This window comes from Urtica dioica, chromosome 3 (genome assembly GCF_054948205.1).
Source record: "Urtica dioica subsp. dioica isolate 48M chromosome 3, U.dioica_male_clone48M_v1_H2, whole genome shotgun sequence".
NCBI lineage: Eukaryota > Viridiplantae > Streptophyta > Magnoliopsida > Rosales > Urticaceae > Urtica > Urtica dioica.
In genome coordinates, this window is record NC_142758.1 from 40576465 (window position 1) to 40637412 (window position 60948).

General features: G+C 37.1%; 2 protein-coding genes and 1 long non-coding RNA gene across 3 annotated transcripts; 1 reads left to right on the plus strand and 2 right to left on the minus strand.

Annotated features, from left to right (window-relative positions):
* Positions 1-36502: 36502 nt before the first annotated feature.
* Positions 36503-41180, minus strand: LOC149402781 (agamous-like MADS-box protein AP1). Its single transcript, XM_089610232.1, has 8 exons — positions 40738-41180; positions 40083-40167; positions 39776-39849; positions 39578-39677; positions 39446-39487; positions 39075-39116; positions 37440-37552; positions 36503-36786 (listed from the first exon to the last, which is right to left on the minus strand). The coding sequence occupies exons 1-8, from the start codon at positions 40920-40922 to the stop codon at positions 36666-36668; spliced, it is 762 nt and encodes a 253-aa protein (XP_089466358.1). The 5' UTR covers positions 40923-41180; the 3' UTR covers positions 36503-36665.
* A 6236-nt stretch (positions 41181-47416) lies between these two features.
* LOC149402782 (uncharacterized) lies at positions 47417-50283 on the plus strand. The gene is made up of 3 exons (XM_089608528.1): positions 47417-47429; positions 47537-47666; positions 47964-50283. Exons 1-3 carry the CDS (start codon positions 47417-47419, stop codon positions 50281-50283), a joined length of 2463 nt encoding a protein of 820 aa, XP_089464654.1.
* A 150-nt stretch (positions 50284-50433) lies between these two features.
* Positions 50434-53542, minus strand: LOC149402783 (uncharacterized). The gene is made up of 2 exons (XR_016296229.1): positions 52751-53542; positions 50434-51861 (listed from the first exon to the last, which is right to left on the minus strand). It is a non-coding gene; the product is annotated as an uncharacterized LOC149402783 (long non-coding RNA).
* Between the last annotated feature and the right edge of the window lie 7406 nt (positions 53543-60948).

The following is a 60948-nucleotide window of genomic DNA, read 5'->3' on the forward strand; positions in this document are numbered from 1 at the left end:
AAAATGGAAATCCTAGGATCTGAGATTGATGGGAAGAATGTCATAGATGTGATCTTAGAAACTCTCCCCGCATCTCTTGATACCTCCAAGATGAACTACTCCATTAACAAGCTAGAGTACACTGTTTCCAAGCTTATGGAGAAACTTCACACTACTGTAGGTCTCACTAAGAGAAAGAGGAATCAAGGAGAGGCACATGCTACTGAGCACAAAGCCTCCACCTCTAGAACTGAGAAAGGATCTTACAAGGCCGATAAAAAGAATTGTCCCGCCTATCTCAAAGCAAAGGAACATAGTATTGTACTAGTTACCGAAGCATGCTTAGTAGCTGATAATGTATCAATGTGGATTCTTGACTCCGCTGCTACTAACCATATTTGCTATTCCTTGAATGGTTTCAAGAAAACCAAAAGCTTAGATGAAGGCGAGTTCTGTTTCAAATGGGGTGATGGGAGCCTGGTGTCTGCAAAGGCTGTGGGATCCGTGACGCTGTCTTTTGAAGACCGCACTTTAAACTTGAATAATGTTTATTTTGTTCCTACCTTTGGGAAGAACTTAATATCCGTTGCTCGTCTTCTTGAGCAAGATTATTGTTTAAAGTTTATAAAGAATGGAATACGTATTTCTTTTTCTAATTCTTTTGTCACTGATGCATGTATGAAGAATGGTCTCTTTTTTACATCTATCCCACTCAACCTTCTCTATTAGACACCGAAATAGATAACGATCTAATTAGGGAACCAAAGAGGATCAAACTTTGTGAATCCTCCGATCTAACAAAATCAACATACCTCTGGCACTTGAGACTTGGTCATATCAGTCTGGATAGGATTAAGAGACTTGTGAGGGACGGTCCACTCCAAGATTCTGCAATAGGTTCACTACCTACTTGTGAATCCTGCATAGAAGGAAAAATGACTAAACGACCTTTCTCTGATAAGGGTCGAAGAGCCACTGAGTTGCTGGAACTAGTACATTCTGATGTATGTGGTCCACTCAACCAACAGGCACGTGGAGGATACGAATACTTCGTTACCTTCACCGATGATTACTCACGATATGGGTTTGTCTATTTGCTCAAACACAAATCCGAGACCTTTAACGTATTTAAGGTATCGCTTCTCAGCTTACCGCACCTGGCACACCTCAACAAAACGGAGTGTCAGAGAGAAGAAACCGAACTCTTATGGAGATGGTTAGATCAATGATGAGTTACTCATCACTCCCTCTTTCCTTTTGGGGATATGCCCTTGAAACAGCCGCCTATATTCTGAACCAAGTTCCGTCCAAAACGGTTCCTGGTACTCCTTATGAACGATGGACTTGTCGTAAAGTGAATCTTGGCCGCATCCGAATTTGGGGTTGCCCTGCACACGTGCTGAGGCAAAAGACTAGCAAGTTGGCTAGTAGGTCAGAATTGTGCCTATTTGTGGGATATCCAAAGGAAACCAAAGGTTTCATTTTCTATAGTCCCGAGGACGATAAGACTTTCGTTAGCACGAATGCTCGTTTCCTTGAGGAGGACTTTATGAAGGATGCAAAACCTAGAAGCAAAATTGTGCTTGAAGAAAAGTTGGGTGAGGAAGCTTCTACCTCATCTGTAAGAACTGTTATTACCCCAACTGAAACACAACCTAACTCATCAGAATCTCGTCAAGTAGTACTTAGACGTAGTGGGAGGGCTACTCAAAAGCCTGACAGGTACATGTCTTATGGAGACTCTCTTGTAGCCGTCTCCGACATGGATGACCCTGTTTCTTATAGCCAAGCGATGGCTTGTTCTGAATCAAACCTTTGGCTTAACGCCATGAAAGTTGAAATGCACTCGATGTATGTCAACAAAGTCTGGAAACTTGTAGACCTTCCTGAAGGGATTAAACCCGTAGGGTGTAAGTGGATATACAAGAAGAAAAGGGGTCCTGATGGGAACGTCGAGACGTTCAAAGCACGACTTGTGGTGAAGGGTTATACCCAACAAGAAGGGATTGACTATGAAGAAACCTTCTCGCCAGTCGCGATGCTTAAATCCATCCGCATACTCCTATCCATAGCTGCAGCTCTCGACTATGAGATCTGGCAAATGGATGTCAAGACAGCCTTTCTGAATGGCAATCTTGACAAGCGCATTTACATGGCTCAACCAGACGGTTTCGTGGAAGAAGGTCAAGAGACCAATGTTTGTGAGTTGCTTAAGTCCATTTATGGATTAAAGCAAGCATCTAGGTCATGGAATATTAGATTCGATGAAACTGTAAAGAGCTTTGGCTTTGAACAGTCAATAGATGAGCCTTGTGTTTACAAGTTAATACACGAAGGCAAAGTTGTGTTTTTGGTGCTATATGTCGATGATATACTACTCATTGGTAATGACGTGGGTAAGTTATCTGAGGTTAAGGTTTGGCTGGCAAAGCAATTCGATATGAAGGATCTAGGAGAAGCCGCGTACATTCTGGGGATCCAAATCTTTCGAGATAGGAAAAACCGGACCCTGTCGCTCTCTCAAGCATCTTATATTGATAAGGTAATGGATCGCTTCTCGATGCAAGACTCCAAGAAGGGCCAAACACCCTTTAGGCATGGAGTTTCACTCTCTAAGGACCAGTCTCCCAAGACTGCACAAGAGATTGAAGACATGAGGAAAATTCCTTACGCCTCTGCCGTAGGAAGCCTCACGTATGCTATGCTTTGCACTAGACCTGACATCTGTTTCGCCGTTGGCGTAGTTAGCCATTTCCAATCCAACCCTGGACCCGAGCACTGGATTGCTGTTAAGCATGTTCTTAAGTATCTTCGAAGAACTGGGAACTTGATGCTTACATACTCAGGTACTGACCTGACTATGACGGGTTATACCGACTCCGATTTTCAAGCGGATAAGGATTCCAGGAAATCCACTTCGGGATCTGTGTTCATCCTTAATGGTGGAGCTGTTGTGTGAAGAAGTATTAAGCAATCTTGCATTGCTGACTCCACAATGGAAGCAGAATATGTGGTTTCGTGTGAAGCATCCAAAGAGGCTGTATGGCTTAGAAAATTCCTTAAGTATTTGGAAGTTGTTCCAAATGTCGACGAGCCCATGACCCTTTATTGTGATAATAGTGGGGCTGTCGCTAACTCAAAGGAACCTAGAAGCCATAAGCGCTCTAAACATATTGAGAGGAAATACCATTTGATTCGAGAGATCGCGCAACGCGGAGACGTGGAGGTGAAGTAGATCTCTGGCAGATCCATTCACCAACGCCCAAGCGAACATGGTCTTCGACCAACTTCGAGAGGGATTAGGCATGTAGGACTACTCACATCTTCTTTGAGTCAAGTGGGAGTTTGTTGTCAATGGTGCCCACAAGAAGAGTAGTAGTGTCTATTTATGTACATTTGATGTCATATAGTCTTACGAAGACTCTTGCTTGTAATTGCTTATTCATTAATAATAAAGTTGAAACGTTCATTCATTCTTTCTTTGTTTGAAGCTTTATGATAAAACCTTAGTCTTTTAGTCCATAAACAAACTTAACAACTTACGAAGAGACAAATGTAGATTTGCATGAACAAACTCTTCGTAGTTTGCTTAAAACGATATATTCGCAATCTAAGGGTCGAAGGACTATTGACCTCAGTATGATTGTTAGAAGAATCTATGATGTCTGGTTATGAGGCATTGAGAGTTGGAGACTCTATAGTTCTTCTAGGTATCTTCCGAAGGTACTGAATTGACCAGTGCACTTCTAGAGACAAGATAAGAACAAACCATTTAACCTCTTATGTCTCGAAGTCACTATGTATGAATTGCATCATGCTTACCTTAATCCTGAAATGAGACATGCCATTTCACACCTTAGTATTCTCATTTGAGAAAGTCAGAGTTCGGACTCACTATATTATTCCGAACTGGGCCTATTGGTGAAGTACTAAGTTGTGAGTATGTCATGAGTAACTTTGTGAAGTTCTCATAGATATGGAATTCATGTACAAGATTGCTGAAATGCAATGTATGTCACCTCATGCTTTGTTCCTTGGAGTGTGAATAAATGAACTGGCCAATGTCCAAATTGAGTCCTGACTCTTTTGGATGAAACAATGTAGCTTGCTAGCTCCTCGTCATATACATTATTTCTAACTTATTCACAAGCGACAAATGAGTTGAGGAAATAACAGCTAGAAGGGTAAAATGGTAATTTAGTAAATCCCGACTAGCTGATGACATTCATGAAGGGTAGCATAGATAATATTCAGTGGATCCGCTCATTATAATTAGGTGAATTCTTGAGTAGAAAATAAATTCATTTGAACCGAGAGATTTTCAGTGTCAGCTCTTTAGTGGAGTCAGTTGGCATTAAACTAAACTTGGAAAAGGTTTGTGAACTTTTGAGTCCAAGTGTTTAGCTCAAGCTTTGTTCATTTGGGTCCATGAGGTCACTGTCACGAATCACATCGATAGGAATAGTTAAACTGGAAGCTAAGTCAAAACAAGAACGAAAATTGTCAAAATGGTATTTTTGTCTTTTGAGACATATGATGAAATGAATGTCAATAAATTTTTTGACAAGGTCCTTTCATGACATGCATCACTCGGTCATGACTTGATCATTGGGCCTTGTGGATTAATTTCATTTCATAAGAATTTTATTGAAAATTCTTAATGGGCCTTTCTCATGTTGTCATGAACAAATGAAGAAGCTTCTAGAAGCTCCTTCTAGATGAAAAGTAGGCGCCCATTATACCCATAGGAAGAGAGAATATTTTGTGCATAAATGTATCATGATACTTGCCAAAAGAAAAAGAGGAAACAAATTTCCCCTAAGAGGAAGCATGTGGGCGCCCAAATATGGTCAAGAGAGAAGCAAACAAAAGAGGAAACAAATCCAAGGACTTACTTGTTCTGTCTTGGACGTGCACCTCTATGAAGGAAAAGGGAAATTGGCTCATGAATATGTGATATTCTATAGAAGAGGAAACTACCTTATTGAAGGTGAGACCTCTCCTATAAATAGGAGCCTCATTCCACACTTTTCATTCATTCCAAGTTTTAGAGATTGAGAGCTTCTCTCTCTAGCTTGGCCGCCCCTCTCCTCTCTCTCTCTCTATTCAATTTCGATTTTTTTGTTTTGGCACCTAGGTCCTCATTCGACCTAGAGTTTAGCTCTGCAACTTCAAGACTCGTTCTTAAGTCGTAGTGTTTAAAAGTGCCCACTCACTAATTCCTTTTCTCTCGAGTGATTTAGTGATAGAAACTTTCGTGGTTGCTCGAGGTGCCGAGGAAAGAAAGAGAGACGTGCTGCGAGGGGAGACGAGCGTTGCAACTTTCTAAGAGCTTCTCAAAGATCAAGCTTCAAGAAAGGTTAGTAAACTTCTTAGCTCATATTAGTTTTTAATTACATGTACTTGCACTTTGTCTAGGTTAGTAAAAAACTGTTTTTACTTGTAAAAGAAAATTTTTAAAATTCCGCCGCTTCCCAAAGCGTTAATTATTTTCTTAATCCCTAGATCGATTCCAACAATTTTAAGGTCATGTTGGCTAATCCCCGGGTGACAATTTCAACTTCCATGCTGTTGATTTCGTCAACGAGTTGAGGAGATAATGCATGCATCATCGATAGCCTAGCCTCACGTTTCCTACTTAACGCATCAACTACCACATTCGCCTTTCCAAGATGGTAATGGATACCACAATCGTAATCCTTAACCAATTTTAGCCGCCTTCTTTGTCTCATGTTCAGCTCTTTCTAAGTGAAAATGTACTTTAAGCTCTTATGATCGGTAAATATCTCACACCGAATACCATACAAGTACTGTCTCCAAATCTTGAGGGAAAAAACCACTGCGGCTAACTCCAAATCATGAGTAGGATAATTCTCTCGTGGTTTTTGAGTTGTCGTGACGCATAAGCCACTACTTTGCAATTTTGCATTAACACAGCACCAAGACCTATCTTTGATGCATCACTGTAGATTGACAAAGGTTCTCCACCTTCAGGGACTATAAGGATTGGAACGGTGGTGAGTCTTCTCTTCAACTCACGAAAACTTTATTCACACTTCTCGGTCCATTCATACTTCTCATCTTTCTTCGTGAGGGCAGTGATTGGAGCAGCTAATGTTACCGGTCGTTTTCGGGACGCCGGAAATTCAAAAACAATTCAAGACCGGCCGGGCTTCGCCGGCCGGAAGCCCAACGGGCCCCGGCCCACCAGGCCCGAGGGACCTGACGCACCCACGGCCCAGGGGCCACGCACACCCGCTCCCCCGGCCCAGTGGGCCTTAGCGCCCCCTAGCGCGTCTGGCCCGCGCGCGCCCTGCGCCCCAGCCGTCCCGGCCCGCCCGCGCTCCCACACCCCCCGGGCGTCCCGGCCCCCGCGCGCTCCCGCGCCCCGGGCATCCTGGCTCGCGCACGCCCCAGCGCCCCGGCCGAGCGCCTCTGCTGCCTCGGCCGAGCGCCCCTGCTGCCCCGGCCTAGCGCCCCTACTGCCTCGGCCGGGTGCTCTTGCCGCCTCGGCCGTGTGCCCCTGCCGCCCCAGCCGAGCGCCCCTACTGCCCCGGCCGAGCGCCCCTGCTGCCTCGGCCGGGTGCTCCTGCTGCCCCGGCCGAGCGCCCATGCTGCCTCGGCCGAGCAATCCCAACGCCTCGGCCAGGCACGCCTGCTGCCGGGCACGCCACGCCCGGCCAAGTCCCGCGCCCGGCACGCCCCATACCCATCCAGACGACACGCCCCGCGCGCCCTGCGCCCTCCTGGGCGTGATCCCCCGCACGCCATGCGCCCTCCTGGGCGTGATCCCTCGCGCGCCCCGCTTCCGGCCACCCGGTGGGCCTCAAGGGGCCGGCCCAAGGCCTCTCTCCACAACTATAAATACCCCCCCCCCCTTGGGGAAGGAAAAATCATCATGATTCATTCCAACAAATCCCAATTCTCCCACAACACTTCTCACTCGAGAATTCTCTCCTCTCCCGCACTCTTGTGATATTTCCAAGAGCGCGCGCTCCTCCTCCCTCGACTCAGAAATACAAGGACCCCCCTCCACGAGAGGGAGGGCGCTCCTTTTCTGCGACCCGAGCCTCTGCAGTACACACTGCTCTCCAGCTTCTTGGCCATTGAGCTAGAACTCCGAGCTACGAGGCAAGCGACCCTTCTAAAGTCTTCACTAGAATCTACGAGCTGGGTCCTACTCTAAAGCCTTGGGTTCTCAAGCCTCCGAGCCCAAGATAGCCCTCAACATACAAATTCAACTACGTTCTGACCTGATCCCGACTAAAGGGTACGTAGGCAGCCAACCTTTGGCACGGTCACACCTCCCAAAACACACCTCAGGGTCTGGAGGGTGCAGCTCGGTCTACGAGCTCCCAGTTTTGGCCCGGGCGCGGTCACTTGGTCCGGCCTTGGATTGAACCGCCCGAGGTATCTAATCGTTGTTCTTTTTCGTGCGACAACAACTAATACAGAAAATCCTTATTCAAATCTTCTATAATAACCTGCTAGACCAAGAAAACTCCTTATCTCTGTCACACTTCAAGGTGGCTTCCAATCATTCACAGATTCTATCTTGGCAGGATCGACGTAGATTCCGTCTTTAGAAACCACGTGTCCGAGAAAATTCACTTTATCCAACCAAAATTCAAACTTCGAGAATTTGGGATATAACTGATGTTGTCTCAGCATCTGAAGTGCGACTCGTAGGTGATCTTCGTGGTCCTCGACGCTCTTAGAGTAAATCAGTATGTCATCAATAAAGACAATGACAAACTTATCCAAAACGTCCCTAAATATCCTATTCATCATATCCATGAATGCTGCTGGGGCATTAGTGAGTCCAAAAGGCATGACAGTAAACTCATAATGACCATAGTGGGTGCGAAAAGCTGTCTTCGGGATGTCATCCTCCTTGACCCGTAATTGATGGTAGCCGGATCGCAAGTCTATCTTTGAAAATACCTTCGCCCCCTTGAGTTGGTCAAACAAGTCATCAATCCTTGGAAGATGATACTTATTCTTGACTGTTACCTTATTTAGCTCTCGGTAGTCAATACACATGCGGAAAGACCCATCTTTCTTTTTGACAAATAGAACGGGTGCTCCCCAAGGTGAATGACTAGGGCGAATAAATCATTTATCTAAAAACTCTTGGAGTTGTGATTGTAATTCTTTGAGCTCGGCATGGGCCATACGATAGGGTGCTTTGGAAATTGGACCTATTCCAGGTAGTAACTCGATTGTGAAAGAAATCTCGCGTTCGGGCGCCAAACCAAATAGATCTTCAGGAAAAACGTCAACATATTCCCTCACCACTAGCACATCTTGTGGATTTGTTTCGACCTTCTTCGTCTTGTCCACCACCAACGCTAGGTATCCATGACTTCCTTTACTCATCAACTCTTAGCTTGCAATGTTGACACCATCATCTTTCGTTTCGCGAGTGGTCTTCCTACAAAGGTGAACCTTTTCCTCATCACCGGTTTGAAGGTTACTCTTTTTTTCCGACAATCGATCACTGCATTATTCTCAACTAAGAAGTCCATTCACAAGATGGCATCAAAGTCTTTCATTTCTAAGACAGTGAAGTCACTCTTTAGCTCTTGTCCACTTATAATTATCGATACATCTTTGAGATAGTATTCCAATAACAAAATATCGCCAGACAGTAATGCTGTCCTGCACTATCGCCTAATCTCCTAGCCAGTTCTAACGAAATAAAGCAATGCGTAGCACCAGAGTCAAACAATACTAAGGCATCAAGATGAGCTATAGGAAGCTAACCTGGGACTACATTCGAAGAGCTGGCTAAGGCATCGGCGTTGGTGTAGGTGTAGATATGAGCTTGAGCTGGTGGTGGCATTTAGGTGGATGTAGGTGCTTCCAAACGACCAAAAGAGATTTGTGGCCTTCTAGTGCGGTCGGCATGTAGTTGAGTCGCTCTGAACAAAATTCGGCTTCGGGCAGTCCTTGAGGAAGTGACCCGACTGACCACACATGAAGCAGGTCACGGTCCCTCTCCGGCACTCTCCAGGATGCATCTTTCCACAAGTCTTGCGTACTGGAAAATTTGTTCCCTTTACATTGACCTTGTTGTTGGCGTTACTTCCATTATCGGAATGAGTCATTTTCTTCCCATTCCCATTTCCTTGGGGTTACACCTTGAAGCCTTGATTGTTATGGTTAAGTTGGTGGTTACTTGGTTGGTTTGGCTTCTTATTGGTGTCGGGACCCTTGTTTTGACCTCTATCTTCTTTCTGAGCCTTATAAAATTGGGCCCGTTCCTCCTTCACTTGGATCAAGTGATACTCAGCTCGCATGTCACGTTCGAGATAATCGGCAACCGTGGTAGGTTGTCGACTTCCACTATCAATGGCTAAAGCCAACTCTGGTCGGAACATGCTCATCATACGTCTGACCCTTTCGGTCTCTGTCGGAACGAAGTATGGGCACAGTCTCGCCAATTGGTTGAACTTACTAACCTCCTCAATCACTGTCATCGAGCCTTGTTTAAGCTCCGCAAATTCCTTTTGTTGAACATTCATTGCCCTCATGTTGAAATACTTCTTGGTGAACTCTTCCAAAAAGTCATCCCAAGTCATAGTTCACACATCCCTCCTTGTTGCCACTGTTTCCCACTAGCAATGTGCGTCTTTCTTCATGACAAATGAGGCACATATAACCTTCTCCTGCTCGGTTATGTTCATGAAGTTGAAGATCATCTTGATCTCCGATATCCACTCGTCAGCTATTAACGGGTCGGTCGATCCTTCGAATTTGGGGGCTCTCATCCTCATGAACCTCTCGAATAGGCAACATCAACATTGACTTGACAAATTTGAGGTACACCCTGAGGAACAGCTTGTGCCCGTCGCATGCAATGGAACATGGGCTAGCGGTGGCGATTGTTCCCCTTCTTCAACCTCTTCATTTTCTTGATGAAGCCGGTTCCTCAACTCGTGTATCTCGACTTCTTGAGCTTCGATACGATGTAGTAAGGTGGTAACTAGAACTGCTAGATCAGGTTGGCCAGCTGGCTGAGCAGCAGGGGCAGAGCCATGTGGATGTTCTACTTCTTGTTGTTCGGGGAAAGAGGCTGCCTGAGGGGTATCTTGATTAGGAACCTCAGTGGCAACTCTATCTCTTCCTTTTCCTCGGCCTCGTGCCCTTCCTATACCCCGTCCATGAGCAGCATGGACGTTTTCCATCTAAACTCTTGAAGACATATTTATGATTAGGATTTTTGGCAACTAGAACTATTATGATCGATTATAGAAAATAAAAACACAACAAACCCATACATAAAACTTTATAAAATTATTTAAAGAATAGTGCATTTCCCATAAAAAAAAATGACTAAAACACGCAATCCAATTCGAGCATATCACTCATACTAAAGCAAAACCAAAACCATAACAAGCGTATAAAAGGTATTTCAAACTTTAGGGAAAGACAAATAAATCAAAAGTTTAGAATAGCAAGAAGAAATTAATCCTCGTGGGTCTTCCTCCGAGTCTTCTCCGGGTGATCCCATTCTCCAATCATCCAGCGAGTCTCCATCTACATCTTCATCATCACTGCCGGAAGGATAATTTCTTCTAAACCATGCCGACGGATATATGAGGAATTCCATGTCTGAAATGAATTCTTCAAGCGTAGATCCAGAAGGCTTTGAAGGGGGTTTGCAAAATTTAGCTTCCCCCATATTTTTCTCGAAATCGGATAGTTTATCCCAAAATAGCTGAATCAGCTCTTCATCACTAATTGATATCGGCCGGCGGCTAAAAGTGTTGTTAAATCGGTGGTAGTAATCCTCGAACGTTTCTTCAGGCATCATCCTCCATGTCTCAAAATTTCGACGATAGATCTGTCTCGTGATCTTTTTGTCAAATCCTTTTGTGGTGAAGTTGCGTAGGATACCTTCTTTCATTATGTTCCACTCCGCACTTGGGTGCTTCCTGAGCTTCTCCTTCCAATAGGAGAGTGCTGGGACCTTAAGTTGGCATGCTGCCAGACTGAGCTGCATAGGACCACATATCTTCAGCAGACGGAAACGTTCCTCCATGTTTGTACACCAAGCAAGTGCACAATCATCTGGTCTTCCGTCTCCAAAAAGTGTTGGGGGATTCGAGTTCATGAAGGCTTCAAAAGCCTTACGGTCGGCTTGAACCTCTCGGGTGGCTGTCCTCAAATTCTTCGACATAGGCATCCAAGTGAAAAAAAATACTAAGAAATAAACACACTCAAACAAACTAACTTACTAGAGTAGGAGATGCAGCCGTGCGATCGAATAGCGAGGGTGTTCGTAGGTTCATTGCTCTGATACTAACTGTGATGACCCGGATTTTCGGACCGTCATACTAAGCTTAATTCCTTTACTTAGACAAAAAATAATGGATAAATTTTCTTTTAAACATCATTTCATTTATTTATAAAGTTTAGATTTTAAAATAAAACAACTTTGAAAATAACCAACATTTGAAATCATACAAAAACATTTGATGAAAATAAGAGAAATACGTAATTCGGAATTCCAAACTAAAGTAGATGGTTGGAATATTCAACGAAAATAAAACCATAAAAATTCAACTTCAGTTTTGCAAAACTAAATTAAAATTGGAAAGTATCTTAAGCATAAAAATCTCAAACCGATTGTATAGAAAATTGCGTAGCGGAAGTCTTTTAAATAAGCGAGCGGAATTACAACCCAACCCTTTAGCCATCGAACGCCGCTGATCCACCCTCCTCACTTGTTCATTTGTTATCTACCTACAATATGGACGAATAAACATAATATGAGCTAACGTTCAGCGAGAGTAATTATAACTCACAAAAAAGATGAGTAATGCAATGCATGACCGATTCATTAGTGTTTTAGTTCTAACGATGACATGGTCTTTCGTATCATAAGTCTTATCATATTTTATTCGGGGTGCCCCTAGAGTAGTCTTACCAATTTCAGTGTACACTTTGGAAACAAACTACGGGGCTGCGACCTCCCATGTTATGCCAAAGTTGTACTAAACTCGTACATAAACTCATTATAGCAAGACATAACATAATAATCACAATTCACTCAATAACACATACACGCATATAAGAAATATCACACAATCAATCATATAAATTTTTTGTTAATATGTGTTATATCACACAATCAATCATATAACACATATTAACAAAAATTTCCGAGAAAAATTCTTGAAAATTCCACAGAATAGGAAATAATATTTTAAACATTTTCTTATTTGGTTAAAGTTCCAAAATCGGACTCCAACATGATGCAATCCTGCTTAAACATATATTGTCTAAAAATTGAGTTTTAGAGAAAACGGGACAAATCTGACCACTTGTTAAAATAAATACTGACAAAAATACTTTTGGTAACAGAAAAATCCTAATTATTTTTATATATAACAATAACAAATATATGTGTCTCGTATAAAAATTTCATGCCAAAATAAGTTTTGCAAGTATTTTAAAAAAAGTACAAAACATGCTGTTTAAAACAAAAATAAAAAGTTTGCGTACTGATCATACTTGATTTTTAGAAAAACCAGGTTAGTCCAAAAATTTCGAAATTTAAAATATGTATTACAAACATCTTGAATATTTTGGTATAAAAATTTCAAATAAAAATTCGTTTTGTATCTATTTTATTAAAAATCAAAACACGTTGTTTGGATCATGAAAAAAAAAGGTTCTACGTACCAATGGTAAAATATTTTTAGAATAAAAACGGTTTATGCAAAAATCATGAAAAAAGTTCATGTTTAAAATTATTGGCTCAAAATAAAATTCGTAGCTATTTAAAGTAAACACGTTTTCTTACTGCCCTGAAATGTGATGAAATCAAAACGTATTTACTTTAGAATTCTTTAGAAATAAACATAATTACTGAAAAGAAAATACCAAAAACAGTGAGAGATAAATATTTTCGAAAATACCTTGAGAGTTGTGAAAACCTTGTTAGAAAATAGTCCTAAGGCTTTCAAAATAGAGTAGTGGAAACTATAATATGGTGACTATGGTTTTTTTTTTCTTTGATAGAAGAAGAAAAAGAGAATTTGTAAAGCATCTGAGGAAGAGGATGAGAGAAATGAAATTTTGAATGTGTGTGGTATATGGTCTGAAGAGAAAAGAGCCTTGAAACAATTTTTAACTTGCCGTATCAATCTCAATTGGCAAAAAGATCAGATTCGATTATGGCATAATCAAGGCCATTTATTAACCACAAAACTTGCTTCTTTTTTTTTCTTTTTGAATTCTGTTGACACAATATATATAGAGTAACCAAATATCTAAATATAAAAGATAAAGACGTGATATATATATATATATATATATATATATATATATATATATATATATATATATATATATATATTTGTAAAGTAAGTTAAGGTAATGTATATCTATTATATATGTATTGATAATATATATATATTAACCAATGTAAATCATATATAATAAATGTATAAACTGAACATACTAGCTTATACTAGAATTACATATATCAACAATATTATACATATACATATATACAGGTTTTTTTTTTAATAATTCATGATAAAAAAATTTATGAGATTTAAATTTATCTCGAAGAGAAATCATCTCCCGAACTTAAATTTGAAGTCAGCATAACAATTAGAGAAAAAGAAAACATACATACCACCAAGCCATATAACTCAAATAAGGGTTTCTCATACAAACAAACTCTAATTAATTTTTTTTAAGGCTAAGATTCAGGTTTCACAAATTAGTAGATCAATATTACTAGTGTTTCTACTGAGCATGAGAGCTAATCTACTGGTCAGTAGATCAATATGACTATTGGTTCTACTAGAGCATTAGAATTAATCTATGGTTAGTATGTCAATATTACTAGTCGTTCTACTGAGCATTTGAGCTAATCTACTAATCATTAGATCAATATTACTAGTTGTTCTACTGAGCATTCGTGCTAATCTACTGGTCAGTAGATCAATATTACAAGTGGTTCTACTGAAAATTAGAGTTAATCTACTAGTCGATAGATAAATCGTGGTTCTAATGAGCAGTAGAGTAAATTATAGACCAATTTAAATTAGTAAGCAATTAGAATTAATGAGTTTCATCTATAATATGTCATATGATATGTTTAATTAAGATTAGTGTGCAATTCATTATAATTAGTTTTATCTATAACATTAATAAACAAAATTTAATAGAATTAACTAGTTTCATGTAGAATAACGAAGTTGTGGGAGTATAACTCGGCCCAATCTCCAATAAAATTCTATTAAATAATTTGATTATTTAATCCTCGTCAAAATAACCAAATAACGAAATTATTTGAGCCTGTACCAAATGGTCTTGCAAGCTCGACTCGTCTCTAAAGTATGCCTTGACGACGTTGAAGTCAGAGAGATCTCACCTTAAGATTCGGAAAGTTGATGAGTTCCCCAAGCCATTTCAAATAAGGAAGCGACGTGGCGACAAACGAGGCGATGAAGAAGGAAGTTGACTGCACGTGTCTCCGAGAATCTCGTGCTTCGTCTCTGTATAAATCTCTTCGACCATAGGAGATTTAGGCACCTCTTTTTCCTTTTTGAATCTCGAAATATATTGCTTTCTGTTCTCACGAGTTCGGTGATTGACTTCGCTTCTTGTCAAACTCTTTCTCTTTTGTAGTTGCTTCCAATAAATTAATAAACAATTCACTCTCTTTGCTTACTGTTTTGACACATTCATTTGTTGGAATTGATCTAGCGTTTAAGAAAAAGTTTAACGCTTCGGGTAAGCGGCGGAATTTAAAAATTTTCTTTTTGACAAGTAAAACGATTTTACTAACCTAGACAAAGAGCAAGTACGTGTAAATAAAAATTATTATGAGCATTAAAAATTTACTAACCTTTTTAGAAGCTTGAACGTTGATGAGCCTTCGGAAGGTTGAAAATGTTCGTCTCTCCTCGCAGCACGTCTCTCTTCGTTCCTCGCCAACTCGAGCAACCACGAAAGTTTCTATCACTTTAATTACTCGAGAGAAAATGAATTAGAAAGTAGGCACTTTTAAGCAAGACGACTCGAGAACAAGTCTCAAAGTCGAAGAGCTAAAATTACTAAATCAAATGAGGAACTAGATGCCAAAACAAAAATGAAAGAAAACTTAGAGAGAGAGAGAGAGAGAGAGAAGGGGCGGCCAAGCTAGAGAGAGAAGCTCTCAATCTCTAAAACTTGGGATGAATTAAATGTGAAGAATGAGGGCTCTATTTATAGGAGAGGTCTCACCTTCAATAAGGTAGTTTCCTCTTCTATAGACTATCACATATTCATGAGCCAAATTTCCCTCCTTCTCCACTTGAGTCACACGGCCAAATAGGGCTTCTAGAAGCCTTGGATTTGTTTCCTCTTTTGCTTCCCCCTTAGCTTTGGCCGAAATCCCACCTTCCTCGTAGAGGAAATTTGTTTCCTCGTTTTCTTTTTGCAAGTATCTTGATACATTTATGCACAAAATAATCTCCCTTTTTCTCCTTTGGGTTGGGCGGCCAAGAAGGCCTTCTAGAAGGCATTTCTAAATTTTCTTCACTTGTCCACGTCTCCGCGCTGCACGATCTCTCGAATCAAATGGTATTTCCTCTCAATATGTTTAGAGCGCTTATGGCTTCGAGGTTCCTTTGAGTTAGCAACAGCCCCACTATTATCACAATAAAGGGTCATGGGCTCGTCGACGTTTGGAACAACTTCCAAATACTTAAGGAATTTTCTAAGCCATACAGCCTCTTTGGATGCTTCACAAGCAGCCACATATTCTGCTTCCACTGTGGAGTCAGCAATGCAAGATTACTTAATACTCATCCACAAAACAGCTCCACCATTGAGGATGAACACAGATCCTGAAGTGGATTTCCTGGAATCCTTATCCGCTTGAAAGTCGGAGTCAGTATATCCCGTCATAGTCAGGTCAGTACCTGAGTATGTAAGCATCAAGTTTCAAGTTCTTTGAAGATACTTAAGAACATGCTTAACAACAGTCCAGTGCTCGGGTCCAGGGTTGGATTGGAAATGACTAACTACGCCAACGGCGAAACAGATGTCAGGTCTAGTGCAAAGCATAGCATACATGAGACTTCTTACGGCTGAGGCGTAAGGAATTTTTCTCATGTCTTCATTCTCTTGTGCAGTCTTGGGAGACTGGTCCTTAGAGAGTGAAACTCCATGCCTAAAGGGTGTTTGGCCCATCTTAGAGTCTTGCATCGAGAAGCAATCCATCACATTATCAATATAAGATGCTTGAGAGAGCGACAGAGTCAGGTTCTTCCTATCTCGAAAGATTTGGATCCCCAGAATGTACGCGGCTTCTCCTAGATCCTTCATATCGAACTGCTTTGCCAGCCAGACCTTAACCTCAGATAATTTAGCCACATCATTACCTATGAATAATATATCATCGACATATAGTACCAGAAACACAACTTTGCCTTTGTGTATTAACTTGTAAACACAAGGCTCATCTATTGACTGTTCAAAGCCGAAGCTTTTCACAGTTTCATCAAATCTAATATTCCATGACCTAGATGCTTGCTTTAGTCCATAAATGGACTTAAGTAAACCTTGGTCTCTTGACCTTTATCCACGAAACCGTCTGGTTGAGCCATATAAATGCGCTCGTCAAGATTGCCATTCAGGAAGGCAGTCTTGACTTCCATTCGCCAGATCTCATAGTCGGGAGCTGCAGCTATGGATAGAAGTATGCGGATGGATTTAAGCATCGCGACTAGCGAGAAGGTTTCTTCATAGTCAATCCCTTCTTGTTGGGTATAACCCTTAGCCACAAGTCGTGCTTTGAACGTCTCAACGTTCCCATCCAGACCATTTTTCTTCTTGTATATCCACTTATACCCTATGGGTTTAACCCCTTCAGGAAGGTCTACAAGTCTCCAGACTTAGTTGAAATACATCGAGTGCATTTCAACTTTCATGGCGTGAAGCCAAAGGTTTGATTCATAACAAGCGATCGCTTGGCTATAGGAAACAGGATCATCCATGTCGGAGACGGCTACGAGAGAGTCTCCATAGGACATGTACCTGTTAGGCTTTTAAGTAGCCCTCCCACTACATCGAAGTACTACTTGTCGAGATTCTGAAGATTTAGGTTGTGTTTCAGTTGGGGTGAGAACATTTCTTACAGATGAGGTAGAAGCTTCCTCACCCAACTTTTCTTCAAGAACAATTTTGCTTCTATGTTTTGCATCCTTCATAAAGTCCTCCTCAAGGAAACGAGCATTCGTGCTAACGAAAGTCTTATCGTCTTCGGGACTATAGAATATGAAACCTTTGGTTTCCTTTGGATATCCAACGAACATACACAATTCTGACCTACTAGCCAAATTGCTAGTCTTTTGCCTCAACACATGTGCAGGGCAACCCCAAATTTTGATGCGGCCAAGATTTACTTTACGGCCAGTCCATCATTCATAAGGAGTACCAAGAACCATTTTGGACGGAACTTGGTTCAGAATGTAAGCGGCTCTTTCGAGGGCATATCCCCAAAAGGAAATAGGGAGTGATGAGTAACTCATCATTGATCTAACCATCTCCATAAGAGTTCAATTTCTTCTCTCTGACACTCCGTTTTGTTGAGGTGTGCCAGGTGCGGTAAGCTGAGAAGTGATACCTTCTTCTTTAAGAAAGTCATCGAACTCTCTAGACATATATTCACCACCTCGATCGGATCGAAGGGTTTTGATCACTTTGCCAGTTTGCTTTTCCACTAAAGTCCTAAAGACCTTAAATACGTTAAAGGTCTCGGATTTGTGTTTGAGCAAATAGACAAAACCGTATCCACCACGTGCCTGTTGACTGAGCAGACCACATACATCAGAATGTACTAGTTCTAACAGCTCATTGGCTCTTCGACCCTTATCGGAGAAAGGTCGCTTAGTAGGTAGTGAACCTATTGCAAAGGCTTGGAGTAGACCGTCCCTCACAAGTCTCTTAATCCTGTCTAGATTGATATGACCAAGTCTTAAGTGCCAGAGATATGTTGATTTTGTTAGATCGGAGGATTCAGAGAGTTTGATCCTTTTTGGCTCCCTAATTAGATCGTTATCTATTTCGGTGTCTAAAAGAGAAGGTTGAGTGGGATAAATGTAAAAAAATACCATTCTTCATACATGCATCAGTGACAAAAGAATTTGAAAAAGAAATACGAATTCCATTCTTTATAAACTTTAAATAATAATCTTGCTCGAAAAGTTGAGCAACAGATATTAGGTTTTTCCCAAAGGAAGGAACATAATAAACATTATTCAAATTTAAAGTGCGATCTTCAAAAGACAGCGTCACGGATCCCACAGCCTTCGCAGACACCATGCTCTCATCACCCCAGTTGAAGCAGAAGTCGCCATCCTCTAAGCTTTTGCTTTTCCTAAAACCAGTTAAGGAGCAGCAAATATGGTTAGTAGAAGAGGAGTCAATAATCCACGATGATACATTATCAGCTACTAAACAAGCTTCGGTTATAAGTACAATACATTTTTCCTTAGTCTTGAGGTAGGCATGGAAATTCCTACGCCAGTGACCAGGCTCATTGCAGTGGTGGCACTTGTCCACCTTCGGAGTCTTTGGCGTCTTCTTCTTCTTTTGAACCTTAGGTTGGTTCTTCTTCTCGGCCTTGCGAGGTCTCTTCTTAGATCTAGAGGTGGAGGCAGTAGCATGTACCTCTCCTTGAGCCCTGTTTTTCATAGTGAGTCCCTCAGCGGTTTGAAGCTCCTTCATAAGCTCGGTAACAGTGTACTCTAGCTTGTTTATGGAGTAGTTCAGCTTGAAGGTATCAAAAGACTCGTGGATAGTTTCTAAGATCATGTCTATTTTAGTCTCACCATCAATCTCAGATCCAAGGATCTCCATTTCATTTAGATAGCCAATGATCAGCATCATATGATCTCTAACGGGAGTTCCAGCCTTCATGCGACAATTCATAAACTGTCGGACCGCTTGTTGCCTAGCTTGACGTCCTTGACCTCCAAACATCTCATGGAGATTGTAGAGCATATCGGTGGCAGTTTCGATGTCACGATGTTGTTGTTGTAATACATTGTTCATAGATGCCAAAATATAGCACCTCGCAATCTCATCGGATCGAAACCAGGCCGCCAGGGCGTCTTTTTCCTCTTGTGTCGAATCTTCGTTCTTTTGAGGACAGGGGGTGGTGAGAACCCATTTTTTCTTGTCGACAGTAAGGACTATGTCGAGGTTATGTTTCCAGTCGACGTAATTGTCGCCTTCGAGTTTATTCGAGGAAAGAATGGTTGAGAGAGGGTTGAGAGACATTTTGCCTATAAGAGTTGAAACAAGTTTATGATTAGTCTTTGGTTTAGGATTTTAGTTTTTTACATTTGATAAAATCCAAAGGTGTTATAAACCAAACGATAATTTACTCCATCAAGAGAAGGCCGCAAAAAATCTTCATTTATAAGTAAATGACACATCATTAATGCTTAGCCAAGATGTCAATACACCAATTTTGACTAGCCACCTTTTAAATTGGTTTGATCACTCACATCCTTTCGCAGAGCCTTAATGGAGGATTACTAGGGATTGAGCCTAAGTGTGCAACCAATCGCTTAGTCCAAAAGATCAACTTTGAAAAAAAAAATCCCCCAAGAGGAGGCCTTGTCTTCATCGTCTCACTCTCAGACGTAGCTCATTGAGCAATGATCTGAGTAAAAACGCCATAGAGTACTCTCATTTAAGAGAGGGCCACAAGAGTGACTCTTAGTCTCACGTTAATTACTTCTTTCATTAGTGTTGGGGATCGTGGGTTACATACAACGAGTATAACCCTCCCACTTAGTTTTTGAAGTTGGTACATCGACTCTTATAAGTTCGGAAACGGATTTCCTAGTTATAGAGCGATAGAGCGAACAACTAGAAAAGAATCCTAGAGGTTCATGTTCAGAGCATTGTTAGTGCATAAAGGCACAAGGTACATACTCGGATCTTTTCCTATTTTCTATTCGGGGAAAGTGCATGAGGGAAGTGTGAACTTCAACTCACTCGAACACTTGAAAGTTTGAGATTACACATCTTTTTTATTTTTCGGCTTGTCTACGAAGAGACCTCCCACTCAAATTTTCAAGAGCATATAGATTTTGAACATATGTGATATAGATATAGTTTTGAAAACATTTTGAAAACTTATTTGATTTGGATAACAAAATATTTTCGAGTTTGAAAATGAAAACGGTTTTTCAAAATTCAAACTAGTTTTGTAAAAATTCGATTTCAATTTAACTTTCAAAAATAAAAACATTTTAATCTTTCACATTATATTTATAATCTTATAAGAAAAACATTTTTGCTCAAGAAAATTTTCTCATTAGAGTTCTATAACTCATGGTAGTGGGGCTGAAAATCCGGATTTCTAAAAAACTGGATTTTCGGAACAGCCGCGCACCTTAGAGTAAAATCGCCATAACTGGCGGCTACAATGTCCTTTTGACCTTAAACCGGTTGCATTGGAAAGAGGACAGACAGACCGTTAATTTGATTCAAGAATCATTAAATTTTGAATTCTGATCAGAGAATTATGCCACTTTTACTGTGGGTTTTCTCGAGCTCGAAGAAAACTGAAATAATTAAAGGTTGAACTTTTAGTGCGAAAAAAGAATCGAGTGTAACGGAACGTTTTAGGAAGTTGTTAAGGCTTTAATTTGTATTTTATTAACATGGTAATAACATGGTATAAAAGAAATAACAACAAGCATAAAACGATTCAAGCAAATAAAAGAAACTAGTAAGACAAGAAAACTAGTCACAAAATTAACTCGAAATTTTCTCAAACTTAAAAACACGTTTTTTTAATATAAAAAATTAAAAAATTTTAGAACTGATTCTAATTTGTTTTAATAACATCCCAAACTCATAGAAAATCAACATGATTTTTAATTTAAAGGCACGAGCAATAAACTAAAAAAAAAACTAAGAAAACAATTCTAACTTGTCACAAAATTAGTAAACTTTCGAAAACGATTTTTCAAGCTCATAATTTTAATTACATGTACATGCATATTTTTTACCATAGCTCTGATACCATTTGTTGGAATTGATCTAGGGTTTAAGAAAAAGTTTAACGCTTCGGGTAAGCGGCGGAATTTAAAAAAATTATTTTTGTCAAGTAAAACGATTTTACTAACCTAGAGAAAGAGCAAGTACGTGTAAATAAAAACTATTATGAGCATTAAAAATTTACAAACCATTTTAGAAGCTTGAACGTTGATGAGCCTTCGGAAGGTTGAAAACGTTCGTCTCTCCTCGCAGCACGTCTCTCTTCTTTCCTCGCCAACTCGAGAACCCACGAAAGTTTCTATCACTATAATCACTCGAGAGAAAATGAATTAGAGAGTGGGCACTTTTAAGTACGACGACTCGGGAACAAGTCTCAAAGTCGAAGAACTAAAATTACTAAATCAAATGAGGAACTAGATGCCAAAACAAAAATGAAAGAAAACTTAGAGAGAGAGAGAGGGAAGGGGCAACCAAGCTAGAGAGAGAAGCTCTCAATCTCTAAAACTTGGGATGAATGAAATGTGAAGAATGAGGGCTCTATTTATAGGAGAGGTCTCACCTTCAATAAGGTAGTTTCCTATTCTATAGAATATCACATATTCATGAGCCAAATTTCCCTCCTTCTCCACTTGAGTCACACGGCCAAATAGGGCTTCTAGAAGCTTTGGATTTGTTTCCTCTTTTACTTCCCCCTTAGCCTTGGCCGAAATCCCACCTTGCTCGTAGAGGAAATTTTTTTCCTCTTTTTCTTTTTGCAAGTATCTTGATACATTTATGCACGAAATAATCTCCCTTTTTCTCCTTTGGGTTGGGCGGCCAAGAAGGCCTTCTAGAAGGCATTTCTAAATTTTCTTCACTTGTTCATGACAACTTAAGAAAAGCCCATTAAGAATTTTCATGTAAAATTCTTTGAAATGAAATTAATCCACAAGGACCAATGAACACATCATGGCCGAGTGATTTAGGTCATCATATGACCATGTCAAAAAAATTGATTGACATTCATTTCATGCTATGTCCAAAAAGGCAAAATTACCCTTTTGACAATTTTCGCAAAACTTGTCTCGTTCTTGTTTTGACTTGGCTTCTAGTTTAACTATTCCTACTCGATGTGATTAGTGACAGTGACCTCATGGATCCAAATGAACAAAGCTTGAGCTAAAAACTTGGACTCAAAAGTTCACAAACCTTTTTCCAATTTTAGCTTAATGTCGACTGACTCCACTAAAGAGTTGACACTGAAAATCTCTAGGCTCAAATGAATTTATTTTCTACTCAAGAATTCAACCTAATTGTAATGAGTGGATCCATTGAATATTATCTATGTTTACCCTTCATGAATATCATAAGCTAGTCGCGATATACAAAAATTACCATTTTACCCTTCTAGCTGTTATTTCCTCAACTCCTTTGTCGCTTGGGAATAAGTTAGAAACAATGTATTGACGATGAGCTAACAAGTCACATTGTTTCATCCAAAAAGAGTCAAGACTCAATTTGGACCCTGGCCAGTTCATTTATTCACATTCCAAGGAATAAGGCACGAGGTGATATACATTGCATTTCAGCAATCTTGTATATGATTCCATATCTATGAGAACTTCACAAAGTTACTCATGACATCTTCACAACTTAGTACTTCACCAATAGGTCCTGTTGAGAATCACATAGTGAGTCCGAAATCTGACTTTCTCAAATGAGAATACGTAAGCTGTGAAATGGCATGTCTCATTTCAGGATTGAGGTAAGCACGACGCAATTCATACGTAGTGACTTTGAGACATAAGAGGTTAAATGGTTTGTTCTTATCTTGTCTCTAGAAGTGCACTGGTCAATTCAGTACCTTCGGAAGATACCTAGAAGAACTATAGACTCTCCAACTCTCAATGCCACATAACCAGACATCATAGATTCTCCTAACAATCGTACTGAGGTCAATAGTCCTTTGACCTTTAGATTGCGAATATATCGTTTTAAGCAAACTACGAAGAGTTTGTTCATGAAAATCTACATTTGTCTCTTCGTAAGTTGTTAAGTTTGTTTATGGACTAAAGAATTACTTTTATCATAAATCTTCAAACAGACAAGGAAGAATGAATGAACGTTTCAACTTTTTATTAAATGAATAAGCAATTACAAGCAAGAGTCTTCGTGAGACTTTATTACATCAAATGTACAAAATAAAGAATACAACTCTTCTTGTGGGCAGCATTGACAATATCATTTAATTATCTGACTTGTTTCTTGTACGACGTTTTTTCGAGATCTATTTCAATAAATCTAAACCAACATTTATTTAACTTCTATTTTATTCGTGATTGTTGAGGCTCGGAAACGACAACAACAAAAGTCATATGAAAATTTTGAAATTAATGAGTTTCATCTATAATATGTTATATGATATATTTAATTAAAATAAGCAAACGATCAATTAGAATGAGTTTCACCTATAACATTAATAAACAAATTTATTAGAATTAGTTAGTTTCATATAGAATAACAAAGTCATATGAACAATTTAAATCAATGAATTTCATATTTATAATATGTCATATGATATATTTAATTAAGGACAGTGTAGCAAAATAGCCAAAATGAAACTATGAAATTTGTTTTTAGCCTACGTTTCACAACTTTTAGGGAAATAGCCAATAGGTATATGTGGTAATAATTAAGATATGATTTACCCTTATTTATTAACAAATTTGTCATTTTCTCTCTCTTCAAAAACTTCAAAAAAAACCATATCTATCTCATATGAACTCGAAATTGAGTAATTCCAAATCCTACGCGTCCGTGACGCCGAGATCTTCAAAAATAGATCCATTGCGTTTGATAAAAAATCATGTTTAATACCATAGATGTAGCAAAATCACGTTACTACCTTAAATATGGAAATAACTGAAATTTTTTGAAATTATCGACATAAATATAATTTTCATCAAACACAATAGGTCTATTTTTGATGATCTCGACGCCATGAATTTGTAGGATCTAAAATCACACAATTTCGAGTTCGTATGAGAAAGATACGAATTTTTGAAGTTTTGATGCAAAAAAAAAAATTAGGCAGTGTAGAAAAATAACCAAAATGAAACTATTAAATTTATTTTTAGCCTATGTTCACAATTTTTAGAGAAATAGTCAACATGTTTATGTGGTAATAATTAAGGTCTGATTTACCCTTATTTATTAACAAATTCGTCATTTTCTCTCTCCTACTTTTTTTCCTACACTTTTTTGCATAAAAACTTCAAAAAACCATATCTATCCCATATGAACTCGAAATTGAGTGATTCCAAATTAATCCTACAGATTCGTTACATCGAGATCATCAAAAATAGATCCATTGTGTTTGATGAAAAATCATGTTTAGTACCATAGCTGTAGAAAAATCACGTTACTACTTTAAATATGAAAATAACTGAAATTTTTTGAAATTATCAAAAAATAAATGGAAACATAAATATGATGCATTAAAGTTCTATTTTTGAAGATCTCGACGCCACGAATTTGTAGGATCTGAAATCACTCAATTTCAAGTTCGTATGAGAAAGATATGAATTTTTTAAGTTTTGATGAAAAAAAAAGTATTTAAAAAAAATAGGAGAGAAAAATTACCGAATTTGTTTATAAATAATTGCAAATCAGACCTTAATTATTGTCATATAAACCATTTGACTATATCCCTAAAAATTGTCAAACATAGGCTAGATCCAAAATCACATGTTTAAAGTGGCCTAGTTAGTTACAAATCTCAAAAAATTATTTGAAAAAAAATAAGAGAGAGAAAATGACGAATTTGTTAATAAATAAAGGCAAATCCGACCTTAATTATTGCCACATAAGTGATTTGACTATATCCCTAAATATTGTCAAACATAAGTTAGATATAAAATCACATGTTTAAAGTGGCCTAGTTAGTTACAAATCTCTCTTTAAGTAAAGGTAGTGAAAAAATCTATAATGATATATAATAAACAAATTTATTAGAACTAGTTAGTTTTATGTAGAATAACAAAGTCAATGAACAATTTATAATTAATGAGTTTCATCTAGAATATGTCATATGATATATTTAATTAAAATTAGTGAATAAATCTATAATATTCATAACAAATTTATTAGAATTATCTAGTTTTATGTAGAATAACAAAGTCATAGGAATAATTTAAAATTAATGAGCTTCATCTAAAATATGTCATATGATATATTTAATTAAAATGAGTGAACAAATCAATAACATTAATAAACAAATTTATTAGAATTAGTTAGTTTCATATAAAATAACAAAGTCATATGAACAATTTAAAGTTAATGAATCTCATATTTATACTGCTCTACTGTGTTATACTGCTCTACTCTAGCGCTTTACTGCATACATCAACTCCTGCTTCTCTACTGATCTACTGCAAGTTACCCAATACAAGTAGAGTTTGATTAAGATGCATATTTTTCTGGTTCAAATCTAACAAAATTCTCAATCTAAAACAACAAAAGGAGTATCAAATCTTAAAATATAAAATTTTTATTGATGAATTGCTTACATAAAACACAAAGCCCTAGATTGTTTGGGATTTGAGTTTCTCCGTCGTCAATGTCGTCCAAAAACAGTCCGATTGTTGCCGGAATATCGCTGTCGTCGCCGAAATGTCGCTGGAATGGTGAATCGCTGAGGGGTTGGGATGGGCACGTGGTTTCTAAGAGCGTAGTGTAGTTTATATATATATATATATATATATATATATATATATATATATATATATATAAAATGAAATAAAAGACGGGTATATTTGAGAATGAGGTATTGTTTGTTTTTTAAGAGCTATTCACTTAAAATTGAAATTTTTAAAGGTATGCTCTAAACACTTTCAATTTTTAAGGGTAGAAAGTTAAATTACTCCTACTAAAAGCGTCCAAAAACATAGTTGGAGTGATTGGAGCTATCATACTAAAAATAGATTGGGCCCATTTCCCGTAATAATTAGGGTGATTGGACCCATCCTACTAAAAATAGATTGGGCCCAGTAATTAAAATTATACTCAATAGAAGCCCAATGTGACTGCTTATCTTACCAATAATTGGGCCGGGCCTGGAGTAAAGGGATCGATAATGCCATACATAATCTTTCAATTTGTTTCCTTTGATATTATCGTAGAATAAATTAGGACCTGAACCAAAAGAGACTATTTGTTTTCTTTTAGAGGCAAAACTAATTAATAAACAATTAAAGGACCACGAAATACGAATTGTATCAGTAAATTAAATTAAACTCGAACTAGTATTTACTTTTACTCGTGTGCGTGTGTGTGTATATATATACATATATACCTTGCCAAAGTCTCGAAGGTTAACATAACTATTGCTTTTCAAGTCTTGAAATCTTGGCGCTCTTTTGCTCCGATAACTCTGGGTAAAGTTTAGTTTTTCTCATTCTTTCTTTTCTATTTCTCTATCAACTTATCGCAGCTAAAATTTTCATTCTGTTTTTTCTTTAGTCAATAAATTTAGGTAATCATCATCGCCACAAAACAGTATATCATTAAAAAAAGAAAAAAAATTACGTTATTCACGAAGTAGAGAGATTATTAGCTGGATATATATTTGCGACTGGACTATTAAAACTCCACTATCTTAAGAAGCAATAGGTCATATATTCCCAAAATTTATTTATAGAAAGAAACTGAACCTTTACGCAGATGCGATTTTTATTGGCTGTTTGTTTCTCATATCATCGACTGACAATAAAATTAACGCCACACACACAAAACCCTAAACCTACGATTAGTTACGAAAAAAACGTAAATTATCTAGCTACTGCAGACATATTAATTTGTGGATTTGTAATTGATTAGGCTGGACAGAGAAAATCAAGGTTTATTTTTTTTTTCAATTAATTACACATGGCTTCACTTGGGCGTTGCTTTGGCGTCTCCGGGGTCGAGTCTGAAGGCTTATCATGCACCAGCTTCATTGTTTTCATTATCGCCAAGGTAATTATTTACAAACTAAAAATTCCAATATGTTAATTTGTTCATCTCTAAACTGTCAACCATAGTATTCCCAGATCTACAGTTGGGCAAAATTTTATGGTTTTTATATCTTAACAATATTTAAAGATTTTTTTTTTTTTTTTTTTGGGTTTCAATATCCTAGATTAATAATTTTCCTATTTGAAGTTGTAAGAAGTTGGTAACGTTTTATGCATTGCATAATTGATCAATTAATTACTTGGATTTTTATTATAATGAATATTTTATTTTCATATTTGACTTGGATTATTATTATATATAAACAGGTCAGATCATTGTTTGGAAACAATCCCCATAGAGCCTCTCCTTTGGCTACAGAAGTACAGAAACCAAATACTCTTAATTATGTTTACATGGATGATGAGAATGAAGAAGATGATTATGACAATACCTGCCCAATCTGTTTTGAAGGTATAAACTTCTTTGAAATCTATGATCATATCTACGTAAGATAAATTCAATTTTGTTTGCGTTAGTTAGATATTATTATTATTATTATTATTATTATTATTATTATTATTATTATTATTATTGTTGTTGTTGTTGTTGTTGTTGTTGTTGTTGTTGTTGTTGTTTAGGTTTTCTAGCCATATACCAGCGAAACAAAAAATAAAAAAAATAATAGCGATAATTAGACCACTAGATCAATAGTCCATCATCTTTTAAAATTTAGTTCGAGTTTCATATTATTAAAAAAAAAAAATTGTCCATGCAGTAAATTAAATAACCAAAGATAATTTAATTAGCTATTTAGTTAAATTAATTTGCTGCGAGTAATAAACTATTTTATTTAATAAAATGAAAGTTTGACAAAATTTTTAAAAGAAACTTGTGGAATGACTAGCTAGTTGCAACAAATTCTTGTAAATAATAATAATGAATTATAGCAAAATAGTTAAATATAGTCATTGTGTCTTTAATCACCAATTAAATGTATATACAAAATATCAACCATCTAAACCTCACAAAAAAAATCCAAAATAGCTATTATTGTTTAGCCAATGAACATGACTCAAATAATGAGTAGTTATCTACTGAATTTTATTTTTTATGCATAAAAAAAGCTACTGTATTCATCCATTTTGCTGTCTTGCATGAAACATATATATTACTATTAATTTACCCTTTGTTTTTTAAATATTTTGAATTTGGTATTTTGCAGCGTACACAGCAGATAATCCTAAGATGGTAACAAAATGTTGTCATCATTACCATCTTGGCTGTGTTTACGAGTGGATGGAGAGAAGCAATCTTTGTCCAACCTGTAACCGAGTATGATCAATTATTTCTCGCTTAATTACACTATTTTTTTATTAATATTTTTATTTTTGTATTTTGTACATTTTGTTAATCTAGCTAATAGCGTTTAATTAATTGGTGATTTTATTTTTTTTAAAGTAAGAGAAAAAAAATGTATCCACATTGAGATTATGTAAATTAAGTTTTGAAAAAAAGAGGAAAAACTAACAATATTTTTTTTTCTTCAGGTGATTGAAGTTGAGGAACTGAGTTCATTATTCAAACAAATATAGAAATAGTGAGCACAACCACTAAACACGATACGTAATTTTGTTATTCCTATAGATAAATAATGCAGATGAATCTTGTTTTATTTTACGTAGAGCTATGCAAATAATATTATATCAATATATTTAAAGATGTGTTTCTAAATAGCTTTTTATTCATTCTAATATCAGTTTATTTGAATTATTTTTTTTTACCTCTTAATTTTACAGTATGTTTAACTTTGCCTTTGTTTACCTCTTATTTGTATTACTAGTATATATATGTATATATTATTATGATCGGAATTTCATAACGCCGAATATCACTAAGAAACGAACAAGAACATAAACTAAGTTCCGAATACCGACTAGCATAATCCTAAAACATGGAGAAATCCTTGGTAATAAAAGACGAGTCAAATCGAATAAGCTTAAGTTGGCAACGTAAACACCGTTAACCAACTCAGTAACCATTAAGCGGTTACGAGAGCAGTTATTTATCACATATCGAACGGTTTAGGGCATGTTTTCTACAGACAGATTGGATAAAAAGAGCTCTACATTGTATTTTCACTAGGATCGAACCCCTTAACAATTGCTTTTGTATTGAGATTCGTCTAATATAAGAATAGTCTGATCTTTATATTTAACATAATTTGATAGCCGGTTTGGCATTTGTTGTATAATTGTCGAGATAATTGTTGTACATATTTTCTGACATCAATATATATATATATATATATATATATATATATATATATATATATATATATATATCAATCTGATATTTTCTCTAGCAGATTAAAAGAATCATAAATCCATCAAAATATGTAAACTGAAATAACCAATGGAATTAATTTGATAGTCGAGTTTATTTTAATACTTAAGTTGTTGCTATAAGTGAAAGCTACAAAAAGAAGTATTAGGTGTCAAGTTCCAAACTAGAGGCTAATTTGTCCAGGGACTTGTATCTATAATTATATACAGCAAAATCCACGTGAATATACATGATAAAAATGCCCTTCCAAATATTGTTTTTCGTGAAGAAAACAAGTCATAGCTATATGGTCAACACTTCCCTAAAAAAAAAAAAAAAAAAAAGAGAAATTGTCTCATTTGCCACCAATTTCATAATATTTTCCCACTTTCCACCAAAAGACTAATTTTTCCCAAAATGCCACCATCTATGTCAACAATGTTGACATCTATTTTTACCCTTCACTATGAGATGTCAACATTGTTGACATAGATGTCAACAATGTTGACATCTCGGTGGAATTTTGGGAAAAATTAGTCTTTTGGTGGAAAGTGAGAAAATGTTATGAAATTAGTGGTAAATGGGGCAATTTCTCAAAAAAAAAAAAAAAAAAAAAAAGCTATATGGTCAACACTTACACAAAGTAGCTACATATAGTGCCTATATAATAATAATTAATCAGCTAAATAGCCAAATTAAATATTTAGAATTTGATAAATAACCAACGTTTAGTAAATCTTAGATAAATAGTTACAGTTTTTTTTTTATTTACAACGCAAATTGACGAATATATTCTGTAAATCATTCCTGCCCAAAACTTATTATGTTCTGATTTTAATTTTAAAAAAATTATAAAAATCGGACAGTTAATATTCCGCATATCAAAGAATTAAAGATGACTAAATCAATAATCACACGCAAGGTATTCATTCGACATCATTTGCATTTCCAGGAAAAAAAAGTAGAAGACGAAGGAGAAGATCTGCGTGGCTGTGAGAGTGAGACCTCCGGTATCCAGCGCCTACTCTTCGTCGTGACGATCGTCCAGCGCCTTCTCTCTTGCACGAGGTTTTCTCAACGCAAAGGATGGATTCGATGGTCACTTTTTCTGAGCGACGAACCAGTCTGGTGGCACTGGCAACCATTTTTCCTGACGAGCCAACATTTTTGTCCGATCTACCCAGCAAGTCTTCGTGTGTTTCAGATCCACATCTCTTCTTTTAGATCTAGGTGTTCCATCGTGATAATCTTAATCGCTTCTCTTGCAAGAGGCTTCCTTGACGCAAAGGACGGACTCGACAACCACTTTTTTCGAGCGACGAATCAGTCCGGTGGGAGAGCCAATCTTAGTCTCTGATCTTAGCGCTGCAAGTCTTTGCATCTTCCACATCGCCGTCGTTCATGAGATTTCATTTTTTTCATCCGTTCATGAGTTTTGTGTCGTCTGTAAATAATTTAGGTTGAAACACCATATTTGTTTGATATTTAGTTGGAATTGAGTTTGCATTCGATATTTAGTTGGGATTGAGATAGAATTTTTGTTTGGTCTTATGTTGGAATTGAGATTGAGTTCTTGATTGTATTTGAGTTGAAATTATGATTATATTTGAGTTGAAAATTGAGATTATGTTTTGAATTATGTTTATTAGATTCCATGTCGTCAAATACTACTAGTTCTAGCAGTAGCGGTAAAAAGAGAACTAGAAAACAACTAGAACTAAATCCCGCTGAGAAAGGAAAAAGAAGAAATACTCTTATGAGGGTTGATAAGGTTAAAACTCTTGGTAAAAAATTATGTATAAAATTTGATGATAAATGGAAACCAATGGGGAAGGAAGGTCACGAGTTGTCAAGCTACTTTGGCGTGTTAGCTAGAGAACACGTTCCACTTACAATTCGCGATTGGAGATGTAAAGAGAATAACCAAATTAAAGAACGAATTTAAAACAAAATGCAAGAAGGATTTACGATTCCTATCGAACAAGAGCACAATTGCCTTATGAGAGTGGGAGACGCGGCAAGATTATTTCTTCGTGAGTTATACAACGATCTACTCAAAGACACGATCAACGAACCGAGCATCTTAAAGAGACCGGCTTGTGTTTTGAAATTCTACACAACTATCACCAAAGATGATAGGATAGCATTTGTTGAGTATAGACGAATCATTCAAACAGACATCGGAACATGGGAAAGAAAATACCGGAAAAATTGTGTACAAATCTCGAACATGCCGAAATGGATATCGAAAACTTGATCAAGAAAATGTTAGATTTATTTATTATTTTAGTTATTCCATACGTAATTAATTTTTAATTTATTGTATAATTACTTCTTACTAGCACGGCGAAACGGGAGAATGGCCAACAAAAGAGGAATTATGGATTGACTCGCGAATGAAAGACGCAAATAAATACAAGGATGACAAAGACAAACCAATGGGAGAAAATCGTAAGTTCTTTACCTTTGTTATAACAACTAATCTTGTAATTTTATTTTTGCAAATGATTTTATGTGTAGAAAATGTTATCTCAACAAGCAACAGAAGGGATATGGGTGTCGAAAACGGGAAAAAACTTATTGCAAGAAGCTTTGGGAACTTCACGAGTTTGCGGTCAATCCAAGCACACTTCGCGTTTCAAGTACTTTGTTCCTCCAACCCAGAATGAAGAAGTAATTAAGATGCGTCGCAAAATGAATGAGTTGAAATCTTTGGTAATGAAAGCGTTAAGTGGACATGGTAGTATGAATGTTAGAGATGCTAATGTTGAGTCGCCTAGTGTCGAACGCGTGGAAGAGAATCTCAATGAGAAGGTTGTTGATGATGAAGAGAGGGCTAATGTTGAAGACCACGTCAATGAAGCGGTCTCTTTAGGTATCTTCATTTTTTAATTTTTTTTTTTATCTAATCTAGTAATAAAGCTAAATGTTTTAATATTAAGTTATTGACATTGTTCGTGATTTACTTAGAACAATATGATGTTGTCGTGAATGTGTATGTTGGTGATCGTCCAAAAATCGATCCTATAATTGTTGAAAAATCCAAAAGTGTTCGTGCTAGTTTCTCTTTGAATCCGACCAGACCGGTGACACCGAGTTCGGATGAAAGCGCCGAGTGTCTTCTTCTCATTGATGATTTTGTGAAAGGAGGCACGATTCATGTTGCGAATAGGCAAGCGTACATGAATGGGGGCGTAGTTCACTTCTCACCTTCGAAGGAAGGAAATGTACGCGTGACCGTTTTAAGAGTTTTGATTAAAAAAGCCAAATTGTCAATTCTCATCGAAGAAGCTAAAACCACTGACGATGCCATATGGAGGTTTGTCTCGTGGCCAAAGAGATTGATAGAATTGGACATGGCAAAAGAGAGTCGCGGTCCGGTTGTCAAACAACTCTCAAAGCTCGATTTTGAGAGTGAACCTAGCATCGATAATGGTAAGAAGATTCCATACAAGGTGATTAATGTCAAGTTTCGATTGCTCGCTAAACATGCCCACAAAGTAATGTTACCACAAGGGGATGTAATTACGGTCAAGGTTAGAGCAAGTCTCACCGCTATCCCGATTCTGATGTTATTTGTTGATGTTTCCGGTTTTTTGCTATACGAGAAAATTGGTGCGAGATGCATAACAGTTTTTATGGAGTACGTTTTTCCTTTATATGCTTTTTTAAATATCAATATTCAATATTTAGTGTTTTGATCAATTTAATACTTATTTTTCATAGTTATCTATGCTCAAGAGTAGAAAAAAAAAAGAAGAAGAGTCAATACTATTGTTTTGTAGATCCGGGCTTAAGTTCTCACATCATAAACAATGATGATGATGGTTATTTGTCCAAACGAGTAAAAGACGTTGGAAACGTGGTATGACAAAGCAAATTTGGTCAGCTAACTTTGATTCCATACAATAAAAATGAGCATTGGATGGTCGTTGTCCTCGACTTTTGGAGAGATGGTGCTATGTTCTTCGAAACCATAGAGAAATAAAATCCCAACTGATTTAACTCGACTGATTAAAAAGGTAATGTTTTGTTTTCATGAACTCTCTTTATTATACATCACTCTATTTTTTTTTTCTCTTATGGTTTCCGTGTTGTGGGTTTTATATGGATTTCATACTCGAGCACCAAGACACCCAAAGTAACGGTCAATAAACCTATATGCAGACTTGCAACGCTCCAAGACAATCCGAAAATACGGAATGCGGGTATTTTGTGCTATCTTATATGCACGATATAGTTGTATGAGGTGTAAGAAAATCATAAACTAAGAAATCTTATACACCGTAGGACCACGGTCACTCGACATCTGAATATAAACAGCTAAGGAGATAAATCGAAGACCTCATCCAAGAAGGGGAATTGAAAGAGTTCGTACTCGAGATGCTCGTCAACGCCAATGCCTCCGTAAGCCAATCGGTCATAGCGGTTTGCCAAGAAAACAACGGCCGGCTAGCTCCCCTCAATATCGTCACCTAGACATCTAAATGGTTTTATTTATTTTTTCGCTTTTAATAAATTCATGCCTCGGGACGAGACATTGTGATCCCGCATGAATATGAGGTGAAATCTGTACGGATTAATAAATATCAAATTCCTTTTTTATAGATAAAGGTAGACACGATCCTGCACGTTAGCTTTTACGCCATGCGCTACTTTATCCATTTTATAGATCCTGATCCTGCGTCCCGCGCTCCTAAAAGTGCATTCAGAGGTTCTCCTAGGCCTCCACATCAACTATAAATACCCCCCTTAGAGAGGGTAAGAGACACATTCATTCCTCATCAAGATTACTCGCTCTTAGATTTCTGACACGATCCTTTCATTCATTCCTCCTCATTCATCCCTTCAGGATTTTGCCCCAAATAGCCTACACACACGCATTGAACTACGTCATGACTTGATCCCGCAACTCGGATACATACGCAGCTCACAAGAAGCGCAATCACACCTCAGAGAATGCCTCCGGACTAGAGGAACGACAACTCGAGACTTTAGAGTTCCCACACTTGGCTAGGGTGCGGCCTCTTGGTCCGACCTTGAGTCAAAACGCCCAAAGCTTTCCACGTTGCTAATTTTCGTTGACAACAACGAGCGAGTTATACAACGGATAAAATATCCATTGTAGAATATCTGGCCGCAATGAGAAATACACATCGCCACGACGAGAATTAGGACAGAACCCAGGTATTTCTCGCCGTGGCAGCGTATATTTTTTTGCCGCAGCGAGATAGTTATGCAACATATTACTTATCCATTGTAGAATACCTCGCCGCGGCGAAAAATTTTAAATTTTTTGAAAATTGTACAACGGAACCATACCGTTGTTGAAGCTTCTACAACAGATGCGTAAGTGTTGTAGAAGCCGTGAAACTTCTACAAGGGATATCTAAGTGTTGTAGAAGCTTCTACAACGCTAGATTATACAATGCTTATTAGGCGTTGTAGAATCATTCTACAACCGTTTTTCAGCGTTGTAGGATCCCAATTTTGTAGTAGTGAGGCTATTCACAAGAGTATGGCTTGTGTTATAAAGAGAATTTTGTGCCGATTGCGAAGATGATGACGATCTGCACTCTGATCACAGTGGCTTCTATTCATTGGTGGAAGATATCTCATATGGATGTGAAGAATACTTTCTTGTATGGTGATCTTCACGGAGGTCTACATGACACCGACTCCGGGTGTTGCGCACCAGTCCGGTCATGTGTACAAGCTGCGCAAAGCTCTCTATAGTCTCAAACAAGCTCCCCGAGCTTGGTTTGAGAAGTTCTCCACTGTGATTACCTCTCTTGGCTTTCTCCATAGTCAGCATGACACTACCTTGTTTGTCAAGCATACAAGTACAGTTCGTATTTTTCTGTCCTTATATGTTGATGATATGATTATTACCGGCTACGATTATGATATGGGATTGAATCTTTGAAGTATGACTTGGCTCGGTGCTTTGCTATGAAAGATCTGTGTTCATTGCGTTACTTTCTGAGTATCAAGATGGTCTTATCCTCGAAGGACTACCTCCTATCTCAGTCAAAGTATATATCAGATCTTTTTGAGCGCGCTCGTCACTGACAACATGACTGTTGACACTTCACTTGAAACCAAATGTCGCTACTCTCCATCTGACGGGTCTCCTCTACTCAATCCTATTCTATACCGCACGGTGGTAGGGAGCTTGGTTTATCTAACGATTACTCGTCCTGACATTGCGTATGTTGTTCATGTAATTAGTCGGTTTGTCACTGCTCCTACCACAGTTCATTGGACTGCCATTCTTCGCATTGTCAAGTATCTTCGTGGTACTCAGTTTCAGAGTCTACTGTTTCCTTCCTCGCCTTCATTAGAGTTGCGTGCCTACTCTAATACAAATTTCATTTCTTATTCAACCGCTCATGTACATGTAAAGGGTTGGTTAGGGGATGAGGAATTCGCACACCAATTAGCGTTATTATGGGATTCCAAGGGAACACTTTTTTTAAGACGATTGGGCTAGTGATCCTATTGATCGCAAGTCCGCCACTGGATTCTGTATTTTCTTTGGCGATTCACTCATAAGCAGGATGTCATTTCTCTCTTTACCACTGAAGCTGAGTATAGCGCTATGACCATGACTACATGTGAGATTATTTGGTTGCGCTGGTTACTTGCTGATCTGGGTGTCACTCTTCATTATCCTACTCCGTTATACTGTGATAATCAGAGTGCCATCCATATTTCTCGTAGCTTGATTTTTCATGAACGAACTAAGCATATTGAGTTTGATCGTCATGTCACTCGCCATCATTTACAACTTGGTACGATCGCATTGCGCTATGTTCCCTCGTCATTTCAAATAGCTGATTTGTTCACGAAGGCTCACTGCACTTCGCATTTCTGCTTCTTAGCTGACAAATTATCAATGTTTATAAATGTAGCATTGTGAGTTTGAAGGGGAATATTAGAAAAGTATATTTTTCATTATTATATTTATGTAGGATTATTTCAGCTTTTTATATACTTATTGTTTTAGGGTTATATGCCCAGACTATTATATTTATTCTTTCACATTTCATATTTCAGACTCTTTTTTTTTTAATCCCTAAATCTTTAAATCTAATGCATATCTATGATCAAAATTAATAATAAAAAAAAAAAAAAAAATAATCACCTAAAACGTTAACACAAATTCAATGATGTTTATGAATTCATCAGGCCGGATATTCACTTAAATTTATTACAATAATTAATCCTAGAAAAATGGGAGGACATATATAGTACTCCAACATTTTTCATGAAAAAAAAAACACGCATACACAGCTAGATATATATAGATATTGATATACCATGCGCTCAAACATCAATTTTTCTTGGTCTATACATTATATATTTGGATCTTCAAAACATCCATGGTGGTACGAATAGAGTGGCTCTAGGGTTAGGTCTAGATCGTTCCTCCTTGAACATTCCGGAGCTTCCTCGATATTATTGTACATACTAGTGCTACACATTGCAATAACAATAATATTAATAAATAATAAAAAAAAACAATTTTCTATAAAGGACTAATAAATATTAACAGATCCAAGAAATAACTTTTAAATAAATGAATTTTTTCATAGTACATCTATAAAAAAAAATTATACTATAACAGTTGAAACTTGAAAGTGCAAACTGCCAAATTTCACATAGTACATAGGCAGATGCAAAAGTGTTGTCAATTCGTCTACAGTATAATAAATTTTATTTGTACCTACTTTATCTATGCTATAGCTAATGATCCTATACAATGATCATATGGTGAATATACTATATTGAATATAACGAGTACTATGATCTCCTCAAAATTGTCTTTGATTAGCTATGTATAATTATATATATTTTTAAATTAGGGCGTAGTTTCTAGGTCTCTTCCGTGGCCTCGCCGCTAATATTTGGTAAACTAGAAATAACTCAAGACTGAATAAATCAAATGATTGACCACTGAACCAAGGACTAGTTATATGTTATTATTACAGTGTGGTTAAATATACACAAATGATAGATCACATGTCATGCCATTTGATGAGTTTGATATAACTACTAGTTGATTGGAATTTTATAGCTAGAGCACCTAATCTATGAGATTTTAGGGAAACTATGAAATAAATGTTTACCTCATATTTAAGCAGGGAATAATTGAGGTCGGAGGTATCATAGAGGAGGCATTTGCCACATGGGTTTGTCGCTGCCATTGCTTCTGGGCAACAATTTTCTCCTTTTCTTGGATCTATAGGAAATTAACATAAAAAAAATTGTTATTAATAGAATGTAATACCAAACAAGAATGAACATTCAATAACAATTTTAGTGGATGCATGCATGTCACTCTCTTTTAGTTAGATGGTCAATAGTACATGTTTTGACACAGTCACTACTACAAATTCAATTTTCTGATCGGATAGAATATTAAGTGCGACATGTCGTACCTAAAAATCGTATCTAAGCACATAGTAGATGCGACCTATCGCATCGGATACCCATCCAGATAACTAAATATTTCGCTGAAGTTAAATGGTATTCAGTGCGAGATTATCGCACCGGATATGATTTTTTCGCACCTAATACCTTTAAGTGCAACAAAACTTTAAATGCAACGATTGTCGCACCGAAAAGTTTCAAAATTTAAAACGGTCTGAGTAAGCTCCCCAAAATTTATTCGCTGTGTAAATTCATATTGGGTGCGACGGTTGGTGCGACATGTCGCACCGAATAATCTGGGTATTATAAATACCTGAGTCCTCTTCTTCCTCGCCCGATATCTCCACCTCTCTCTGTCTCTCTCTCTGTCTCTCTCTAAGCTCTGTAACTCCCTCTCTCTCTCTCTGCAACTCCGTCTCTCTCTCTCTCTCTCTCTCTCTCTCTCTCTCTCTCTCTCTCTCTCTCTCTCTCTGCAACTCTTTCTCTAGCGAGCTCGACCTCGGCCCTACCCCGCTCGCAATCACCCGATGTCGTGAACCACGCCGTCCTCCTCCGGCGAACCCTCCTCGGCGATCTCCAGCCCCCTGCCCAGCCCTCCGCCGTGAACCACGCCGTCCTCCTCTGGCGAGCCCTCCTCGGCCGATTCCGGTAAGCTCATCTCTCTCTCTGTCTCACCCTCTCTCTCAATCTCACTCTATCTCTCCGACCAGCGCTGCCGCCCAGCCCTCCCCCGACGTCCCAGCCCCCTCGCCGTCCTCGGCCCAACTCCCCTCAGCCCAACCCTCGACGGACGTATGTTTAATTAGGCTGGATTTGTATATTTAATTTATATAAGAATTCTATTTTCATAATATTATTTCTAATTTATAATTTTGTTAATATTTAATTATAGATTAATTTTGATTTGAATTTTTAATATGTAACTTGTAAATTTTTTTAAAAATTAAAATAACATCTTCGGTGCGACATGTCGCACACAATATGAAATCACCCGCCAATTTCAAGAATTTTGGCAGCAAAATAAGTGCGAAATCAGGTGCGACATGTCGCACCTAATATGAACACTTTTAGGTGCGACATGTCCCCTTTAACGATGGATTTTTAGGTGCGACATTGTTGCACCTAAAGTCGCACCTAATAAACTATTAGGTGCGACTTTTGAGGCATTTGATACGATAATTGTCTCATCGGATGCCTCTATTTGTTCTAATGAGTTAATGCGTAGCAAAGCTATGACTATATATATATATATATATATATATATATATATATATATATATATATATATATTAACATATAAGAAAAAAAGGCAAAATTATAACACATAATACCTGTTTTTCCAGCATGTTGTTTTGATCTTTCACTGTCTTCTCCTGAAGAAAAACACAATAATGGGAGCTATATATATAAAATTAAAAGCATATGGATATATTTGACATTTAAAAAAAAAGTATCTAAAACAACTTCTAAGAAATCTCTAAAATACTTCTAAATTATTTGCCAATATTTGTTTCTCAATCAGAGCTTCCTCTAAAAATATTATAGGGTCTTAAATGGCGCTACCAAAAGTACGACGGTCTCACATGTTCTCTTTGCATTATATGATTTTATCTTATATTATTCTTGAAAAAATATTATGATTTCAATGTTATTTGATATGTTCGCCCTAGCAAATAAAGTTCGATATTTATATACACCTTACCTTTTTATGGAGCTCGGATATGGTCTCTTGCATGAGTTGATTCTGCAGTACATATGAGCATAAGCTTTTTGGGTATTTAATATTTAAATGTGTCAAGAACCAAATAAAATGGGATATAATACGGTAATATACTTTTCTTGCTCGAATATTCTTGAGAGAATTATCAATTTGTTGCTCCAAATTCTGGAGTTCATTATGACCCATATGGTCTAAACCTTCTCCCAAGTAGTGCCTGAAGGTTTCAGAAAGATAATATTTTTAATTTTATAAGAGTAATGATAGACTAATAATAACAGAATAAGAAAACCTAGATGAAAATAATTTATGTACTCCCGGTTTCGTTGCAAAACATGAATTTTGGACGATAGCCTAGCAAATTCCACATTCCAGTTACTCTGCAGCATCTGAGCACATTAAAAATATAGTGCATTAGAGAAAGAAAGAAAAGTATGGCATTCTAATAATAGGTGAAACTCTATACATATATGTGTGTGTATAGGGGCTCTTTAACATAGTTTAACTTATCAAATCCTAGATGTTTCTTTTAAATGTAGAAAAGCCGTCGTGGTAACGTATAAGCATATAATTCAGAACAAAACTTAATAGATGCTTAGAATTAAAAGAATTTATGTAAAACCTGAAAGTTGGATTCAGCTTGGATTGTGGACAGTGCTCTCTCAGCATAAGAGTACTGCTCATAGCGTTCTAATATCCTCTCCATTCTGTTATATATATGTATATATATGTGATATATACATGTATATATATATGTATATATAAATATGTATATATATATATATGTATATATGTGTGTATATACATATATGTATATCACATAAACAAAAAAACAAATATAAGACTATATCTCTCCAAACCCATACGCCTACTGATTAGTACATTTTTTTTATGATAAATTAAACGAAGTACTGATCAGTATCGGTGACATATCTTTTACCTAATCCTGAACCCAAACTGAACAAGTATTACTGACAGAAAAACTAGGCAATACTTGGAATTGCTTTTTATCCATAATCCAAAAAATATAATTACTAGTCAAATCTTCCAGTTTGACTCCTGATTATTTTCACTCTATAGTTCAGAAAAAATAACCCAAAAACAAAAGAACAAAGAATGCATATATTATCTTAAAAACAAAAAAACAAAGAATGCATAGAAAAATGATGAACACCATATATAAACATAATTTTATCTTAAATAACTATGAACGTTCACATTACATGGTTATATGTAGATATATATATATATATACACATATACAGAGAGAGAGATACCCAGAATCAGTTGGGTAGTGACAGAGCTTTCCATTGGGAGTGAAGACAATAGCAGCAACTTCAGCGCCACACAAGATAGAGATCTCGTCGGCTTTCTTGAACAAACTATTTCTCCGTTTGGAAAAAGTCACTTGCCGTTTGATCTTGTTCTCTATGCGTTTCAGTTGAACCTTACCTCTTCCCATTTCTTTCTTTTTTGCTAATAATGATGCTTATATCTTGTGGGAAAATTATAGCAAAAACAAGACAAGTTCTCGACATAAAAAGAAAAAATTAATCAAACCGAAAATTCGAACCCTCCCAATTTAAGAGAGGGCTTGAAAGGGAAAGAAAAGGGTTTGTTGCCAAGTGTGACGGTGTCTCAGATAACTTGTGAAATAAAACGACGTTATGGGTTACTATATATATAGAGGAAATAAGGAAAGTTTTTCAATTGAATTATTATCGGCGGTTTTGTGTTAATTGGGACACACAGCTAATATCGTGGCTTAGAGAGATAGAGAGATAGAGAGACAGAGAGGGGTGAAAACCATGGTGGTTTTGGGAGACACGTTTCGATCTCTGATTGGCTGTCTAACTGTGTCCATGTCGTTATTGGCTGTTGAGAGAGAGAGAGAGAGAGAGAGAGAGAGAGAGATGTAATATTTCAGGGCTATAGCACGGGACCCATAATAGAGCGTTCATTGTAATGTTGACGGCAGTTAGCCAAAGATTCTTCACTTTGATCACTTTATTTTGTTTTTGTTGTTTACCCACTTGTCTTTTATTAATCCTATATTTTAAGGAGAAATTGCCACATTTACTACCATTTCAATAACGTTTTTCAATAATCCACTAAAAATTAATTTTGATCAAAAATACTACTTGACTTAGCGTGAAAAACCCAAAATATCATTCGCTTTAATATTCTTTACATTTTGATCAAAAACCAAAACTCAATTAATATTTATCTTTATTAATTATTTTTTCATTTAATTGATTTTATTTCTCTTTCTCTCTCCCTAACCGAGTTTATTCAAAATCTCACCCTTACCGATTTATCAAAATAAAGATAAATATTAATTGTTTTGGATTTTGGTCAAAATATAAGGAATATTGAAGTGAATGGTATTTTGGTTTTTTCACGTAAAACCAAGTAGTATTTTGGCCAAAATTATGTTTTAGTGGATTATTGGAAAATGTTATTGAAATAGTGGTAGATATGACAATTTCTCTATTTTAAATCGGGCCCTTTTTCTTTTAATCCTATTTTTCATATTTGATAATTAACCCAATCAAGGGCCAGGGCTAGGGCCACATATGTTGTTTTAATCTGAGTGATTTCTTTATTTTTTATTTTTAATTTTTTTTAAAATTTTTTATTATGCAGTACAATGATGGGTCCAAGCAAGGTTGAAAATACCACTATATATTGCGATTTCTTGCATTTTTTTTGGGAATTCGTATAACATCAGGTATATATTGTCCATCTTATAAAAGATAAAATATCAAGTTCATACTGTTCATTTCATAACGAACCAGACCGATTGAACCAGGCTGTAATTTATGGTCCACCGCGAAGAGATCTTTAGTGTTATATATATATATATATATATATATATATATATATATATATATATATAGATATATAGATATTAATATTATTATTATTTTGTTTCCATTTTTTTCAGGAATATTATTGTAGATATAGGCTTAAATTTCCATTTTCTTTCATATTCCTAGCTTTTCGTTCTATTTCGGCGAAGTTTGAAAATTTCCAGCGTACCACCGTGTATTTCGACAGTTGGTCATATTTTTCGGTGCGACAAAGTTTTTCCAGAATATTTAGTATAATAAGGTGAGTTAAAATATGTTACTAGAAACATATTCTGGGACTAGAAATGCTAATTAGTTTTGAACTTTGAGAAGAAAAATGATTGAAATTTAATATTAGATTTGTGAACTATGAACGATATGTTTGAAATTGTGAATCAAATTGTTGTTACGTTGATGGGCTAATTTTTGTATTTTGGGCATAAAATATTTCTAAGATATCTTATATCATGCTCCTAACATCTTGAAAAGACATGTGCTGTTTGGTTGATCGTAACAAGTTCGATTATATGATTATTTTGTGTAAGCCTGATTTATTAGTTGATATACTTCCGATTTTCTCTCCACCGAATCAAAACGAGGCGATCACATAAAGAAACTCTAGCAAGACATCGAAGTCTAGGTTTTGACTCCCATAAAAGAGAAAGTATGCCCATAGGAGCCTGGTTACACACTTAGAGTTTTTACGAAAGTATTGAGCGAAAAAATATTGTTCTTGAGTATGGTTTTATTCTGTCTTGTTCTCTCCGCCACTATTTTATGCGAGTGACAGAACAAGATTCGTATTCGTGGTATTGTAGATCACGTACAATTGTAAACGTAGATCAACCACTTGGTGAGTGAGTTGAGTGGAAGTGAGGAGACCCAAATTCAGGGGAGCCTGAGTCGTAATTCACAGGTAGTTTGAAGTAAAAGGTTTTGAAGGGTGGATCATTAAGCTAAGACCACGTTGTACTTATTTTACCACTGATAATGAATTACCTTTCCACTGGGAGTATCATCCCTCCAGATATAGGCACAATTATCTAAAATGAGTTACTGATTTTGTGTACTTGCGATATTGATAAGTAACCGATTGTTATATAACATATCAGTAATGGTGGATTAAGGAGCAAGAAAATATCATAAGATGATATATAGAACTTGCAACGCGTCACGTCCCACTTTTGTCTATGGGACATGAAAGGTGTCGACATAATTCGAATGAAATGCCACTTGAGTGATAGTATCCTCAAAACAGCGCTAGGATGTACCCAAAATCTCATCCTGGGGTAAGGGACGAAATGCGAAAGAGGCAAAAGCATAAGAATCCCGATGAGATAATAAGAAGATGGGTATACGCGACTCTTGGTGATGAAGATGAAGAAGACACTCGAAAGATAATGTTTCAAATCATTCAAGAAGCAACATCAATCAACAATGGCATAGAGATATGCTATAGATTTCGAGGGTCCTAGTGCACGTTTTGGCTCGTCGTCACTTTACCTATCCCAAAGTGCGCGTCAGAAAAAGAATCCCTTGATGGTGAATATGGGAATAGATAAAGATTTGGACGACTCATCAGCAAATTTTTCATACATGCGAATGTCATCTTAAAAAAATGATCGGATCAACGTAAGCGGGTAAGTCATAAATCTAAATTCAATCATTTATTTTTGCATAGGTCTCAATGTGCAAATTTCCTCACCGTATGAGATCTCGAGCATATACCTGCCAATGAAGGTCTATGAGTACCATAACTTCGTGGATTCACAACAATCACATGGCAGGAATACGTTTGCACAATAATACCGTAACTACATGGATTCACAACGTCCCAAGAAGTTATTTCTACTTTTAAAGGAGAAATTGTCTCAACTACCACAATCTGATAAGTTTTTTTCCAATTTCCCACCAAAAGTTTAATTTGGCCAAAATTACTATTAAACCACTTGTACAAATACAATTTTACCCTCAACAATTGATGTCAATAATTTATGTCAATTGTTGACATAGATGTCGACAATAGATGTCGATTGCTGACATCTATGTCAACAAACAGAAAACTCAAAACTCACAGATGTCAAAATAGATGTCAATTGTTGACATCATGTTGAAGGTAAAATTGTATTTGTACAAGTGACTTACTAGTATTTTTTTTCCAAATTAAGGTTTTGGTGGGAAATTAGAAAAAACTTATCAAATGATGGTAGTTGATGTAATTTCTCCTTTTAAAGTTGGCAGTAGGTTCTATAAGGGTTTAAAATTACAAAAATATGGGAGTTGAAATATTAATTGGTACAAAATGGACAATCCAGGTTGATCTTTGATTTTTAACAACAATTAAGAATGATTATAGTTTATTAAGGCTTTAATATGCACGATACTCTGATTCCTTTACGCGAATACGCTCTCCAACCCCGCACAAACTCCCTCACCAGCGGCACAAACTCCAATTATTCCTTAGGCACATCACCTCCTTTCGTAAAGGTGTTGTATAAAGTTCACCGTGTTCCATATCAAAAATATTGGACGTTGTGGATGAGGAACTAGAGAACGGGGACGATCACTACTTAAGGACTGCCTATCCTAGCACGAAGTTGAGGATGATACCATTACGGATCTAATTCTAACATGTAATCCTTCTTTTTGTATATATGTTGGTTGTACATTTTGATTTATGTTTATGATATTTTATATTTATATTAATATGTTAATTGGGGCACTGCAAATATCTTGTCATTTCCATAAAGAAATATACCTAAAAAATATTGTTTATAGTACTTCAAATAGATAACTAGAAGATGTCCACCTTTAAAAAAAAATAGAAGATCCCTAACTTATTTTTCTTAAATTTGAGAGAGAGAGAGAGAGAGAGAGAGAGAGAGAGAGATGAGAGAGAGAGAGAGAGAGATGTTTTATTGCTAGAAAATTATGTAACCAATTTCATATATTAAGTAATAACTTTCACAAAACTCATACCTTACTGTGGTAATTAGTTTAGGTGCTTGTATAAGAATATGAAACATCTAAGATTGCATGGAACGCTAAAATTGGTCGGTACTTAATCTAAAACTAAAATGTTAAATTCAATATTATATATACGATCCACGAGTGTAGGTTCACTTAGTTCAAAGTTTCTATACAAATAATCTGTACTATTTACCAGATCGTTGTCTACAGTAAAAGGATATAACATGTGCCCTGCACCCAAGCTTTTTTCGATAACTAACATGATTGCTCAATAGGAGTTTTTTGAAGGTGGAACATATAGAGATTGAATTATGTATCTTAAAGAGTAAAGACCTACTTGAGGATGTAGAAGAAGAGAGGAGGACCTTGGTGAGAACCTAAAAGAGTATTTAGAGGAGGACCTAAAGAATGATCAAATCGAGGACTTAGAAGAGGACCCCACGACACTAGGATAATAACACTTTTGAATGCAACTTTTGTCTCATCCAAAAGTACAAAAGTCGCATCCAATGGTCAAAATGGATGTGACTAATAGTCTGCATCTGTTGACCATAGACGCGACTAGTCGCATCCAAAAGTAGGTGCCTCTTTGATGCGACTTTTTTAGATGTGACAAGTCACATCCATGATCGCATCCATAGCTATTCACTTTGGCGGGATATTAGACTATTGGATGCGACAAGTCGCATCCAATGCTATTCTCGCCAAAATGCGGGAACTTTTTGGATGTGACTTGTCGCATCCAATAGTCTTTCACGTGTTTTGGTGGATAGCGCATTGGATGCGACATAAGAGGATATTATTAATCGGAATAGAAATTCAAATCAGAAAATAAATTTGTTATATAAAGTATTATAAAATATTTTACATTCAAGATGTTTTGTAAAATAAAATTGAACTAACGTTTTGTTCGCTAACAATAAATATAATACTTCTCCCGTGCTTGAAACAATTTTTCCATTGTGGCTGATCCTCTTCCACCTCAGCCTCGGGATGCGCTGCTGCCTCCTCTTGCGCTGCTACCGCACTACCAGAAATATGGGATACAACTACAGTTTTTTTTTTAACTCCAGTTTAGCCTTTTAACGGAGTCTTTGAATACAGACTACGGTCACCTTTTTTTATGCTTATATTAGACTCTAGTCGAATATAAAGCTGTAGAGAATGGTCTATTTTTCTCTACAGCTAATATAAAAAAGTAGTGGTAATACCCAAAAAATTAAAAAATGATCAAAATTTCACCCTTTTTAGATGGAGGGAAATTTCTCACAAAATTTTGGCACATTTACACTACAGTCAAAGGTAAAGAAGGAGTTGTAATACTTAAAATATAAAAAATTAACAAAATTTTACTATTTGATTTCGGGAGGGAAATTTCACACTACCAAAATTGTTTCCCACCCATATATGAATATGAAAAGTAAGAAAAAATGACTAAGTATACTTGTACACAACACGAGGAACTAAAACAACTGAAACATTTATTATACCATATCTAATATTGCTCCAAAAAAAAAAAACATTCGAACAAGAACTTGACTCTCGTTGACCACCATCACTGACACCACCCAACATTGACCACCGTCGCAGCTTTGCCGGCGACACATCACAACCCTAAAAACCTTGTTCTAGGTCTTCCAGTCATAATCCTAACGTCGTCGTCTTCGATCGGTATGAGCTTTTTTTCCGTTCTTCATCAGTTTTGTTGCTCGATTTGGGGTTATTTAGTAACGGATTTGAGAAATTTAGGGTTAATGTCTTAGAAATTTGTGGTTTATTTGAGGTCTCATTGCTTTGTTGCTCGATTTGGGGTTATTTGGGGTCTCATTGCCTGTTCTTACGTATTTGTAGATTAAGAATGCAAATTATCTAGTTTATTCAGTTTTGTGTATGTTTTCTTATGTACAGAGATTAAACTCAGTCAACAATGGTTCGCGTGAGTAAGTAAACTGAACTCTATGTGTGTGCTTGTGATTGCTAATTGAACTCTGTGTGTGTGCTTGTGGTTGCTAATTGAACTCTGTGTGTTTGGTTTATTATGTTCTTACCTATTTGTAGATTAAGAATGCAAATTATCTAGTTTATTCAGTTTTGTGTATGTTTTCTTATGTACAGAGATTAAACTCAGTCAACAATGGTTCGCGTGAGTAAGTAAACTGAACTCTATGTGTGTGCTTGTGATTGCTAATTGAACTCTGTGTGTGTGCTTGTGGTTGCTAATTGAACTCTGTGTGTTTGGTTTATTATGTTTTAGAGGTTGGTCATGCTCATCCAAAGGTCTCGGGAGTGACAAAACGGATATTAGAAGCCCTTAAAAAGACTTCGAGATCTTCTGGTCGTGGGGATAGTTCCCGAGAAGCACACGTTGGTGATCCTAGTACAAAGTAAGTACTTTTATGCTTCATATTTCATTTATACATTTACAAAGTACAAAGTAAGTTCTTGTTGATCTGGTTGTAGAAATATTAGACTATTAGGTCATTTAATAAATTGATTTAAATAACACATTTTCACAGAATTGACAAGTCATGGTTAAATTCCGATAGACGCTCAAAAGAATTTGAAGATGGTGTTGAATCTTTCTTACAGTTTTGTAAAATTAACTTACCCAATTTGGAGTCCTTACGATGTCCATGTAAAAGGTGTGGAAATATGGGATCGCATTCTTTTGAAATCATCAGAGATCATCTTTTCTGTAATGGTATGGACCAAACATACGTTATTTGGACATGGCATGGTGAAAACATGGTCTGTAGTACAGACAAAAAGCTCATCCACCAACCAAAAGCACATACTTTTGGTGACTGCGATGATGCTTTTAATACCGTCGAAATGGTTAAGGCCGCTAATAATCTTCTGGAAAAAGATTCTGACATGTTTGTTGAATACGTAGAAGATGCGAAAAGGCCACTATACGACGGTTGTCTGAAATTTACTAAGTTATCAGCTTTAGTAAGATTGTACAATCTGAAAGTCAAACACGGGTGGAGCGATACAAGTTTTGACGAGCTGTTGATGCTGTTGGGTGACATGTTTCCGAAAGGAAGTCAATTGCCAAAGTCTATCTACGAGGCCAAGAAGACGTTGTGTACCTTAGGTATGGAATATGAAAAAATCCATGCTTGTCCTAATGATTGTATTCTGTATAGGAAGGACAAGGTTATTTTCGATGTTTGTCCTGTTTGTTATGCATCTCGGTGGAAAATTCCAAAAGGGTCCATGAAACCTACAGTAGGTGTTCCAGCAAAAGTCTTGTGGTATTTTCCCCCAATACCCAGATTTAAAAGAATGTACGGTACACCGGAAATAGCGAAGAATCTGACTTGGCATGCCAACGATAGAGAAGTCGACGGGTATTTGAGACATCCAGCAGATACAGCTTCGTGGAAATCGATAGATAAGAAGTGGCCTGCTTTTTCAGATGAATCAAGGAATCTTCGATTGGCTGTAGCAGCTGATGGGATTAATCCGTATCGTTCTTTCAGTAGTCGGCATAGTACGTGGCCTGTTACATTGATAACATATAATCTTCCTCCGTGGCTGTGCATGAAGAGGAAGTATATCATGTTAACATTACTGATATCGGGTCCCAAGCAACCGGGAAATGACATCGACGTCTACTTGGAACCCCTCGTGGACGACCTGAAACTTTTATGGAGCACAGGTATCGAAGTTTTTGATGCTCATTTAAAAGAGACATTCACTCTTAGAGCCATTCTGCTATGGACAATAAACGATTTGCCAGCGTATGGAAATATGAGCGGTTGTGTCGTAAAAGGCTACAATGGTTGTCCTGTATGTGGTAAAGACACACATGGCTTGTATCTTCGTCATAGCAGGAAGGTCGTATACCTAGGTCATCGCAGGTTTTTGAATCGGCATCATCCTTTCAGAAAAGCAAAGAAGGCATTTAATGGGTCCCAAGAACTCGGTGATGCTCCTACATGCTTGTCCGGAACAGAAGTCTTACAGAAGGTGACTCGTATTGGATATGTATACGGGAAATGTTCGAAGAAGAAGAAAGGTGAAGAAAAGGCAGATCCGATACTCCCTTGGAAAAAAAGGTCAATCTTCTTTGATCTTGAATATTGGGAGTTTCTTCCTGTGCGTCATATTTTGGACATAATGCATGTCGAGAAGAATGTGTGTGAAAGTATTATAGGAACATTGCTTGATGTCTCGCACAAGTCAAAGGATGGTCTTAAAAGTCGCTTAGATCTTCAGGATATGGGCATCCGAACCAAGCTTCATCTAAAGGTTGGTGACAAGAAAACATATTTTCCTCAATCAACCTACACATTGACGAAGGAAGAGAAGAAAAGGTTCTGCAATCTGTTGTCAGCGCTCAAAGTGCCCGATGGCTACGGTTCCAACCTTAGAAACTGTGTGTCGATGGAGGAGTTAAAACTGTTTGGATTGAAATCACACGATTATCATACGCTTATGCAACAGATTCTTCCAGTCGCATTACGAGGATTGCTGGATAAGAAGGTCCGAACCACAATAACAAGAGTCTCTCGCTTCTTCAATGCGATATGCAGCAAAGTTGTCGATGCTTCCAAACTGGCAAGCCTTCAAGAAGAATTTACAACAACTATGTGCCTCTTGGAAAAGTATTTTCCACCATCTTTTTTTGACATAACGGTTCATCTAATGATACATCTAGTACGAGAAGTTCAATTTTGTGGACCGGTTCGTCTAACTTGGATGTATCCACATGAACGGAACATGAAAGTTATGAAAGGTTACGTGCGCAATCGCAGCCGACCAGAAGGTTGTATTGCAGAATGTTACATAGTTGAAGAAGGTATGGAATATTGCTTGGAGTACTTGACTTCTGTAGAATCTGTTGGTGTTCCGTCCACGAGAAATGAATCGGGTGTAGATGTTGGCAAACCAGTCTCTTCTGGAAGAATGCATGCACCTAAACAGATAGAATTGGAGCAAGCACATCTTTTTGTGGTGGAGAACACTACTGAAATCAGTCCGTATATCAAGTAAGTAAATAATTTTTTTTTACTTCATATGATATATGTTTTAAGACAAATGGTGACTTGTTGATATGCTACTTAGGAAGCATATTGTCACGACCCGCGAGCTTCAGCTCGCCCACGAGCCGCGACCGATCAACTCCAATATCATACATTTTAAACAATAGATCATAATACTTTTATATATATTAAAATAGTTTGCGAAAATCCGGGGAAATTTTTCGCTTTTATAACTTAGAGTCTTATAGCGACTCCTATACAAATACATTCCGGAATGTTTTAACAAAAGATACTAACCCCCGGTTAAGAAACCCCATAGCCCATAGGTCAAGGCAATACGTGCTCGGTCTCGGTCTTCGATCTTCGTTTCCATTGCTCACATCACCGCCTTACCCTTATCTACATTACCAAGGGTCATAAAGCTATGAGTCGATTGACTCAGTAAGCGGGAGTCTAACCTATGAAAGTAAAACATCTAATGCAGAGCCATGTGACGTGCAAACAATCACATAAGAATGCAGGATGCCATTGCCGCTAATTCTCTAGCATGCATAATGTGTGATCACATCCTAGCTAACACTTGTCACTCCGCAAGGTCATACATTTCTTTGTTCTAACCTCCGGAATGGCAAGAGACCAACTTCAGGCTTCGAGCAGCCGCCTTCCGCTGGCCTAGAGTTTTCGTTTTGTCTGGGATCCACTAGTGGTACCATTTCCTTTTCATTATGACGTCAGCGCACTGGGCTCTTGACGGCAATGAGCTCGCGAATCGCGACCTTCACCCATTCCGCCGTACGGTGCCTGCATCAGCTACCGTCAAGTCTCCAGTCCCGCAATGAGCTCGCGAATCGCGACCTTCACCCATTGCGTAAAGAGTACTCTGCGCACGGATTTTTAAATCCGCTTCATACAAGTCAGTGACTTGTAGGTACCACTGACAACGTTTTTAATCTTTGGGTACTCTAGCGTATAGAGTACACAACTAAGCATATACAGGAGAGCGTCTCGGGTTAAAACCCGAAAGAATTATTGTTTCCCTTTCATGCTCGTTAAGTGTTTTAGATTGAAGACTCAGGACGTGACTCCTGGTACTTCTACCCTCGGCTCGAATCCGAGAGTCCAACCTGCTCTCCTGTCACCTCAGATCTAGCCAAAGTCTATGGTTAGCAGAGGGATCTAACTACAACAAAGTAGCAACGTGGCTGGTTCAAGTTAGCGTTTGAACCTATGGGTAAAAACCCAACTAAAATTTTCCATAAAGAGTGGTCGAAACCTTAATCTTCATTGTTTGTGTCTTTTAAGGCTTTTCATACTCTTTATTATTATTAACACGTAAATGCACGTAAACAGGATTATTCCCTTGGTAAGTAGTTGACTTATGTCTCCACGCTTACCTGGAATAGCTCGACAGAAAGTTCGACAACTTCCAGCGATGTCTTGCTTTTCACGTTCTCCGGAATACTTGACACTTGTCGAAACGTCAAAGGAAGAGTTAATCGAGTTTTAACATCGATAACACTTCCCTCAAAACTTCAAATTCCTGCTTCGTTGCCTTTGACTCTGTTGGTTCCCGCGCGTCCGTCTAATTCTGTAATCCCTTTCGCGGAATCCGATAACTAGTCAATTTCATGATTCCAAGCTCACATAAATTTCCGAAATCAAAACTAAATTCCTCGAGACAATTCAACGAGCCCGGAAACATACTCTATTCAAAATCCGGACCCAAGCAAGTCACACAACCAAACAATTCCGGAGACACAACGAGCAATCCTACAACCAAACGAGCACAAACACTCGTATCCATATTCAAACACAAGGCACATCATATTCTCATCGATATCAAACATACACAAACAATTGCACAATCCCGACTCAAGTCCCCGATTCAAACCCATAATCAAAATTTGCACATAATCGGACTGGTTTGAACAGCGACTGAAAAATGCATCATAACTCGAGCTACACAACTCGAAATCCAACGATTCCAGTTTCAGAACGTAACTAACTTCCGTACCTTTCTAACGATATATTATAAGCCTACATATGACCAGAATAGCTATCTCAAAAACAGCCCGCAATATCGGGTCGCTGATCTGGAAATTTTCAGTTCACAGCTTAAAACCAACAACTTCAAAAATTCATAACTAGATCAATACTCAATGGATTTTAACGTTCTTGGTCATTTTAGAAAGCCCATAACGTCTACTATTCAGGAAAAATATCAACAAAAATAATCTCAGAACACATTGGACTGTCCACGTCCGTTTCTACAGGCTGTGCAAAGCAGTAAAAACCAACTCCAAAATCAAACCAATCCAAGAAATTCGTTTTCAATCACCAAATTCATCTCATAATCATCACCAATCAAGCTCAAAGAACAAACAAAACCAACCAAAATCTCAGATTTCATCTCGGATAAAAAACCCCCAATTTGCTATGAACCCTAGATTTCAATCCAACCAAGGAGAAGAAATTACCACTTCCAAACGTGAGATTAAGCTTCCTTGGCGAGTCACCAAGCCTTCCCCGGCGTGTTCTCTTGCTCCTGCGTCGCCGTGGCTCTCGGCGACCTCGTTCTTCTTCTCAGGTGGCTCGCGCGAAGATGGAGACTCGGCTGGAGACGGCTGGACGAGCGCAAGCAAGGAAGAAGAGAGATGCAAGGGGTGGTGCTGGGGTTGATCGGCCGAGAGAGAGAGAGAGACTCGGTGATTGTTGTTGTCAAATTTTTTTTTTTTCTCTGTTTCTTCTTGCAGGTGGCTCGCGCGAGTGAAGAAGAAGGAGAAGAGAAGATATAGACGTGAATCCTTGATGATGTGGCAACCTAATCCTTATCCTCCTATCTACAATTTAACCCCTTTTCTTTGTTTTCTTTCAAATGGGTCCCTTAAAAATTGTTACAACCACGTCCTTTTCATATAATTATTTAATTAAATCCATAACCGAATGGATTATAATTATATGATCCGAACCGAGAATTTTCTCGTTCGTTCTCGATTAACTTAAATATATTTAAGGTTTCTCGGAAATAATTCTCGTCCTTGAGAATTTATTTCTTAAATTAAATTCCGGAATATTTCTTCGGAAAATAATTTATTATTCGAGACGAACTCGATAAATCCTTTATTTATTCCGAGATTTTCCATTACCTTAAAATATTTTAAATTAATTCAACATGTTGACCGAAACACAATTTCGTTCACAATTCTAATTGTAACAAAGGAAGCTTTTTTTTTTCATCCGAATCTACAAAGAGACCGATACAAAAGTCCATACTTTACACATATGGAGTACTTGCTTGAATGTAATCCAAGTAAAGTGAAGGACCAGAAATGGCTTCAAGATGAGCACAATCGATCATTTACCAATTGGCTCCGTGACAAAGTATATGTTCATTATACAAGAACCAGTAACACAAAATCAATAAGTGTGTTATTTTTTTTTAAATTTCTATAGGTTGCTCTTGATTTGGAAGAGTCTAGAGTTTCGGTATCACAGACATTAAGGTGGATGTCACATGGACCGAAAGCACACGTTCTTTCCTACAGTGGATATATCATCAACGGATTTCGTTTTTTCACAAAGGATCGTGATGACACAAGTTCTGTTCAAAATAGCGGTGTCGAAGTAATGGCTGAGACAATGCAAGTGTGCAGCTCAAAGGACAAGAAATCAATTGTTTCAGACATGACATTCTTTGGGACTATTCAACAAATATGGGAGTTAGACTATGTCGTATCCAAAGTGGTGGTCTTCAAATGTAAATGGGTTGACAGTTCAAGGGGTGTTAAGGTAGATGATGGATTCACAGTGGTTGATCTTTCAAAGACTGGTCACAAGTCAGATCCATTCATTTTGGCAGACCAAGTCAAACAAGTTTTCTATGTAGAAGACGGAATGGATACGTCGTGGTCAATTGTGGTACCGAATTTGAAAAATGACTTTGCTAGTCCAATACCAGAGGATGATGTTGATTATGAAGCTCCTGCCACCGAACTATTCTCTGATGCAGAGTCTTCAGATTCGACAGATGACGAAACATGTTTGCAAATAGATGAAGAGGGTACTTGGATCGATAATGACTAGTGCGAGGAAGAAGTGAGAAAACTTAATTAACATGTTTATGTGTGTGTGTGTGTGGGACTGTTTCATAATTAATACTGATGTATATTGTTTGTGTCTGTACGTGTATAATTCTGATTCATAACCTTATTGTGTGTAGGTGTAGTGTACATGTGGTTGATGCAAAAGATGAAGACAAATCACAGACATCTCCAGCAAAAAAAAGGACAAGAAGGGCATGTATAGTTGAGGAAAAAAACACTGGCAAATCAGAGGCACTGAGACGTTTAGAGGAGGAAAAGAATGACGACACAGCAGTGGCACCGCAACCAAAAAAGAAGAAAAAATCTGGACTTGTAGTTCAGGAAAAGGAAAAACAAACATCAGTGCCAAATGACTGTACAACAGTGGAACCAAAAGCAAAAAAAAAGACATCAAGGGGACCTACTCTTCTTACCAAGGTTGTTATAGCTAGAGCAAATGGTGAGGTGAAGCCAATAACTTACAATGACCTTGGACAAAGCATCGGTGACACAAACTCAGAAATGCAAAGCTATGTAGGTGTTGTCGTGCGATCAACTGTACCCATTGAGATCGAAAATTGGCGTTCGGTATCAATTGAGCTCAAGGAGAAAGTGTGGGATCAAATCAAGGTAAAGCCATGTTCTGATTCCATTTAAAAACTATGGTGTCGTATTCCATATGTAATACCCGTGCTTTTTTTTATGCAGACATCGTATGACGTGCCTTTCGAGGGTAAGAAAGCTATATTAGCATCTGCGTGTACAAAGTGGAGACAGTTCAAGTACAAGCTGGCAACCAATTACATCAAAAACTATGTTGACAAGCCACGCATGTTTGCAAAACCGCCACCGGCGTATCCTTTTATTACGCAGAAATCTTGGAAGATTTTTGTTGCGAAATGTCTCTCCGATGACTTTAGAACTTTGAGTACAGAACAGTCTAACAAGTCAAAGAAGATCAAGTATCGGCTCCACCTTTCTAGGCGTGGATTCGCAAACGTAGCAGCTGACTTGGTGAGTATTGAAGCTGATATATGTGCATCAGACTGTTTTTTATATTGATATTGTGAAGTTGTTTTAGTATGTGGATTGTTTCATTTCCTGCTCTATTATAGTCTAAGGAAAGGGGTGCACTGGTAAACCATCTCGAAGTGAGCTTTGGAAGATCGCTTATGCAAAAGGCAGTGCTGCAGAGGATGAAGAGATTAGCTCATTTATAGACAATCTGGTTAGAATAAATAATTGAACTATTTTTTTGTCTATCTGGGTAGTCAAACTTAACTTACCTATATGTTTGTATACTTGTAGGATGATTGTACCAAAAAGATTACGGATGGGGCTATTTATTTAAACCCGAAGGAAGACGCTCTCACATTAGCGTTGGGAAATAAAGACCGTGGTGGTTTAGTAAGGTGTATTGGGCATGGCGTTACTCCTTCAAAGTACTTCAACACTCCAAGGCAGACAAAAACAAGCGTTGTCCTGCAACTCGTCTTAGAGGAGCAAAAGAAACTGACAGAGGCACATCAACGAGACGCCGATGAAAGGCGAATTTTACTATTACAAATCAAGGAACTTCAAGAGGAAAACATGAAGTTAAAGGCTGGCGATAACAACTTCAAAAGCTCTCTTCTTCAATCAGATAAGGGTAGTTGCACAACCAAAAAACCAAATCTACACTTCTCCAATGACAAGGAAAATTGCAGTGACGAACAAAAACTCTACCAGGAAGAATGCGATGATATCGAATTGATCGGGCGTAGAGATTTCGCCAACGGAAAGGTAAAAATGACCCCTGTTTTGGTTCTTAATTAGTTAATTGTTAAAATTTACTAAACTAAATTCTGTTTTTTTTAAGGAACAACCATGTAAACTAGCTGTGGACAACATTTCTAATGTTGTTGCTTATGGTAAAATTTGTTCTGAAACTGCGACCAAAGGAACAGTTTGGGGAATCAAATTGGGGGATGAAGTTGTACGTGTCCATGTAGATATGTGCGTTGATGAGAAGCCTATATCTCCAATGCGAATGGGTAAACATGAATTGACTGTCAAAGAAGTAGTTGGTAATCAATTTCTGTGGCCTAAGAATATGGTTACAATTGAGAAATCCAAGGTAATCACTCAACTAATTCTTACGTGTTGCTCATTTTTTTTTAAAATTATGGAGTCTAGAATATCCAATACGTGTTTCTTTTCAGGTGGTAACACCCGTTCGTAGGTCTCCCAGGAAAAAAACCAAACAGATATGGAGTCTAGAATATCTCAAGACTAATGTTGCTAAAGTCATGGGGAATGACAACTCAATATCTTTTCCCTTGGACGATAATATTTTTGGCAAAGATCGAGTTCTATATATTCTTCGTGATGATATTATGGCATTTTGTAGCATGGAGTGGATCACGTCGAGCTGCATTGTTTTGTACATGAGGTAATCTTTCAATACTCATTGATCTATTTCAAATATATGTATATTTTAGCCACATCATAATGAATCTTTGCTTTATGTGAATTAGCTACTTGTATCAGAAGATCATGAGCATGAAAATTGGATCTATGTATGCGTTCATAGATCCAGTGTCTTTGAATATGGGGACCAGTGGACAAAAATCTGACCTTATTGCCAACAGAATTGAGGGTTGTGGTGTTGGTCAACTATTCTTAGCTCCTTTCAATCCCGTGTAAGTATATTTACATGAGTATATTGTTATATGTTTTGAGTATTTATATGATTTCATTTTTCGTTGGACGGTGCTTAGACAGTTAATACATTGTTTACGTGGATTCAGAAATCATTGGACGTTGCTTGCACTCGACCCGCATAATGACCGAGTTTATTACTTTGATTCTCTTGCTCGTAAACCTGGAAATGATATCAAAGCTGTTATTAATACGTGAGTTCACACATTGATCGACTTCTTCATATTTATGGATCTTACATAGTTATACATTACATATATATCATGACTTGTGTATTTCTGTACGTAGTGCTATGAAATTATTCAACTCGAAAGCCAACAAAACTATGAAGAAACAAGCTACATGGGAAGTTGTTAAGGTATGTTTAAATTTTGTAGCTAGTCTGATTTTGTGCTTGGGATTGAATATGAAATTGGGTTGAGCTACTGCGTGGATTGAATCTGATTTTTGTAGCTGACTCAATCATTGGTTGTTAACTTACTTTTTTCTGTTTGTCTAGTGTCCTCGACAACCGGGCGGAACAGAGTGTGGATATTATGTGATCAAGTACATGGAAGATATCATTGGCCATCACCTAATCTCGACTGAAGCTAAAGTAATTTGCTTAGCCTTAATCTTTTTTTTTTTCTGGAAAAATACAGCCTTAATATAGTTATAAGCTTGTTTGTTTACTTGATGTGGTTAAGTAATTTTCATTTTTTTCATCGTTAATATAGTTCGATGGAAAACGTAGCTATACTCAAGACGAGCTCGATGTGATGTGCCAAGAATGGGCTGCCTACCTTCAAACTTTGTATTAGGTAGTGTTCTGGACACTATCAAACTATTTTGTATTTTATGTAGAATCATGATATCACTTGGATGGATTTGCTGTACAATTGTGTGATATTTGGCACTTAATTAGTATGCATGAAGCAGGGACGTCTTTGGATTTAGGTATTGTGGTTTTGTAGCATTACAATGCCTGTACTAGTATGGATATGTTGATGAATTTGGTACTTGGTATGATTGGTATGAATTTGGTACTCTTGTAGGATTATTCAGGATATATGGTTGGATGTAAATCTGGTACTTATGTGGATGTGTTTTTATGCATGTTTGTGTTTTGGTACAAATATAGGTACAAATTATACAAATTAGAAGATTGAACCATTTTAATTCAATATATATTTTTATACAAAATATTGCATTCACAGATATTTTACTACAGAATTCAAATGTAGTTAAATGATGACGTTAAGTTCAACTCCAATTAAAAGAAAGTAGTCTAAGCTAAATCACACAAGAGACTACAAACGTAAACTAGAGTCTTAAGTGCGTAAACTGAAAACTACAATTTATAAATGTAGTCTTAAAGCTAAATATAAATATCTATCTTCCTAGACTACAACAATACGCAGTAGTCTAAGATAAAAACATGAACCACCTCAATTTTTCAACTACACCTAAAAGATGTAGTCTTCAACAAAAAAGACTGAAGTCATAGACAAATAGATAAGACTCCAGTGCAATAGATGCCACAAAAACGCCGTAGTCTGTCCAACTCAATTAATTATAACTACTCTTTAAAGCTGTAGTGTTTATTGACTCAAAATTTGAACAACTACATTATAAAAATGTAGTCTTCAACAGAAAACACTGGAGTCATAGGCAAAGAGATAAGACTCCAGTGCAATAGATGCCACAAAAATGCCGTAGTCTGTCTAATTGACTCAATAAAGACTACTTGTTAAAACTGTAGTTTTTTTTATCTTATGTAATTGAGTTCTATATAACTACAGCATAACGATGTAGTATTTATAGATGCCACTAGTAAGACTACATCTAAACAATGTAGTTATATATTTTAACTACAGTCTTATAAAACAGATACACTACAGCCAAACACTGGAGTCATAATCAAAGAGATAAGACTCCAGTGCAATAGATGACAGTCAGTAAACTGTAGTGGATTTAAAATGACTACAACGTTCGGCAGTAGTTAGAGGCCAAATTTCTGGTAGTGCCGCTAGGATGCTCTCGTTGGAACTCTACAGAAGCTGGCGTCTGGTCATCAACCCTTGTAGCTAGTGGCGGCGTATTCTAAGACTGCGATGTCGAGGCTTCCCAAAATCTAATGAACGAATTTTTCCAAGTGCGAATGGCTTGAGGAAAGATCCAATGGATCACCTTGACGATCACCGTGACTATTTATATAACTACCCTTAAAGAGGGAAGCCATGATGATGATGATTGTTTTTGAATGCATATATATATATATATATATATATATATATATATATATATATATATATATATGTATTCATAGTTGGGGTGGACGTCATGTTGTTTGAAAGGAGTAGAAACAATTCGCTAGAGCCTCCTTATGATATTGACAAATCGAAAACATGCGTAATTACAAATGACGACAAACAAACTATCATACTAACAACTAGATGGTGACACACTTTCATCTCAACATATCACCCTAACTAAACAAGACAATGCATTTGAACTAAAAAATGAATTGTGGAAAAATATAATATCTTCAAATTTAGATGCAGATAAATGTTTAGAGTAGAATGATAGATCCACAAGTCTCCATTACAAGTTGGGGAAGAACTTAAATTCGTTACTATAAACTAGTTGAAGAGGTAAAAATCATATAGTTTCTACGATATCAAGTAAATTTTGTAGAGAGAAAGAAAGATATGTGGATATCATATTATTAATCATAAACTGTTTCAATTGTGAATTATAATCTTTTAGGAGGAAGAGGAAATATACTTTTTGAGAGAGTTTTTTTTTTCCACAAAATTTAAACCAATACTTTTGTTATATCTTTCTCTTTTTACTCTTACATTTTTAGCTTATATAACCCTTTATATAGGCTTTAAGCATAAAAAAAAAACCAACAAAAAACGTACTAAAATTAACCACAAATTAAACCCATTCATGACACTACATTTATTTCAAACCACTACTCACTAAAACCCGAAAGATGGGATGGGTGCCGAGATCCTGGGCAGCGGAACTCCAAACGCTATGAAACTACCGGAATTAAAATCTAGACTTACAAGGCTTTATGCTCGATTCCATGACTGTTTGCCCCTTCAAATGTGCGTTTAATATTGACTGTCGTTACAGCTTTTGTGTTTATTCAAATATATTCCTCCCTTAAACTCAAAGCTCTTCCATCCTTCATGCCAATCATTCTCTTGGGATTTTCTAACAGCGTCTCTGGAAGTGCCTTTGTTATAATAGTGACTTGATCACGACTCGCCACATGACTCATTCGCGCATAATCTTCCTTCACATATTCCCGAATAAAATGAAAAAGATCGTTCATGTGCCCGCTCCTCATGGTGGACTAGATTCTTTACCGACTCAATTGCATATTTGTTGTCGATTTTCATGTACCCGGGTGGTTCCTCCGTATACACTTCCTCTTTAATAATACCATTTGAAATTCCAATTTTACTCCCATTTAAGTGATCGACAACTCGAGTCTTGCCGCTTGAGATATAAGAGACTTAATTGTCTCCATTTTTGCAACCGAAGAAAATACTTCATCATAGTCGATCCCCTCCTTGATCTCTTCATTCATATAAACTTACCATTTCTTATCTCTCACCACCTCTTCAAAATCGATGCTCTCGACGTCCGCCAAAAGGCATATCATGTGTGCCTCACTTGTTGACTTGTACAACTGTTATGAATTGCGCCTTTTTGGTTGTTTTGCCTGTTCTTCATCATTGGTGTCTTTGTACGCAATAATGAGAACACCTTCATCACTTTTCTTCTCTTTCTCGACTAGATTCACATTGTCTTCCACCTTTTCCTCATAGTAGCACTCTTTTGCATAGTGCCCATACTTTCCACAATTGTAACACTCGATACTTGAGCGATTCGAC

Coding starts and splice junctions, on each gene's coding strand:
- LOC149402781 (XM_089610232.1), bottom strand. CDS start 40,922: ATGGGAAGAGGTAAGGTTCAACTGAAACGCATAGAGAACAAGATCAAA. Junction 39,488..39,577: donor AGAATATTCGAGCAAGAAAA/GTATATTACCGT, acceptor TATGTACTGCAG/AATCAACTCATGCAAGAGAC. Junction 39,117..39,445: donor TATCCGAGCTCCATAAAAAG/GTAAGGTGTATA, acceptor GTTTTTCTTCAG/GAGAAGACAGTGAAAGATCA.
- LOC149402782 (XM_089608528.1), top strand. Junction 47,667..47,963: donor GTTGGTGATCCTAGTACAAA/GTAAGTACTTTT, acceptor TGAAATCATCAG/AGATCATCTTTTCTGTAATG.